The sequence below is a fragment of the Paramormyrops kingsleyae genome, chromosome 20, assembly GCF_048594095.1.
Source record: "Paramormyrops kingsleyae isolate MSU_618 chromosome 20, PKINGS_0.4, whole genome shotgun sequence".
Taxonomy (NCBI): domain Eukaryota; kingdom Metazoa; phylum Chordata; class Actinopteri; order Osteoglossiformes; family Mormyridae; genus Paramormyrops; species Paramormyrops kingsleyae.
Window position 1 is genome coordinate 7,856,003 of NC_132816.1, and position 70,768 is coordinate 7,926,770.

General features: G+C 44.5%; 4 protein-coding genes and 2 long non-coding RNA genes across 9 annotated transcripts in view; 4 read left to right on the top strand and 2 right to left on the bottom strand.

Annotated features, from left to right (window-relative positions):
• Positions 1–14,740: 14,740 nt before the first annotated feature.
• LOC111850837 (uncharacterized) lies at positions 14,741–40,788 on the bottom strand. Its single transcript, XM_023825145.2, has 4 exons — positions 39,844–40,788; positions 37,836–38,838; positions 16,913–16,970; positions 14,741–15,682 (listed from the first exon to the last, which is right to left on the bottom strand). The coding sequence occupies exons 1-4, from the start codon at positions 40,087–40,089 to the stop codon at positions 15,664–15,666; spliced, it is 1,326 nt and encodes a 441-aa protein (XP_023680913.1). The 5' UTR covers positions 40,090–40,788; the 3' UTR covers positions 14,741–15,663.
• A 1,381-nt stretch (positions 40,789–42,169) lies between these two features.
• LOC111850830 (uncharacterized) lies at positions 42,170–43,687 on the bottom strand. The gene is made up of 2 exons (XR_002839887.2): positions 43,428–43,687; positions 42,170–42,610 (listed from the first exon to the last, which is right to left on the bottom strand). It is a non-coding gene; the product is annotated as an uncharacterized lncRNA (long non-coding RNA).
• A 21-nt stretch (positions 43,688–43,708) lies between these two features.
• On the top strand, positions 43,709–50,610 carry sec23b (SEC23 homolog B, coat complex II component). 3 transcript variants are annotated; one of them, XM_023825136.2, is made up of 19 exons: positions 43,709–43,888; positions 44,923–45,164; positions 45,355–45,412; positions 45,497–45,583; positions 45,789–46,025; positions 46,361–46,443; positions 46,636–46,780; positions 47,046–47,204; positions 47,325–47,440; positions 47,564–47,687; positions 47,802–47,882; positions 47,996–48,085; positions 48,184–48,290; positions 48,576–48,729; positions 48,903–48,980; positions 49,090–49,251; positions 49,357–49,443; positions 49,556–49,777; positions 50,007–50,610. In XM_023825136.2, the coding sequence occupies exons 2-19, from the start codon at positions 44,944–44,946 to the stop codon at positions 50,097–50,099; spliced, it is 2,304 nt and encodes a 767-aa protein (XP_023680904.1). In that variant the 5' UTR covers positions 43,709–43,888; positions 44,923–44,943; the 3' UTR covers positions 50,100–50,610. The 3 variants fall into 3 exon arrangements, with proteins under 3 accessions (XP_023680904.1, XP_023680906.1, XP_023680905.1); XM_023825138.2 differs by having other exon boundaries at positions 43,710–43,888; positions 50,010–50,610; XM_023825137.2 differs by lacking the exon at positions 43,709–43,888 and adding an exon at positions 44,676–44,815.
• A 1,012-nt stretch (positions 50,611–51,622) lies between these two features.
• LOC111850816 (uncharacterized) lies at positions 51,623–52,955 on the top strand. The gene is made up of 2 exons (XR_002839885.2): positions 51,623–52,014; positions 52,379–52,955. It is a non-coding gene; the product is annotated as an uncharacterized lncRNA (long non-coding RNA).
• A 1,858-nt stretch (positions 52,956–54,813) lies between these two features.
• dtd1 (D-aminoacyl-tRNA deacylase 1) lies at positions 54,814–67,683 on the top strand. 2 transcript variants are annotated; one of them, XM_023824893.2, is made up of 6 exons: positions 54,814–54,938; positions 56,082–56,172; positions 56,291–56,526; positions 58,744–58,841; positions 63,605–63,771; positions 64,910–67,683. In XM_023824893.2, exons 2-5 carry the CDS (start codon positions 56,162–56,164, stop codon positions 63,758–63,760), a joined length of 501 nt encoding a protein of 166 aa, XP_023680661.1. In that variant the 5' UTR covers positions 54,814–54,938; positions 56,082–56,161; the 3' UTR covers positions 63,761–63,771; positions 64,910–67,683. The 2 variants fall into 2 exon arrangements, with proteins under 2 accessions (XP_023680661.1, XP_023680660.1); XM_023824892.2 differs by having other exon boundaries at positions 54,848–55,009.
• Positions 67,684–68,958: 1,275 nt separating this feature from the next.
• Positions 68,959–70,768, top strand: part of LOC111850812 (sodium/potassium/calcium exchanger 3) — a 103,757-nt gene continuing 101,947 nt past the window's right edge. Inside the window, exons 1-2 of the mRNA XM_023825110.1 lie at positions 68,959–69,078; positions 69,164–69,306. Coding sequence (XP_023680878.1) covers positions 69,210–69,306 — 97 coding nt within the window. The 5' untranslated portion in view covers positions 68,959–69,078; positions 69,164–69,209. The remainder of the gene's footprint in view (positions 69,079–69,163; positions 69,307–70,768) is intronic.

The window sequence follows — 70,768 nt, forward strand, 5'->3', positions numbered from 1 at the left end:
GTGACATGTGGCCTAAATCAATAAATTCCTCAGCCCACTGATAGCGGTCTTGCTTGGAAACTTTCGATTAAGGTTTCGGAATCTGAAATGCCTGCACACTCATACAGCTTAATCTAGCTTCCAGTGTTGGGAGAAAGTACTGCAAATTCATATTCATGTGTCAGTACTCTTATTTGGGAGAAAACATACTTGAAAATAGTCCTCCAGGTATCCTACTTGAATTTCAATGAATACTGCAGTGCACTTTTCTGCCATCTCTGCGCACTGTATTTCGATCCATGAGGTCACCTGACTGCTCCACTGCATGGCAGGTGACAGCAAAGAGCATGTGCTAGGTTCTGATCTCGATATAAACATTTGTTTTGTCAGTTTTGTATTCAGTTCTTTACCATTTTTTACTGCTCTGAATATTTTGTATATACTTCTATTATACTTATCTACAGCAAGTTGTCAGTCAAGGTTTTCACAGCGCAGAACAATAGTTATAGATTTTAGTAGATATTTGTGAAGTGACCTAACAGTAAAATCAACCAAACTGCACTGCCTCAATATCAGTTTGTGCTGCCCGTACTTCTTCAGATTATATAAAATTATTAATTTGATCTGATGGTTCAAAAGTAATAATATTTTCAATTTTGTCCAAGTTTTGACATTATCCACATGACAGTTGATGTTACTCACTGTCTACACAATCAAGTTTTACTTAAACTTGTAAGATGAATTTGTAGTAGTCTTTGGGTTTTCAAAAAAAACAGTGAAAACAATGGCCATCCAGATATGTTAGTTACTAAGAAATCCCCAAAGTACACAGTCAGCACGTCTGGCCCCCACCCACGTTAATGTACAGTTTGCTTTGTATGTGCTTTACTGTGTTTGCAGTTGAAAGTCGGCTTCATATTGCACTGCGCAAAATATGTTCATTCCAGTTGTCTCATCCATCCATCTACTTTCTGTAACCGCTTGTCCTATGCAGGATTGCGGGGGTCCGGAGCCCATCCCAGAGGCTATAGGCGCAAAGCAGGGAACAACCCAGGATGGGACGCCAACCAAACTCAGGGCACACTCACACACCAGTCACGCACACACGCACACCCCAGTTGCCTCAACAGATTAGAACTCAGTCAAAAATTCTTATCTCAGTAGGTGAGACATTATGACGTTTTAATTATTATCGATTGTCTATGTCAGAAACACATTTCTTGCTCATATCAGGTATCGATCACTGCTCCTTTAGCCTTGTGGTCCATGCCTCATTTGTTAGCTGTCCAGTGTGCATGTGAAGGTATTGGCTCCTCTGCACTGCCGGTGCTGTGGTGCTTAAGGAGAAAAGCATACGACCTGAAGTCTCAGCTGCTGAGCTGCTCTGACACACTTAGTTAAGATGTTTCACTGTAAAACTGAGAGAAATGATTCAGCCATGGAAGAATTATGACTATAATAAACCAGGCTGTACACTCTGTAAACTGTAAGCTGTGTAGCTAATCACATCGCTGCTTCCATTTTGGAAAGGGCGATACTAAATCTCATCAGTTTGCTGTTTTCACTGAATGTACACGGGGGTCTTTCTCGGCACCTGAGATAAACACCAAATGCCTGACTACTCAGCCTCAGTCAAACTTTCCACTTTCCATTTGATAGTGCACCCTTTCATTGATCGGAGTCGAAGGAAAAAAAAAACAGAATCGAATTGCTCTGGTTGTGATGCAAAATGTTGGGCCATATCGCTGAGGACAACTGTTATTTCAGGTGCCATTTGTCTGCGTTCGATCATTCTGGGATTTATTAATAGGAGAAGGACAGAGCCCCTTCCCTGTTGCTGTAGTGACCTAGAGAGAGTCGTCCCCACAGCGCATTAGACCTGCCTGGTGTAGTATTCCCATTGACCTTCTCAGGCAGTGAGAGAGCCACGTTCCCCTGCGCCGCACTCACAGGAACATTGAGAAACTTCTGGAAGGAGTACCGCTCAAACAATTTCAACAACAGCATTTTGAAGAACAAGAACATTGCTTACAAATGAATAGAAATTAGATTTTCACTAATATTAGCAAATAACTTTTTTTCCCCAAACATAGATTAAACCTAATCTTAGACTAAGCTCTTAAAGGGATGGTCTGGGAAAAAATTAAGTACAGACACTCCTCACTTAACGATCGAGTTCCACTCCTACGACTAGGTTGTTACGCAAATTGGTCAATAAGCAAGGATATTATCGATATTTCAAGCATACTCTACTGGTAGTGGGTTTGTATCAACCATCTTTAGACCATTTATCTCATTTTGTATATAAATAAATGATGCAACATACTTGACACTGAGACTGCACTGCCGTTTCCACAACCAAAGTTCTCGTACAGCGCACAATACCGACTGGTCAGAAAGCTAGTCGTAAGTCCAGGCGGTCAGTAAATAGGTAGGTTGCAAAGTGAGGAGTGTCTGTATTTACATGGAATTGATCACCCAATATATGTTTGGTGTGGAAATGTAGGCTTGTCCTGTTTTTTGGAGTTTGTAACCATTTGACCTCAGATTTTTTTTTTTGACAGACTGTGCCTTTAAGCAGTTGATTTAGTCACAGATTAGGTCAAATCTGTGTGTGGGAAACTGCCCCTTTAAGTATTAAACTGTTGTTTTACTTAGCAGATTCAACTATGTGGTAACAGCTTGTTATAAGAAGATCTGTTATGAAATTATCCACTGTACAAAATCTGTGCTGCCTTCACTGAATGAAGAAAATTGACGAGTCATACATGTGGCTCTAATTCTGACTAATGCGGGGATCTTTCAGCTATTCGTCAAAGACCGAGCATTGAATCCAGACAACTCTGTGTGATTCCGTTTTTACGGAATGGTAGGTGTTAATTTTATTAACCGAAAAACCCAATCACAAAACTAGAACCATGTATTCAAATCATCCTGAAACTTCTTTAAGTCTGGAGGTATGTAAATTTGTATTCTCTGCTTTAATTGTTGTGATTTCACCCAGCTTGTCAGCATTGCTTATGCACATGGTCTATTTAAAAATATAACCGCGATCTACCAGTTCAGTCATTAGTGAAAAACCATCACTGTCCATCATTGACCAAAAGTAATAGGAATTAAAGAAGAGAGAAGTCAGGTGACTGTGATTCAGGTCTTGGCTGGTTTGTATGAAAGTCCAGAGGCTGACGGCCATTTGTTCATAATGGATAAACGCCCTAGAGATGCTTTCTCCCTTTTCTGACCAGGGTGCCCTTGCATGTTCCTCCTCAGGTTCCTCTGCAAATACTTCTCACAGCTCCTGATTTTCTATATACTTGGGCTGGTTTTTAAGTTCTCCTGATATGTCACACACATATATATATAAAGATGTGTTATCCAGTTGTGTGGAAAACTTCAGAGCGATCCCCATCTTTCCACATCTGCACGTTCCATCTGCCATAATTGCATTGTCTGGAGAATCAAACATGTTTACTCATTTGCTAGTGCTGCTGGGTATTGTGCTCTCAGTCACTGGGTTGTAAGCAGAGTTTCCATTATAAGGGCATTTTTAAGCACCTGTTTATATACTGAGGCGTAAATAACCTTTCAGTAACCCATGTGGACATACATTGCCCATGATCATGAAGCTGCAGACACAAAATGATACATTAGCACCATTTTTCATAAGCATGGAAATCCCATAAACAAAACAAAAATCAATGTTTGTTTTAGACACGTGCATAAACGCATGAAGGAGCTCTACAGTGCAGCATGTGGTCTAAACAAAGGATGTTGTGAGTGGCTTTTTAATGGTCGATGCATTTTCTGAAAAAAGGTCTTGGATAGCTGCTCTGATTACAGGCAAAGGGAAAGCAACATCTTACAGTACATTACCATGCTTATCAATTATCCGCTTCCCGTAGCATGAGCCGTCCTCTCCCCCTGCTGGGAAGGATGTATTTCAGGACGATAATGCTCAAGTGTACGGGGTACCTGCTTAATTGCATGGTACCGAGAAATAGAACTTTCACAGTCGCCTTTGAAGCCGGTCCCAAATCCAATTAAGCATTGGTGAGGTTCACAGAAGTTTCCAGCACCTTGTGGAGAAACTGTGTGACAATCTGATCCAGCATCTGAGATTTACATCTATGAGGTTTTTTTTTCCCGTTTACTTTTATATACTATACTTTCACAGGATTGTATGCACTTTGTGACGGACTGACATCCCATAAAAGGTGTCTCCCTGACTCACACACAGTGTTTCCTAGAGAAGGTTCCAGGCCCACCACAATCCTGTAATAGATAAGCAGCCCTGGAGAGTCAATGGATGGATGGATGGATGGATGGATGGATACAAGGGGGCGTAGATTTGGGTGTGAATGCTAGAGCCATGTCCCTACTGATATTATAGGAGTAGTATGTGTGTTTATAGGGCTGGGGGGTTTGGGGTGATTTAGCCCTGACCAGTGTTGAAACCAAACCTATGCCCATGGATGGTTGGATGGATGGATGGATTAATTTACTTTATTTGATGATAAGCTTACACATTTTGTGCATTTAATTACTTTTTGAAATATGTCATATAGTTCTTTGACACTTTTTGTGTTTTACCATTGTACCTTTTACCTGTGTTGAATCACATGCTAACACACAGTACTCACACCTGACATCACGCTCCGCCATCTTCCCCCCGGACGGCGGACTGCCTGGCCGCCACGCTCCACCTCCTGGAGCGAGCCTTTGACACGGATGAGGCTGTAATGACGGAGAGGCCTGGGAAGAGGGGCTGGAACGGGGGCCACGCAGACAGCACAGCTGGTGAGGTTGGTTTATCACCACTCACCTGCTCGCTTTCCGGTCTCCAGTCCATCACCTGGTTACAATGTAATCACGGACAGCCCTGAGAATGGCAGTCAATGGCGCTCGAGGTCAGACGCCTTTCTGATCGCTCCGATCAGGCTGTGCACTTTTCCTATTCATGCACAGCTGCTAGGAGCGACCAGGGTAACATTCCACTACATATTGTATGTGATGAATAAACCTCTTGAATCTTGAAAATGCTCTCTTTCCGACATGTGGCACCAACACAGAAACTACTGATAAGAAAATGCCAGAAGTATCTTCAAAATAGCCATTACTTTCTGTCTTTAAGTAAACTAAACCTTGATCACGGCTGACTTGTGAGATGCCTTAACGCTAGTTGATTTTTTTTGCCTCAGCTAATGACACCCAGCTGGTTATTTTTTGCAGGACTAATGAGCTGATACATAAGCAGTTGAACTGACACATGCAGAGGAGATGTGCAGCTATTTCATTCATTACAGGAGTGAGCCAGCTCCGGGTGATCTTTCTCCTAACTAGAAATATAGCTTCCAGCTTCTAACTAGATTGAGCAGCTTGGGTCGAGTCTCCATTTCGGGTGTAAGACACAGCACTTGGTTCTGTTTTCTGCTTCTGTGTTTTTACGGCTGTTCTTATCCACTGGATTTTTCTCTCTGTGTCTGTGCCTCTTATTCATCAGTATCTTCTCTCTGAGTTCCTAGTTTTGGTTCCCTGGAGCCCCACACTCATGGTGTGAGGGGTCCAGGGGCCTGTATCACGAAGCAGAATTTATGGCTTAGCTGAATAACTTGGCAGATTTAAGTTAGTCAGGGCTGAATGTAAGTGAACAAAGATAAAGTGCATTTAAACCAGGGTACCTTCAATCCTACAAGTTATCCAGCTAAGCACAGCCCCGGGGTCTAACTGTTGTTTTGGTTTCTTTCTTTGAGTTTCCATTTCTATCCACTGGTTTCCCATTCCTAGTTATTCCGATTGTCCTCATTCCCTTGCCGACATGTTCCATGTGCCGTCTGGCAAACTCGGGGACCATCAGGCAGAGAATCCGGCATTGTGCTTGGGACGGCATCATGGGGGGGGAGGGGTGTTCTTTGTTTGTGTCTTGTCAGTTTTAGAAGTAAATAAGTTTTACCGTGCTCCCAGGAGAGGCTGAGGGCTTAACAGAACTTGTAGATGCATTAAATTTTCATTGCAGTTCCCTGTTTTGAAATTGGCATTGCAGCTAAATTGAACGCTGTTGCAGTTTTTTTATCAATTTAAGAATTTTTGTTTTTAAAAAGCATCTGGCAGCATTTTGGAAACTTAATGTGTCCTTTAGTACTAGTCACTAACAAAAGTAGATGCTTCTGATCTTCACTTAACACCTTAATAGTTATCAGAGCCAGATGGGTAATTCTTTTTAAATAAACTGCCTTGTATTTTAAAGTCTTAAGGCCCAAAATACATGCCAAGGAGAGTAACTCTCACCACAGAAACCATTCTTCCCTAATCTGCCTGAAACACCTTATTGGAATTCCACACCTTACTTCTGTGACATGGTGAGGTCACCTCATATCACAATCCTCATTGGCCACCAATCTGCAAGGACCTGTCTGTAGACTGCAAGATAGCAGCGGAACATGTAGGGCAAGCTGACCAATCAGAGTCCACGAGGCTCATCAGGAGTGGGGCTTAAGACTATAGCAGTGTTTCAGACAAAGGGTGAATCGAGATGTACAATATGAGAAAAATAATGTGTATTTGCAACATTGAAGCATGTAAATCTACTTTAGTAGGCCCCACAAATAAAATTATGAACAATGAGATTGAACACAATAGGTCCCCTTTCATGTCTGCAGACTGCCAGGATTGTCTTTCATGGACGATGGAAAACCGGTGGGGCTGCCACTCTTAAATGCTGTTTTATCGACCAACACGGCCCAGCTTCAGCTCACTGCCAAGCAGCTGAGTGCAGGGCGCTTCTCCAGCAGGCGGATGTCCGGGTGTTATCAGCGCGCCGTTTGTCTGCTCTGTGTCCTGAACCGAAATGGGTCAGTCATCATGGCCACCGTTTAGCCCAACATCCCTGATCCCTCTCAAGTTCAAGGTACTTCATCATCATCAGCAGGTGTGTACGCATACATAGTGTCATGATACAATGTTTCTCCATGGATCAGGGTGCAACATACATCGACAAATAACACAAGTACAATGTGCACACAGACAAAAACAACACTAAACACTAAACAGTGCAACAAAATGCGATATAGGGCCATGGATATTTCTGTATGTATGTATAAGTATAAAATGAAATGACCAGCAAAGTGTGGCAGAGAGCCACTTAGCAGCATAACAGGTATCAAATTATTGCACATTAGCAGCATTGGTTGAGAGTTATAAGTAAAGTGCAAGTGCCATTAAAAGTATAATACTAATGGAGTTATTGTGAGGTAAACCGTCAGGTAGTGCACCGGAATGACATTTGGTTAGGCAGAGGTTCATGAATGTGCATTAAGGATTCTGATGGCTTGTGGTATGAAGCTATCACACAATCTGGTGGAACCAGCATGAACACTTCGATACGTTTTGCCAGACGGAAAGAAAGAAAAAAGTCTATGTGGTGGGTGGAATTGGTCTTCCATGATGTTGCTGGCTCTGCAAAACCAGTGGTCGTGGTGGATGTCCCTCAGGGGAGGGAGGGGCATCCCAATGACTCTCCCCGCTGCTCTCACTATCCGCTGCAGCGTGTTGCAGTCTGAAACCTTGCAGTTTCCGTACCAGACAGTGATGCAGCTGGACAGCAGACTTTCCATAGTTCCCCTATAGAATGAGGTGAGGATTGGAAAGGGGAGCCTCACTCTCTTTAGTTTCTTTAAAAAGTGTAGATGCTGCCGCGATCTCTTGGCAAGGGAGGCTGTATTTAGTGACCAAGTGAGGTTGAGGATGTGAGCACCCAGGAACTCTGTACAGCGGTGGCATCAATGGTGAGAGGTGTGTGGGCAGTGTTTGTTTTCCTGAAGTCAACTATCATCTCTAAGAGAGAGAGAGAGATTATTGCACTTACACTGGGCAGCAAGTCTAGCCAGCTCCTCCGTGTATGATGAGACATCATTATTGTCCATGGGGCCCACCACTGTCGTGTCGTCTGCAAATCTGATGATGTGATTCGAGCTGAACTTCGCTGAGCAATCATGGGTGAGTAGTGTAAAGAGCAGAGGGATGGGAACACAGCCCTGAGGCACTCCTGTGCTTAGCGTGATGGTGCTGGAGGTGTAGGTGCCAGTGCAAACCGACTGAGGCCTCTGATCAATGTTCAGGAAGGTCCGAAAGTCGTGACATCACAGAAAGCTGCGGTGGTGAAGGACTGGGGATTAGACAGGAGATGCGAGACAGGAGCCCACAGGCAGATGGTGCCTCGTCCAGCTGATGTTGTCCGTAGATGAGGACAAAAATGGTGTATACAGGGGCGAAGCCACAGAGGCACTGGTCCAGAGCTGAAAGCTGATTGGCCCCATCCTCTTTCACTCAGCAATTCAAAACATATCATTGGCTAAGGATAAGGTTGGCCCGTCTTATGGCCCGCGCTTTAACTAATGCTAGAATCACCCCTGGAAATTTGGAATACTGTGAAGCGCAGTGGTGGGACAATTCACATGCAGGACTGGAAGTCTCGTGGTCCACGTTCTGTGCTGACCCATTGCCACCCCCTCCCTACGCTGTAAGCAGGAGGGGTGGTGAATGTTAATGTAACCTGGCAGTGCTGCATGCACGGCTGGCTTGACCGCCGTATGGAGCAGTGGTGGGGGGTGGACGCACTGCTCCGCTCTGCTATAAAACCAGGGCTGCTGGTGGTTTGATTGAGTAAATCATTATAGTGGGATTTTCTGGGAGATGTCAGTCATGCTCTGTAGGAGGGAACGATAATATTTTCTCATTAAATCATGGGCTTAACATTCAGGCTAAATTCTGGACGCCCGTCAGGGGTCCTAGAAAGACCGGTTGGTTACGGTTTGGGGTGTGTCTTGTCTCCAGCCCCACGTCACTGCCACAGGCATCTTACCCTGCATTTTATGCTCCTCCACCCTCCCTTTTCGGTTCACCGATGTAGCTGGAGAGTCAGAACTACGGTGGTCTGAACACGCTGCCACTCCACTGCCCCACCTCCTGAAACCCCCACCCCCCTTCAGTCAGGCCCTGGACTTCAAAGCCAGCGCAGGAGTCCGAGTGACCGGGGGGAGGCACTGAGGCCGCTCACCTGCCTCCCTTATCTCCGATGATAAAAAGACGACGCCGAGAAGCCCCAGCCTCATGCAAATTCATGCATGTAAATGCTTCGGCTCCATCCCTTCGTTAACCTCCGCATGTCCGAATTCCCGCTTTAGCCCACGTCTAAGGGCTCTGATGTCAGCATAAACCCTTGCCACTGCCCGGCCGAGTTTCAAATGGATAAAACATGAAAAGCAGCCACCGTGATTCATCGCTAAAGGGGGCTATAATGCGATTAGCCATGCGGCACCACTCTGCTAGCTGCAATGGCCAGACGGGTCTTTGTGACAGGATCAGGGCCACAGAAGGGGCATGGACACCCTGGCAGATTCAGGGGGCCCAGGAATTTACAGGGGCCACAGAAGGGGCATGGACACCCTGGCAGATTCAGGGGGCCCAGCACTTTACAGGGGCCACAGAAGGGGCATGGTCACCCTGGTAGATTCAGGGGGCCCAGCACTTTACAGGGGCCACAGAAGGGGCATGGTCACCCTGGCAGATTCAGGGGGCCCAGCACTTTACAGGGGCCACAGAAGGGGCATGGTCACCCTGGCAGATTCAGGGGGCCCAGCACTTTACAGGGGCCACAGAAGGGGCATGGTCACCCTGGCAGATTCAGGGGGCCCAGCACTTTACAGGGGCCACAGAAGGGGCACGGACACCCTGGCAGATTCAGGGGGCCCAGCACTTTACAGGGGCCACAGAAGGGGCATGGTCACCCTGGCAGATTCAGGGGACCCAGCACTTTACAAGGGCCACAGAAGGGGCACGGATACCCTGGCAGATTCAGGGGGCCCAGCACTTTACAGGGGCCACAGAAGGGGCATGGTCACCCTGGCAGATTCAGGGGGCCCAGCACTTTACAAGGGCCACAGAAGGGGCACGGATACCCTGGCAGATTCAGGGGGCCCAGCACTTTACAGGGGCCACAGAAGGGGCATGGACACCCTGGCAGATTAATGTGAAGGGATCCATTCTTGGTGAATCTTCCCACTGCTTATATTAGCACAGAATGAAAACTACACTGCAATTCATGATAAACCAAAGCATCCAGCAGAGACTCCCCTTGTCGTAATTCTATCACAATAAACCAGTGTCAGAAATCTATCCAAACACACAGGACATAGCATATAATATAGCAATAAAATGTAAATATAGAAAAATGTAGTTATATACTAGGTGGTGTACCTTTTTATTTACCGTATCTAAGACCATTTTTAAAACCACAGACAAAAAGGTCTGATCTGGAATATATCTGTCAATGTGTGGCATTAATTTGATATTCTACTTTTTTTCCCTTTTTGTAAGTGTGGGAAGTCTGGGTCAATGTCCATAATAATTTATTTCGGGGGAGGGAGGGAATCAGGCAATATCAAGTCACCTGTTCCTGTTTCTGCTTTACTAACCCCCCCAGGGTTGCAAAGATATAATTCTGGGAATTTTCTCATATCAGTATAATATAATAACCCACCAGCCTCACAACCCCAGGGGTGGCAGTTGGACATGTGGTTCTGTGAACAGGTATCTCTAAATTGTCCATAGTGTGTGACTGAGTTTGAATATGTTCCCTACGATGGACTGCTGTCCAGAACGAACCCCGCCTTGTGTCCCATCTGTGCTGCCTGGGATAGACTCCAGCTCCCCCCCCCCACCCCCAACCCGTACCAGATTGCTGGAATACAGATAAATGGATGGATAAAATTCTAAAAATATGTGACTCAGGACACTGGCAGCTTGACAGAGAAACTAGGCACTTGTCTAATAGAACTCCATCCCCCAAAATGCCACATGATTTATATAGAAAACCAATAAACACGACAGACAAAGCCAAAGTACAAAATAAATGTATACATTTTCTAACATTTTTTCCTACAGAAATGGCCTGCTTCTTTTCATTCATTTTTGTTGCACATGCAACATGTTTGTTTTAAGTGGAAACTCGCAATTGCTTTGAATTAAAAATCCAGAATTTCCCTTTGGGATCAGTAAAGTTCATCTTAATCTTAAATCCCTTCTTATGCAGATCTCTGGCGATCCAACCAATAAATCTACTGTATACTGTCTCGGACAAACTGCTTGAAAAATATATATTAGTTAAGAAAGTATTTTATATGACTTTGTTCTCCAGGCTTACAGACAATGAGACTGAAAGAGTGAATCTACTGCTTTGAATGGGCTCTGTTATTTAGGGAACAATTCACTCATCAGAAATATTGTCCTTGGACAGCTTGTTTGAGCCACACTTCTTTAGCAAATAGCAACAAGAGAACAAGTTTGCCATTGTAGGTGGCATGTTGTACTGTAACCATGACAGTAAGGTTACGACAGGAATGCTATTTGGGATTTAAGGCTCAATAAGGAGAAAATCATCTATATCCCATAGCCTGCCGCTGAGTGACTCCCCAGCAGACTGACTTGTACATACTGTATGCTTATCCCACTGCCTTTCATGACATCAAATGATTTAACTGAAATGCAACATCGTATTAAGTGTCCAGCCAAAGCTAGTAAGATATGCACAGAGCATCAGCTCTCGATTGTGTGAAATTCTCTACTTAACAAATAAAACCAAAAAAAGTCAAGAACGTCCAGCTTGCTGGGTTCCTGTGGATGATAACATCACAGTGACAAGTAATAACACCGAACAAACTGTAGTGTGTGCATTAGGCAACGCCAAGCCAGCATTTATGGCACTAAGTCTCCCATAAAACACAATGGAATTTATGCTAATGAGATGCAAGCAAACCAGAGGGACACAGCACAGCTCTGGTCAGTTTTACACAGCCCAGGAAATATGAGCTTTCTGATGTGCACCAAACGGGGGGGGAGGCTTCATTTATTCATTAATTTGGCTTCATTCATCCCCTCTATAAACAGACCATTACATCATATATGATTAAGTTGTGCCCCCCTTCCCCGATATCCAAGTTTCTCCTTTGTCATTGTCACCAAGTAAGTCCCGAAATCAGCGAAACCTGACTGGGTGAATGTCCTGCGGGGACTTTAGGAATCACTGTCATCTTGTGTTTTACCTGCGGTGCAAGTCAGAGTGCAAATGAACGTGCCATCAGTCCAGAGAGACTGTTCTCACATCTCAGCACCCAACAGTGCCTGATCACTTACAAAGAAGGAAAGACATAAGTGTGGCCTGTCTTTCAGACGGATGGAATGTTCCAGATAAATTCCGGTGTTCCCCCGGCGACTGCTTCCGTCACGTTACTCTGCTCTGTAAATAAATATTAGCACTCCTCGGGCGAGAGGAGCATCCGGCGAGACGATGCAAACGGCAATTAAAATTCCCCGGGTGGCACTCCAGTCATCTGTTATGTTTAATGCACAATTTCCCGCAGCCCTCGGCGCGTCACGCATCCCCAAAGCTGCTTGCTGTACGCTGCTATTTGCCATCGTGACATCTTGACACATCCCGAGCTTTTCAAGAGGGAAAAAAAATCCTGCCCATCGTGTGTGTCTGTCGTCGATGCCTTCGGGCACGAGAGAAAGGATACGTTTGTTTGTGGAAAGCGAAAGGGAAAAAAAAAAATTCCCTATCCAATTAATCTCCAACTCTGATCTCCACATAATACTCCGGGATGAATTCCCATTCAGCCGCCTAAGAAAATTAACTTTTAATAAGAATATGTTCATAGACATATTACTGAATGGGATTTTGGTCAACAGATGTAGTTATTTTCTGGATGTAAACGTGTTCCGCAATTACCCAATTTTCCTCTGTGGGTTTCATAGCCAAAGCTTGAGGTAGCCTCGCAGGCAGTCTAACGATGCTGTGCTTAAAACACAGATCTCCGATGCATTCTGCCAGCCGCGGCCTTATATCGAGTCCTCAGAGACACAACTTCCTTCAGATTTACAGAGGGAACGTGTGAGACTTGCAACTCTTTCGACAGAGATAATTGCCTTTATCTGGCAGCTAATAAAGGTGCCGGGTGACAGTAATGGGAAGATCTTGGCTGATTTCTGATTCTTTGACGCTTAAACTGCTTTAAGTTGATCAGATGTCATAACAGATCCTGGCGACCACACAAAAACTGCAGTTCCACGTCCACAGAGGGGTAGTAATAAAGCACCAAAGTCACATACCTTACAGTAGAGGCAGCATATTTAGTAGGGTGGGATTCTGGGAAAATGCTCAGGTAAACACAAAAGGTCTTCCACCCCGTGCCTTGTCAGGACAATCACAAAAGCTTCTCTATTATTAAATCAGCCCTGTTATGATTTCAGGGCCCTAGACCAACACCACTGCAAAGCGAAGCTAATTGCGGTGCGGTTTGTTATGAAGATGACTTATTTCCAAAGACAAGGCTCCTATTCAGGTATGCAGAGACGCATACAGGCCTCAATTTCGACTTCTCTACACACAAGGTACTTAAAAATGTGCCGATCGCCAGCAGGCTTGGCTGAACATGGGGAATTCTACGGAAGCCTTAATAGGAGAAATTCCTATATATGTTGAGAGTTTTCTATCATACCTTCAGACGCAGCAGATATCGGACAACAGACTCATCACTGCACCAAAAAGCCGGTCAAGGAACTCTGCGTCAAGCCAGGGCTTCCCCTGCATCCTGCTCCCTTCGCATAGCTCGTCATTAAACTGCACACCTGAAAAAACCTTAGCAGGGTATGTGTGTGTATGTTTGTATGTGAACTGGTTGCATGTAGACTGGCAATACACGGCTCGATCGATGACTGATCGGCATGACCTTGCATGAGGGAGTGAAACAGACTGCAATGCAGCACAGACCCCCCGCCTGCTCCGGAGATCCTGCCAGTGATACGTCTTAATCAGCCCGCGACACTCCCCCCCCCCATCCTGTCCCGTTGCCATGGGTGCCTCTGCCAGGAGGTCCAAACTCACACGCACACACCTCTCAGCGGCCCCCACCTCCAGCTACTGCTCCGAGATCACCTTGCGTCCAGAAAATACTTTTCGCATAAGGGTGCGGCGAGGTGGGAGGGGGTAGGCTTTGATGTAATCCCCTCATTTGCATACCCCTCACACCTGCGCTAACGTACTTGAGGAAGCTCAGCACGGCAGGCCGCGCCGGGGAGTCGCGCTGCGCCGGATCGATAGCCGGACCGACTTAAATAAACATGCGATATATCAGGCACCTCTGTAATGATGAAGGGATTCGTTCAGCACCTATTGGGCACACGTGTGATGTCACGGCACAGCCACACCTTAACCCCTACGCCCTCTGTTCATAGACAGCACTAAAGCGAGACCAAGAGTTACGTTTGGACTGTACCCTCCGCCAGGCCAGGAGGGGGTTATTAGGGGGCCTGTTCACAGACATTTACAAACAGGCTCGAGATTAAGCCGGTAATGACAGCCCTTACAGAAAGTGCATTTTATACCTATAATTAAAGCCATCGTCAAATCATTATTTACTAATTTCATCGATCAATGTCTGCGAGTAAAGAGCAGGGTAGTTCTTTGTTTGTTATATTTGGACCCAACTATATTTAACAACTGGGGGGGGGTAAGTCCTTAGAACTAGACATGCGGTTCTATGAATGTTAGCAACCCACCCCCCACACACACAAACATTAGCACACCCATTTAAGCCAATCCTTTAGTGAGCAGTAAATGTATGAATAAAACATTACGTCATTTTGTGCACCTGGAAGCGTTTTCAACCCATGTGAGACTCAGTGGTCTTTCAAGGATAACCGTTTTACATAAAGATTAAACTTTATTAGTCTATACATACATCTTTCATATAATAATTGTTATAATACTTGTAAGTCAAAAATAATAATTATAATATTTAAAAAACTAATCCAATAAACTACTCTGTATTTTATTTAAAAACATAAAATTGAATTTAACCTCTGGTTGTTTTTTTTCTGTTCATCTGTCAACAAAAATAAAAAAGATCACAGAAAAAAAGTTACAAAGTAGCTATTGACTATCGTACTGGAAGGGAACGTTTCCCAACAGCTCTCCTCAACAACAAACGAACAGTTAGAGGTATTGTTCAATACCCTTAATTTTCTATAGTAAATACTTTTACACACCAGAATAGGCTGGGGTGCAGGCCTAAGAGAGCAACAGTGGAATGTTCAGTTGTTATTGTTTCATCACCGGTCACGAAGGAGGGGCTTCCACAGGCAGACCAATCAGCAGACAGTACAAGATGTCCAAAGAGGGAGGAGCTGAAGCCGAATTAGCCCGGCGTGTGATCGCTTCAGATGATTTGTAGCTGTAAACAATAGGTTTGATCACTTTGAAAAATCCCGCATTATTCCTCAGCAATACTCCTTTTCTTCCCTTTAAAGAGGTAGGACACTGTTATACGTTGGCAGAGAGGATGTCACTCACATCCCCTGGCAGTCCTGGGGATTTAGTCATGCTCTCAGAATGACTGGAAATCCAGACCTTTGATATGCAGAAACTGAAATGTGGGAGAGATGCGGAGGTTTGGTCTGTTGTAAAAAGCACACGGCCATCGATGGCGACACTATCCAGCGTTGGGGCATCTATTTTTTTTCTTTTTACTCGGAGCAAGTGGACAGGGGAGGTAATCTGGCTGCTTTCCAGGTCAGAGGAACAAGCCCCCCCCCCCCTACCCCTCCGTCACAAGCCACCGGGCAACGCTATGGTCAAGATGATGCGTCAAAGCTGTAAGGAACAGAAGGAAAATATAAATACTCTATTTTACAAAGAGAGACAGATAAGGATGAGCAAGTAATTAACAAGAATTAAATAAAGAATGAGTTGGAGTCAGTCTATTTATTGTAAATTATTCAGATCCTCCTTTCATCCAGGAGGAGGGGCCTCCTGGGCCTATTCTATCTTCTGATTGGTCACTGAAGGCCCACCTTTGCTTTAACTCTAGTAGTGCTATATGTCTGTCATGGTGCTAGACATTTTTCATTGATGTGCGTGCTAACTCAGTCGTGCCCATTTCTAGGCTGTAGCAGCAAAGGGGAGGTGTGCATCTTCCCACCTTCGAGTCATTAAATACTAACACTCCCATTGGCTCAGAGCAGCCGGACCAGATTCAGGAGGAGAGTGGCGGACAGAGTGACCTCCGGCTCACTCTTCATAAGCCTGTTGTCATGTCTCGGTTATTACACGCCACGGAGAACAGACGGCATCCATCTCGCTCTCGCTTCCGCAGGGAAGGCGGTCCTTCACGCACATCAGGGGGTGTTTAAGGTTCATTGTCGTGTGCAGTTTTTCATTTCGCCGAGATCCCTACAATGTCTGTAATCACCACCTGTCTAACTGTTCCCGGTAACATAGCTCTCAATTAATAAATGCTACTAATTTGCATACAGAGCCATGTATATTTTAAGATTAATTGTACATGATAATTAACCCACAGTGAGATTTATGGTTTTCTGGTAAGTTTATTCTAGAAAAATTAGATGACTATACATCCATGATTCTGACTCCCATTTCATTGATTATTCCAATGAGAAATCTATTAAAATACAACAAAGCTCTGATATACTTGAAAAAATGCATGCCTGCACTGTCTTGTATTCTTTCCTCCACTCTGATTGCCTCACAATCTCTTTATTTAAAATCACAATGCAATCTGTTTTCTAATTATTTTTCTTGCTATATATCTGTTAACATCTATTTAATAGCTAATTGATATCTTATTTTTACATTTCTCCAAGAATACTTTACACAACAGCAGCTTTACTATTTTAAAATGAGACTTAAAAAAGATTAAGGAAATTTAGGAACACCATTTTAACCAAAAGTCAAATCAAATGTGGATATTAACATTAATGAGATATTTTAAATAAATCAGATATTCTCTATCACGCAGGCTTAGGCTACTCAGTTATATTATTTTGTAATAGTAATTTATTGATTTTTCCAGAAAGTTCTTACCTGTCCCAAAGTTTTACACTTCTACAGTTGGTGGTGCAACAGCCAGCAGATATCAGAGCTGCAGAATAAGACATCAAAACAAGCAAGTAAGACACTGTATGTATGTTTTGTAAGGGAAGTAGCAATTCACTTGGTTTATTAGGTAACCTGCTAGTCAGTGCAAACTACCTGGTCCTTCACCACCAATAATACCCTTTAAAATGGTGACCCATATTGATTTGCACACCCATGTACTAAAGAGTTAGAAGCTTAAGAGTACGTGTCTGTTGTGTGGAATTACAGTGGTACCTCGGTTCTCGAACTCACTAGAACTCGAATTTCTTGAAAGTCGAACAAACCAGTTTGACCTAGAACTCGATCTGAATATCAGAAGTCGAACGCTGACCTAATATAAATCGTACGCGCCAAGAAATGAGTCATACTACAATGCAATTCTTACTTGAATGCCTTCTTCACAGACTGGATGATTAACCAAATAAAGCAGCGCAACATTACAATAACTAACAATAAATAAACCACTAACTTACGTGTACTATTAGAGCATTTATGTCATTTATTTAAACTTTATTTTACCAGATAAATTAACTGAAAACCAGTTCTCACTGCTTTACGTGATATTCAGGAGAAATAGCAGATTACGCATCGGAACTGCCTGGGATACAAACGTCATGCGTGTAACGAAACTCTTCAGCCAATAAGGGCAAAGATGTGTCGTCACGGAGGCGGTTCCAGTTTGTGCAGCCAGGTGAGATGTCGCAATGCATCTAACCGTAATGCATTGCGTCATGATCAGAATGCGTTGCTTTAAGCCAGCGCTGTAAGCAAGTCGAACGCACCCAATGACCGGACTGGGGAAACAACCAGAAACAGCTGATCACATGGGGATCCCACACGAGGTTAACGAGGGGGCGTGGCACACGGAAGGAGCGGACGATCGGGGCAGGACAGTGGTAATGTTGGGATAAGATCTTCATGGCTTTTTGGAAGCCATTAAGAAAAAAATGCTCTAATTGTTTTATCATGTTCATTTTGTGTTTAAATGCTAAAAAAAAAAACATTTAGGTGTAATTTTGGGGGGCCGGGAACCAATTAATTGATTTTCCATTATTTCTTATGGGAAAAATACGATCAGGACTCCAACTTTTTAGGATTCGATCCGGAGTCCGGGACAGATTAAGTTCGAGAACCGAGGTACCACTGTATTTAATTTTAGTGAAAATGACATTAGAAATGCATTTTGCAAACATCACTCTGATAAAATTTAACGGGAAGGGTCTATTAATAAACATTTCACCAACACAAATTTGATTGCTCACCTTAAGGTGAGACGGAAGAGTTCGAAGTGTTCCTGAAAAGCAAAACCCGGAAGTACCGCCGAATAGCGCTAGTCCATTAAAGCAAGCATTTGGCAGCGAAGAGAATTCAGTGCAGACAGTTCAAATTGAAAAGATTTTACTCAGAAAATTACCCAGGTTATCACACTTGACGATCAGCCCTTCTCTGTTATAAATGTTATGAATATATAAGACGTTGTTGTATGCCAGAGTTTGTGTTTTATAACCAAAAAACATAATTAATTTATTAAAAAAAAAATTTGGTGGAGTGTGCCTTTAATCTTATTTAAGCCGAACACCCTAAAAACCGGTGTCAGTATCGATGTCAGTGTTTGAAATAATCGGCTACCGGTATAAATTTCCTTATCGGTGCATCGCTAATTAGGATGGCTAAGACCTTTTAAACGTGCCGATTGTTGCTACCAGTCATGGTGGTTCCTGCACCTCTGAAACAGCCGCCTTCCTGGGATTTTCACGCACCATAGTGTCTAGAGTTTACAGAGAACGGTGGGATGAGCAAAGAACATGCAGCCAGTGGCGTTTCTTCGACTGAAAACACGGCGTTAATGAGAGAGGTCAGCGGAACATGGCCAGATTTCTTAATAGGTCACAAGTGTAAAAATAACAGCTGAATACGACAAATTGCTTCACTGAATGAACAACTAATTTATCCTTGAAGCAGTTATGGAGGCAAACGTGACTGTTAATCAGTGCTATGGCTAGGTGAGCATAACAAAGCAAGTCCTGCCCAATACCATACAAATATTCACAGCGCTCATCACTTTTACATTCGTGCAACAGTTCTCCTGCAAAGACAAATTAATAATGTAATAGTTAATTCAAAAATAACAATAAAATACCTCGGCTAAAAGTTCAGCTTTTACAGTTAGTTCTTACATCCATGAATACTTTACAATGGCATTGCATTACAGACAGGAAACTTAGGTTTATAAATGGAGACCATTGCTGAGATAATCTGAATTTATAATATATTTATGATGCACTCCTGTGCAGAAGCAATTTAAACTTACATATTTATGCTGGGAGGATGTTAAATTTAGAGTAAGGTTGAGTTATCGAACGGAATGACATTCGCTACACCCACAACTTATATTTTTAATACCTTAAAAAGAACCGCATTTTATAGAGAAAAAAACATATCGATGTTGATCCCCAAAGCAATTAACTCCTCTGCTGCACTACTCTCCTGCTCCCAATACATACGATCGCACCAAAGTGCGGGTCACATGAGTTGACGGACTTCGACGCGCCCCCAAAAAGTACACCTAAATATGTTTTTTTTTTATCATTTAAACACAAAATGAACTGGATAAAACAAGAAGAGCATATACTGTACTAAACACATCTAAGCACATTTATCAAAACAGTAATTTGTAAAGTAAGAAAATAAATGTATCCAAACAATGTGTAAAGTTAAAAAAACAATGTGTCCTGGCCCGATCATCCGCTCCTTCCGTGTGCCACGCCCCCTCGTTAACCCCGTGTGGAATCCCCCTGTGATTAGCTGTTTGTGGTTGTTGTCATTAGCCCTCTGTATTTCGTCTGCGTTTCAAGTTTGTTTCCCCAGTCCGGTCACTGTATTGTCCGACTGCGTTTTGCCTTCTTTACCTGTAATTAAACCCCGTATTCCCCGATACCCTGACGTCTGCGCCTTTGTCTCCGTTCTGTCCCCGCTCTGCACGATAGTATTATTATAATTAAATGTATTAATTGTTTATTATTAATATTAAATTAATTAATAAGAAATCTTTATTTTAAAATGTATTTTATTATATAATAATTACTGTTACTGTCTATCATTGTCTAAATGTATTTTTACTGTCTAAATATATGTATTCAGCTAGTGTAAACATGCATGATGCTATCACAGCAAATGCCAGGCTGAGACTGAAGCGTTACCCTTTGTTTCCGCTGAGAGACTTGCCGCGTGACTCATTTCCCCGCGCATACAAGTTATATCCTAGGTTGGCGTTCACGGTTTGACTTCTGAGATTCAGATCAAGTTCTAGCTAAAAAAAAATCCGAACTGGTTGGTTCGACTTTTAAGAAATTCGAGTTCTAATAAATTCGAGAACTGAGGTGCCACTGTAGTACTTACTTTTGTATATATGAGTGTTTATTACTACTCTGTATGCAGAGTATACATAGTTACACACATATTATACTAAAGATAGAATTGCAGGTCAAGGATCAAAACTGTAATATCCTCCTGAGACCCCACCCATTCATTTATGTCCATTGTAGTGGACATTTTGTTTTTACATCTATCTTTTCACTGATGTAAGGAAATATATTTATTCCTGTTGTACACTAAATAGGAAATGCTGTGAAATTAAAAATAAAAATAAATTTGAAAAAATCTAAATTGTAAGATGTCTTATTTCCTCCAGACAAATAACCTACAATTGAAGGACAGTTTTCTCCTTGGGTCTCAGGAGGATATAAATACTTAAAGCATAACTGAAACAGAAATATCAGGATGGGTCACTGAAAACATTCCTGACTCAATACTTTCCTGAAAATGTACTTATCGATGATTACTACACTTACACCTTGAAAGCTGTGGGGCAATTATTTCATTGAATAACAACAATTACAAGCCCCCGTATTTTTGTACTGGATTACATAAACAATTTTTAGACCCAGCGTCAGATGAACCATATTATTCTGGTATAATTGTTTTTACACTGGTTACTTCATTGACTAAGTAATGCCGTAATTGACAGTGCAATCACCATTTATGTCTAACTGAAAAGACGTTCTTAATCAGAAGTTATAGACATTTGATGACATGCATCTAAAATATCCCATGGACAGCATCCCAAGGCTACATTTGCAATGAGACAGTTAGGACCCGGAGTCGTCTTCAGTCACCATGGCAACATTGTGTCTTGCATGTTTCAATCAATGGTTGACCAACACCAGTGACATCTACCGTACTTCTGTCTTCAGAGTCCTTTCATACTGACTTCATCATCATTTTTCCATTCTTGTTATCTGCCTGATAGACATCACCTTTTCTCATATTCTCAACTAGTATCTGTCAATTTGACACAAGCACCAAGACACAGGAGTGTGATAGAGCTAATATTATTTTGAAAACTGCTTTCCCTTAGTGGCAGCTTGGACAGGCTTCTTCTTCTTCTTCTTCTTCTTATCTCTCTCTCTCTCTCTCTCTCTCTCACACACACACACACACCCTCTCTTCCACACACAAACACAAGTGTACAGTACTAGGCGGCTTTAAGTCTGGGGTAATATAAACACGTCTTTTTAAATGTGATTGCATTGTCTGGATACTTAAGGGAAAGGGAGTGATGTCACGGAAGCTTAAAATAAAATGTAACATTAGTATCATTATCGAATGGCCAAGGCATCTAGATCCAGGGCCAATTTTAATATGCAAGTAAAAAAAAAATCGATGCTATTTTCTTTAATCAAATACCCCCCATTTCCATGAAACCTCAGAATAGTTTATTTAAAATGTTTGTGTGTGTGTGTGTGTGTGTGTGTGGGGGGGGGGGGGGGGGTGGTAAGGTATACAACACATTCTGTCCCCACAATGTGATACAAACCTGTTTTTTGACAATATGGGGACCATTTCTCACATCCCCACAAAGATCTGTGAATGCAATCAAAAAAGTAAAAATGCCAAAAGTCTCGCATTTTGTTTGTTTACTTGTGGTTAAGGTTAGGGCTGGGTAGGGGTTAAGGTCCTCATGTTGGGATTAGAGTTTTCCCCGTAGAAATGAATGGAGAGTTCCCATAAAGAAATTATTACAAGCCTGTGTGCGTGTGTGTGTGTGTGTGTGCGCATGTTATTGTGTGATGACTAGGGTAAAACTGCAAGCTTGCAAGTGTTAGTTCATTAAGACAGTGCAGAGGATGAACTGAAAAAAATATTTTGTAATTTAAAAAGCTACAATGTGCATGGGGGCAGGCATGTGTGTCCCTGGGGCGTTTTTACGGGGCGTCTGGTCTGCGGTGCCTTGGTCAGTTAGAGCTCTGGGGCGATTTTACGGGGGCGTCTGGTCTGCGGTGCCTTGGTCAGTCAGAGCTCTCCATCCATGCTGTGCTTCTCAGTCATTCTTGCGGGGTGTAAATTACACTCCAGAAAAGGTGATGGCATCGCACCTGCCTCAGATCCCTCCCCGTTACCCAGACGGACACCTGATGGCGCTCTTAACTGATATGGGGGCGGAGTGTGGCGTGGCAGGTTAGGACTCTCTGCTTCTGCTCAGAAGGTTGTTGGGTCAAATCCCAGTGTTGGTACAGAAATCTCACCGCTGGGCTTCCGAACAAGGTCCTTGTCCCAATTGCTTCTCAAAAATATATGTTGCTATACATAACAACTTCTGCTAAATACAGTACGTTAAATGTAAAAATGGAAGTACGTTAGTGATCTGTGAGGGAGTTTCTTACTAAGTAATGCTAATTTTGTTCATTATAGTTACATAGATTATAGCTAATATATATTAAGAATTACCAGGAATCTATGAACTACCATATAATTACACCCCACGATGAATACCCTACAATCCACCCACTGCAGGAGCAATTCTAGGAGCATAAGTGGGGTGTCATAATTCATACAGATGGGGGTCAACCTTATCATTAGCCAATGATATGTTTTGTATTAGTGAGTGACAGGGGAGGGAGCACTCCATGGGCCAATCAGCTTTCAGCTGGAACTAGTGCCCCTGTGGTCCCGCCTTTGTATGCACACCTGATTCACTGTGCTTCTTTACAAAGGAATATCTCTGTCACCCTTTCACACCATTAATAATAGTGAAAATTTAAGTGGTATGATATGCTTTTGCTCTGAATCATTACATGCTTTACAATTAAAGGTGAATGGTGTGAACCTCATTAATTGGTTTAATAACTGATTATTATAATGAACTATAAAAACTGAAAATAGCACATTGCAGGCGAGCTCAGCTTTACAGGCTATAATAAGGAAAAACACAGATTTCACAATGTGTTAAGTTTTATTCCTTTTTATTCATGTACTTATCAAAGCTTTAGTCATTGAAATCAATGCAGCTAAGATCATCTTAAGTCTACATCATCAATTATTCATCTGATTAAAAAATATTGCCAAGATACACTGGGAGCTGGCGTTTACTACACAGTGTGTTTTTCCAGTTGCTGTCCTGCCAGGGAACACACAAGGAGACCAACGGCACCATAAAAGGAGCCAAAACCTCGCGGCTACAGCCAGAACATGCAAGCCACAGTAGAGGGCTACACTGAGATTGTTACTGTCCACCTCAGTGTTTACGAGTGATGTATTTCACATGCTGATTCCTGCACCATCAAAGTGACCTTTAAACGCCACGTACAGAGCTGAAAGGCCATAACATGCCGTGTGGTTACGCTTTGATTAGCAGACTCTGATCTCATGGGGATTTCCATGCTCCAGGTTCTCTGATGGCAGAGCACCATCAGCCCCACACAGGCAGGGGTTACAGGCCATTACTCCAGCCAAAGCGCCCTGCAGCCAAACCTTCGCCTCTGTCTCTCCTCCTTCACACAAGCCCACATCCTGGCAGGTCTTACAAGTGATAATAACAGCCAAGGTGCCCCTCCATCCATCTCAGAGAGACAGGTGATCTTACTGGAGGAATAGCCCTAGAGCAGCACGCCCTTCCTGTCCAGACAGGAAGTGCAACACACACTTCCTGTCCGGATAGGAAGTGAATGTCACTCTTGGGCCATCCCTCACTGTGATGGACGTTAATGGCCAGGGAAGACAATTTAACTAGCCTGTCGAAATCTTCCCGCTCACAGCGCAGGCAGAGTCCTGTCTCTCGGAGTCTGACCATACATATTTCCAGCTGCCATGATGCATTGCTTATTTACACATTCAGCCGGGCTGCTTTAAGGTATATCTCTAAACACAGGATGGGGGCGTGCCTAACACATGTTAACGAGCTGCAGGTCGCCACACCTGGCTTGCCGCTGTGTGATGGCCTGCCCAGCTGGTGTCTCTCCACCCTGCCTAATAAGTAGAAGCACCCCAAGAGCAGAGGTGCTGCCAACATACAGCTGGCTAACTGCCAGGGGAAGATTTGTTTTTTCTGGGGCCCCAATCAAAAAGTCACTTGCCTCCCCCCCACAGTGTAATGACTGTTTGTGGCCAACAGGGGGCCTTAGACCTCAGGGGGCTCCACACACATGCATGGTAAACACTGCAGCTGCTAACCCACGACCCATGGCTGGCGCAGGGAGCGCAGATATAGAGGGATGAGGAATAGTGCGGGCCGGTGTCGAGGGTCTGAGGTTCGATCATCCTTCCTGGCAACCTGGCTCTCACCCCCCGACTAAGGAATGTAGGCTACAAGCTGGTATTACATGTGGATTACAGTGGAGTGGCCTATATTTCAAGCCATCGTACAAATGTCAGGATGGCAGAGTGAAGTGTTGGGGGGGGGGGGGATTCTCTCCCTGGCTAACACTGTAAGCCTCACGCATGTCATTTATGCTGAACGCATGAACTTGTTATAAATAGATTGTCACTGGTGTTGGACTGAGAGGAAAATCCCACAGTTTAACATCAGCGGAGAGGCTGCTTTATTCCCACCCCCTGAAAAGCGGTCAGGCGATGCCGGGTGGTTTGGGAAATAACATCGTACTATTTACGCAAAATTAACATTCTTCTTCTGAAAAAATCGAGTCAGTCTGCAAATATAAATGCATCAAAGGAGAGGAAAGAAAGCTGTGAGTCGGATTTTTCACCTAAAGAAAACACACAAATCTGTTCTTTTCTTCGCTCCAGACATAAAGGCAATAGTAGGAAAGGCTTTGGCCCCGACTAATAAGCGCTGCTTTGTAATAATAAACACATAAATAATATATACACACATAACAAAGACCTAAAGGAGAATTTCCTACAGGCCTCTGGACAGACCTCAGTCCCAGCATGCATCACTCCCAGCACCAAATCCAAAACTGATTAGTTTCTCTCCAAATATCTTCGGAATTGGGACCTCGGTGACCTGTGATCCCCAGGGCAAAATAAAAAACAATTAGAGGTTTTATTGCCATTTTCTGAGCTCCTCTGTACAGCTTTTGTTCCATTTATCCCAGTCCACGGGACAGAAATAGGAATTCCAGGAGGGGCCTCACTTACGAGGGACAGATGCCGGACAAAAGTGTGGGGGCGCCCAAAAAGAGGGCCTACAGAGCGGCGGGAGGCCGCAGAATCATCCGCAGACAGCGGGCCTTCGCAGCGGTGCCTTTCAAAGACCCAGATGCATGTTTTTCATCTAAATCTCGCAAACCTGCACACAGAATTGTAATTTAGCCAGGAACGGCACGGTGTGCTAATGCACTCAGCATGTATATACATCTGCTCTTGCAGAAGTGACTGCAACCCTCCTCAGACCACTGCACTTACAACACTTCCCGGGTACTCGTTTTTGCAAATTTGATGTTCAAATCCACCTGAAGTCGCTTCTTTACGAGAATTATAATTTCTGTGAAGTGTACTTTGTGTACTTTTCCCTAAACTGTGGCAAATATCAAATAAAAATACAAATATGGAATAGAGCTGCGCTTAAAGAGATGACCGGTTACAGAATGGGGCACATTAGCACAACCTTATACGGCAGTGCAGTCGCCACTGAGAGCAGTGACTTTTACGTATCTACTTCACATGTTTTTGCCAAATACTGACTTTATTCCAAAACTATCCTGATATCCAGTGTCTACCTGAAGCCAAGCATAAAAAAACAAAATTCAGGAGAAATTATGAAAACTATATACGGACATGTGATAGATCGACTACAGTAGAGGAACTGAGGATTACTTCACTTTTATCGTTTTTGGTTTATAATGAGAAAGGAACACAGTTCAGACCCAGTTCAAAATGAGTTAATGGGACTGATCTGCATATCTGTGGGTCACGCACACAAACCGGGTCCATATGACTCCTTCGTCCCCAAAGATGGGACCCTGATCCGGCCACCACAGTTGGCACGGCGCTTATGCTCTGCACGTTCCGCGGCCCTCTTTGAGGAGGCTGAAATCGCATCTCCATCTGACAAACGGGTTAAAAATAACCACAGGAAACCCTGTAGCCGGAACTGTGAAGGAGGGGTGAGGAATTCTTCGATCTCTCATCCCAGCATGAAGAAAGCGTTCGCTCCCCAGGGATGCTCTGTAGATCCTCCCTGTGAACCCATCCACAGAGATCCTCCCACTTCACCAGTTACACGCACTCACTGGCCTTTTACCATGCTACCACCGTGTACCTCCCTTTCTCCATCTGAATTAAAGTAGACATCGTACAATACGGATCTGACAGAGGTGGCTTTATATATTCTACCAAGATAAAAACAGAGTAATTTAAATTTTGAAAAAGCAGAATTTAAATTTCAAATTAAACTTTAGAAAGGGTCGGTCACATAGCCACGTAGGAAACTAATGGGTATGAACCCACAAAATTAATTTTAATGACCGATCAGGTAACTAAAAGTACAAGTCTGAACCTCCCTCTATGTTAGCTTCAGCTCAATGGTCAGTGAACCCCCCACCTCACCCTGCCAAGATCTAACCTTAACATTTAACCCCCCATCAACAATATCTATTCCAGATCGGCACAATTTACCAGGCAGGGGGGGGGGACTACGGGCCTGCAAGGGGGGAACAAAACAATGGAAACACATCATGAAAAGCAGACTTTAACTTTGAAGTAACTAAATCGCAATTACAAATGGAGCTACAAAGGTGAGTCGTATCAGGTTAATAGCCAGTTAGCAGCATGTGTGAGATGTAATAGAAGTGAGGGAGTCTTCGCTTTGATACATTTTCAAAACAATGTGTGGTAGCTAAAAGAGTAACAAAAAGGCTCAAATTGCAGGTGGATCGATCACAAAAACTGAAAAGTCATTTAATGTGTCAAGAGGAACGTCTCAGCTATCATGAGCATCAAGAGGAACGTCTCAGCTATCATGAGCAGGGGTGGGGAACCAGTTCCATGGAGGGCCGGTGTGGGTGTGGGTTTTTGGGATGGCCTCTCAATCACCCAATAATAAAACAGTGGTTCTCAACTCCAATCCTTGAGACCGACTGTTATTGGCTGATTGAGAGGCCATCCCAAAAACCCGCACCGGTCCTCCACGGATCAGGTTCCCCACCCCTGGTCAAGAGGAACATCTCAGCTATCATGAGCGTCAAGAGGAACATCTCAGCTATCATGAGCGTCAAGAGGAACATCTCAGCTATCATGAGCGCCAAGAGGAATGTCTGCTAATCACGGACAAACTGTATTACCAAAGAGAAACAGTCAAAATTCAGGGAGAGACAAACTCTGGCCAGGATACTGGCCTCCAAAATGACCAGAAAACTTGAATCAGCACCTCTGCGACCCAGTCTCAAGAAAAACCGTGGCTTCACAGATCCGGAATTACGGCGGGGCTGACGTTTGTAATCCTGGGGATATCCAGTGGGCAGAAACGCATAACCTGCAGTAAGGAGCATGAAATCGGGACCCCTGAGCAATGGGAGAAAGAGTGATATGGACCGAGTCACCTTTCTCCCCTTTCATGCATCTTTTTCACTATGAAAAGACAAAGGATGCTCGCGGTATCCAGTGCTGCTGCTGTGGGCAGCCCATCTCGTGGGAGTTATCAGCTCCAACGAATACTCCAAATGGCTAAAAAACAGCCAGGGCTTATGAGGCCACGTGACGGGACTAGATACATACTAATAAGCAAATTCCAGTTTCAAAATCGCCAGATCGAAACATCATTGAGCCGTTACGGTAAGCTCTGAAATGCAGAGCGGCAGATCGATGTCCGTCACCTTCAGCCTGTGAAGAACTTTTCTGGAAGAGTGGCCTAATATCCGTACTGCACACAATTCAGAACATGTATGATAACATTCTAAGAAGGTCTGTAGATGTTCTGCATGCAAAGGGTGGCCCTACACTTTATTCAGGCCTTGATATACTGTATAAATTGTTGTTTTCATTATATTGACCACCTCACGCATCTAAGTTAAACGTTGGTAACACTTCACATAAAGCAGCCATCATAACGCATTATAGATACTGTCATGACCTGCTCATTCGATCCTCGTGTGTGCCACGCCCACCTCGTTACCTCATGTTGATTCCCGATTGTCATCACCTGTTGCCTATTGTTTTCTGCCTACCCTGTGTATTTAGTCCGCGTCTGAGTCAGTATCCCTCAGTCCGGTCATTGACGTTATGTGCAGTTCTTCTTGTTTTGTCCTGTCTGCTCGAAATAAACCCCGTTTGCCTGAATCCCCGGCTCGGCTCGCTTACTTCCCCGCTCGCCCGCAAGCCGACGTAACAGATACTTCCATAATGCATTATAATGCATTTATAAAGTATTACTGTATAAACACGTCTATAACTATTCATAAAAAGGCATAACACATTATAGCCGTGTTTATAATGCATAATTAGTGATCTATGTCACTTTAAAACAACTGGAATAAATAATATTGGCAGTTTTTGATACATTACGAAGTGCTGTTTGTTTATTAATTGATTTGTTGTGATTTTTTGCAGTGTGGGCAAAAATTTAGCAGTATATGAATAAATGAGCAAAAAAAATATTTCTCTCGTGTTCAGTTTACAAAAAAAATCTCAATCATGCAAAATATGGCCTAGAAATCTCCTGCCTGCCATTTTGCAGTAGCAAGTATCAGGCTGAATATTACACAGTGTAGCTTGATGTCATGTGATTTAAACTGAGTTACACACGTACCTGCAGGAAACCTCACTTTGCTGTTCAATTATTAGCAGTTCAAACAGGAAACAGATGAAGGCAAGGTCCCCTTGTCTTTAAAAGAACACATCACTAATGTTTTTTGTCAGTTTCAAACAGGCCGACTCCACAGTCCATTTACCTTCCCTGGCACCTTGAACCGAATAAAAAATCACGCCATTTTCAACAAAGGAATAAAAAAGACGCAACTTATTTCAATAACTTAAGATGCCCTTTTCATGAAGCGCGCTTTCATCAAAAATTTATTTTTTAAATTGTTTTCTACTATATTTTCCCGTTTGTTGCCATTCGTCATATTTTCTCGGAGGTAAGAACCTGGCATTCTGCGTAAGCACAGTGAGAGAGGGGGCATGGGCACCACTGGGGATGCTGCTCCCCGTCACAATCGGCATGTCAAACGCCGCAGCACGCCAGACTCAATACGTGCTGCAGGGCGGCGCTCTTCGCCTGCTCCCCACCACCTGCGGCTCGGCTTGTAAGCAGCATTCAGGAAGTACGACATTTCCTCATTATGGAGACTGCAGGAATATGGCATAACGGTACGCCAGTGCCGTTCCAGGTATCTTGCCGACCGTCAATCGCTCCTGTCCACGCAGGAACAATTGGAATTGGAAGGAGCTGTCTCACACAACATACACCTCATGAAATAATACATACTTTGGAGCTGCATTTTATTAATAACCCCATTGGGTAGTTTGCTGGTCAAAACGTTATAGCACTGAGAATAGAACTGTTACTGTTAAGTATGCAAAACAGTCTATCCATCAGCCCATCCATCCATATTTTAGATAATAATAACAACAACAACAATAATAATAACAATAATATTAATAATGATAATAATAATAATTCCACCTTCCAATCTGTTTATCCAGGCACAAAGCAGGATTTCTTGCTTAGCCGGATAACTTGTCGGATTTAAGGTAGTCTGCACAAATGTAAGCAATCAAAGAATAAGTCCGTTTAAACTGGGGTACCTTAAATCCGACAAGTTATCCGGCTTATTATCTCTGCTTAGCAAGAAATCCGTCGTAGTTATACAGGCTGCTGGACAAGGTCATGGGTATATAATAATAATAATTATAATAATAATAATCCATCCATTTTCTGAAACCGCTTGTCCTATTCAGGGTCGTGGGGGTCCGGAGCCCATCCCAGAGGCTACAGACACAAGGCAGGGAATAATCCAGGGTGGGGCACCAACCGAACGCAGATAATAATAATAATAATAATTATTATTATTATTATTATTATTATTATTATAGTTAGTAGTAGTACAACTAGTAGCTACCACCACATGACAGAGACTTCTACAGATGTACTCATAGATTCATTATGTCAATAGAACAGCAGCCCTAAGACAGCAGCGACAGCAAAGCGTTTGTGTCTGGGCCGCCTCAGGTCGGCCCTCTCAGAGCGTCCCTCTCCGCGGTGAGGGAAGCCATACGCCACCACCCACGTCACGCATGACCTGGACAGGCAGCCGAGCCCCAGCACACGCACACTCTCTGTCTGCTGACTGCTCCATTCTGGCCACGCCCCTAAAAGCAAACAGTCCAATCGGATCCATTAGCACATTTCTTAGGTATCCTATCATGGCACTATTTACAACCACACAGACGCGAAGCAAGACACCGAAAGGAGGTTTTGTGGAATGAAAGGAATAATTTTTCGGCTTGGCAATTTAAATGGGCAAAAACAAGATCACAAAAACAGCTACAAGAATAGCAGGCACTTAATTTGGCCATGGCTGCAATCTTTCCAAATTCCTCCCAGCAGAGGACTGAGCTCGGCCCGCAGGTTTTCAGTAGGAGACGTTCCAGGGCAGCTAATTCTTAGGTCACGCCTTATTCTAATGAGGCAGATGGGGTGTTCAATAAAAATGACATTAAACTGGGCCAGAATTCACTGAAAAATATCCCACGGATCGCCGGGTTAATGTTGCCCTGCGATGTGCGTTGCACGAGATCAACAGGGACGGTGATCGGGAGATGTCTTCAGCATCCTCTCCGATGAGAGCTGAACGTGCGTGTTTGTTTGGCATGGGGTCAGCCGGCTCTGCGTCCCCGGTTCCAGTGGTGCGGGGGCATCCACACACCCCCTGCCAGGCCCTCCTCTCTCTCCCCATTCCACCTCTAAGTCACCTCCTGGGCTGCCAGGCTCTGATGCATCAGCACTTATCTCTGCACGGCTCTGCTCCCCCTGCCCCGGCCTTCTCTGCACAGTCACGCTGAGGTCAGAGAGCCCCCAGTGCCCACGCCAAGCACCAGGGCGGGGCGGGAGGGCAGAGGTCGGGCTCAGAAGCTCCCTTCCCACATCCAGCAGACTGTGGCTCAGTCTTAAACACAGATCCGCGGGGCAGCAATAGAACAGCGGGGCCTCGATCTCGCAGAAGAATGTGAGCAGAGAGTGGCTTGAAAAGATTAGCTCAGCTCAGGGAAAGAGTATGTCACTTCCCAAGAGGCCACGCAGGAGCGTAAGCCAGGCCTACGGCTGGGCGTTCACACCTAAACACACGCCACAGTGAAAATTACCGCCACACCTTCGTACCGGCGTGAAATCAGCGAGCTATGTAACTCTTAACATACACTTAAAGTGAAATATTGAACGTCGGTAAAAGTGGAAAGGGTTTATTTTAGACATTCGGGGCTTTATTGTTTTAAAAATGAAAAAGGAGCACATATTGCCTCGGTGCAGAAGTTTGATAAATAAGACGATGGCTGTTTCTTTATTGATCCGCTTGCTGGCTTTTCTGCGGCACCAACTTCTCTGGTTCCCGGTACGGACCGGCCAGGCCGTCTTATTCCTCACTGTCACATTTTCTGCATGATCACAGAAAAGCACGAAAACTCGATATGGGCTGCAGGAAAGCCTTTTCAGTTATGACAACTTGTAGGACAATGGTCAATTCTGCAGAAGGAACAAAAACTTAAGGCACATAGATCAGAGGCTCTAGGGACTTTTGATATCAGACAACAGATGACGGGAAGTCAGAGGTCATATTTGAGGACTGTCAATGCGCACTTTCTTAAAACATCACCCAAGATTTCATCCATACTTTCCATCATTTTCACCTTGTAATCATGTCAGCCGAGAAAACAAAATCTACTTTTTTCTGCACCTTTTTCAAAGAGGAATGTTTTTCAGCCTGACAGCAGGACAATATGAAAAACCATCATCGCTCTATTTGTGAGTCTCTGCACTTTGGTGATCCTGAACACGTAATCATTTCTTGTTGTGTCCTTTTGTTGTATTTTGGATTTTCCCAACATAAACAGGTTGTTCACATATTTGAAATCATCCAATTGATGCTGCCATTTAAGACTCATTTTACAAAACATTTAGAAGTATTATATACAATATATAGATTGAGAGATCTGGTCTTATATTGATATAACTTATCTCTGGGTCCAAGATTTATGCTTCTAAATGTTTATTTAATTTTTTATTTATCTCGAAACCACATATCCAGTGGCCTGTACTACGAAGCGGGGTTACTGGCTTATCGGGGTAACTTGTCGGATTTAAGGTAGTCTGAGCAAAATGTAAGCGAAGGAATATTAAGTTCATTTAAACTGTGGTACCTTAAATCCGACAATTTACCGCGATAAGCCAGTAACCCCGCTTCGTAGTACAGGCCACCGGTCAAGGTCATTGGATATGGCAGTATCTGTTGTATTATCCTGTAACATGTATAATAATTAGCAATAGCAACAACAACAAGAAAACAACACCAATGGAAATAATATTAACAATAACAACAACAACAATCATCATCAAGCATATTATTATTATTATTATTATTATTATTATTATTATTATTATTATTATTATTATTATTATTATTATTATTATTATTATTATTATTATTATTATTATTATTAGGTGGCACGGTGGTGCAGTGGTTAGTGCTACTGCCTCACAGCAAGAAGATCCCGGGTTCGGTTCCAGGCCCTTTCTGTGTGGAGTTCACACGCTCTCTCCATGCTCACGTGGGTTCCTGCCGGGGGCTCCAGTTTCCTCCCACGGTCCAAAAACATGCAGTATAGGTTGATTGGTGGTTCTAAATAGGCCCTGTGTGTGTGCACCCTGTGATGTGTTGGCGACTGCGCAGGGTTGGTTCCTGCCTGCGCCCATTCTTCCCAGGATTGGCTCCGTGACCCCAGTTGGGATTAAGCGGTTTCAGAAAATGGATGGATTATTATTATTACAAAGACAATACTGTGAGCCTGAAAGCTTGTCTTGTCAGCTGATTAAAACAGGACCACAAAAATGAGTTCCTAAAAAGCAGTAACAGACATTGTGGGATGACACAGAAACTGAGGACTTACTGATGTCTCCCAAAGCTAGCCTGGAATGCGGGACCTGAACCGCAGTGTCGCTGAAAGGAGAAGGCCGCACGCCTTGCTCTACTGTTTAAATTTAGTGTGCTGGTTTTATGGCGCGCCTCAGAAATCAGTCCAAAGATGACGGCTGGCCTGATTAAAAACAAATTACTTCCAAAGAGACCGCTGTTGTCTGCAGCCTCGGATGGTGACGTGATGGTTATCCATCCTCATTTCATAACTGCCAGTGAGGCCTCCTTCCAAAAACTCGCACAACACGACCATGATACACCCGTCTGCTCTTCCTCTTTGTTCCCGTTAGCTGATTGGCTACGAAGCCCAGGGCAGCACTAATGGAGCGGAAACCAAAAACCTGTGGCTAATGCATGTGCGGCTGCAAGCTACACATTTCCCAGGATTAGTACTCCCTGCATTTGCAGTATTACATTACCTAGAGAACTCCATAAAGACACAGAAGTAGCCCAATATGAAACAGGGTGCAGGTGATCTAGGTGCTGAACCAGAGTTGCTTCAGTATTCATCAATATAAAAGGACTTTGACCAGAAAAGCAGTGAGTCTTTGCAGTTAGAAAACACTTCCATATGCTAACATAATAACCATCTAGTCCAGTGGTTCTCAGTGCTGTTCCTGGTGCCCCTCCCCCCCTCGCCAAAATGTTTTCATTCCAACCCTACCTTAATCAGGCTTATATGGTCCTTAATAGGCAAATAATGAATGTCGCAGGTTGAAAGGTTGGAATGAAAACATTCTGGCAGTGGAGGCGCCAGGAACAGGATTGATAACTACTGATCTGGTTCAAGGTGTACCTTGCCTCCTGGGATAGGGTCTGACCTCCTTGGGTATGTCTGCACTGGATAAGCAGTGGCAGATGGATGGATGGATGGATGGATAACATTTTGCTTACAAGAAGTAATGTTGATCAGGAGACCCACAGACAGTCCATGTTTTTGCTCCTTCACAGCTCCTGGAGCAAAAATGTGGACCGGCTATGGGTCCCTGAGGACCGGAATAGGAAACACTGCCCTGGGCAATAGGGTTGACATTAACAGAACCCTGAAACATGAATCTGCTGGTCGTCTAACAGATCAACATGAGAAGCTAAGTGAGTACAGCCTTCCAGGCTAAAGGCTGCTTTGCTCCACTCACCAAGTGCACCAGTGTGATCGGCATACACCGCCAGCCACACACCTATATCCCAAAACAACAAATCAATGGATACTTCCGCGGTGTAAAAGCAACAAAAAGTGTTTTCATAATCATTCAATACAACACAAAATGAGTGCGCAGAACCTTAAAAAAAAAACACTAAACGAGGACCAGAGATCTCAGCGCCAATTCCTTCTAAATCAAAATCTGATCGATAAGTCGGCATAGCTATAAAGAGAGTTTGAGGAGAAGGTCACAAGAAAATACTGCAAGATGACAGCTGACGTGACACTGGTCACAAGATCTCACAAAAAAACAATAACATTACAGCCGACAACTCAAGTTGCTGTATTTATTAACTTCTGTCGCAGGTCCCCGATCTCCACATCCAAACAAGGCAGCCTAAACAGCCCAGAAATTAACCACTAAAGCACAAGAATTAAATGTATAAATAACATGCTAAATTGGGCTCTATTATTATCCTGTAGTTGATCATGAACATAACAGGCAGCATGCATCGTTTTCACTCATTTCATAGGCAGGATGACACAGGGAATCTCATCATAAACAATAGGGAAGCAGGGCTATATTTAGAGAGCAAATCAAAGCAGAGGATTTCTCAAGGTCACGGCTGAGCTGTGGCAGGGATACAGCGCTGCGGTACAACAGCCCACCCAGAGGCCACCTGTACGGCCTCGTACCGCCGTGCCAGCCTGGCCCACCGCGCTCAGTGGGGGCACGCGTGACCCCGGAGAGTTAGACCTCCACAGGGCCACTCCCACAGACCTTCAGAGCGCGATTACGTCATCCCCGGCACAGCAGAAGCGGATGCCACGTCTGGGCAGCAGATCCACACAGTGCTCTGGTTTCACTCTCCCTCCCCTCCCTCTGCTGTAACAATAAGCCCGTGATAAATTCTGTCCCAGCTGGGAACGCGGCGTTGCTCGGAATTTCTGTCTGGGCGATTATATACCTTCGGGAAAGGTCACGTGATCTGACACGGCGATCACAATTCATAAACCGAGGGAATGACAATGTGGCAAATCCTACAATGGCTGCGGAGTCGTCTGCCCGTGGCGGCTCACAAAGGGTCCTTCTGATAGAAACGATCACACCTCTGATTCTGCTGCTTCCCAGCATCCTCCAGCAGCAGAATGGCCACACACAGAGTCACACAGCAGTTAAAAAGCTCCTCTTAAATGCACCTCCTTCAAGTGACATCCTCTTCAGTGAATTAAGTCCATAAATAAAATACATATTTTAAGACCCTGAACTATTCCCCGCCGCTACAGGCTCGTCGGAAAACAGCTTTAGCCCAAGAGCCCCAGCCAGCTTAAATTCTTTCAAAGCAAGATATTACAGCACATGTGCTGCTCAGAATGCAAGCATGAAGAAGCAGTTCAGAAATACCTCACACTGCTTACCGCTCTTAAGGTGTTTGTAAGAAAACATAAGATCTGGGGTCTTATTTTAAGTTACTGTTGAATTATACAGACCATGGAGATCATATAAAATCAGAAAGAACTACACATTTCCAAAAAAAAACCTAAGTAATTCCTTCAAAATCTCTTCTGGGATAAGCCATCATTGACAGGCTTCCAAAGGAGTATAGTATAGCACATCACCAAAGGAGTATAGTATAGCACATCACCAAAGGAGTATAGTATAGCACATCATCGCAAAGCTTCAAATCCACAGAAAAGTATCATCCCTGACTTTGACACAGAGCAGAGATACACATCGTACCTCTTTGTAAAACAGGAGTATTCTACATGTCTATTCAGTGTTTACCGTTTCCGAAGTTTTTAACTTAATCTTTGCCGGTAACTGTAGTAACCAGAGATAACTTAAGGGATAAGATAGCGGAATACCATAAGCATCACAGAGTCACCAAACCCTACAACAGCGTTAAGTGGTTAGCTCAGTATTCTTATACTATTGCTCCTTGTTTTAAAAATGATTCTTAAAATTCAGGAGAAATCTCAACCACCTACATTTATATTGTGTTTTTACAGGTTACCAGCTATGCTCTCTTGCCCTCTCCCCCCAATCCAGTCCACATTTTTGTTCCGTTCTACCATCTACACACCTGATTTTAATTTTCAACTAAGTATGTAGTCCTTTATTAGCTTTATTGCTGGAACGAAAATGTGGAGCGGAACAGCGATGGGGCTGAAGACCTGAGTGATACTCCCTGACCCTGGGGTATGAATAGATGTGTCATGGTCAGTGTCTGTTCTGTGCATCTTGTTACTCTAGCAGACCCAGCCTGTGATCTGTAAACAAGATACCCATATATTTCTTTTCTGCTAAGTAAGGCAAACGGTTCGCTCCAGGAATATATCCCGCAGCTTTACTCAGGTAGGCAACTCAGCACATTTGTGTCTCCTGAAAATCATTACCAGCCACCATGGGGTACATAAAAACACAAGCCTGGCAAATACTTTGATATTTTCATTCAAGCACCTTCAACTAATGGTTCCACCTAGGGTGACCACCTAATCCATGTCAGGAGAGACACTACGAGGTACGACGGGGTTTGTAAACTACCATTTCAACTACATCAGGATTTCACTTAAGCGCTGAGATGTGGCTGTGTGCTGATTGGTCAGTCTCCTATAATCATTCACGTGTCGCTCATGTTAATGGGAAACAGCTGGGTGAGTCTCTCAACCAAGGAAACAAAACAGTGAAAGTACAAGACGAACCAAACAATTTAGCTGAGCACAGGAGCCTTACAGTGTTAAAGTAGTTTGTAAAACCTGAAAGTGCTCATAGTGCCCCTCCTGACATGGAATAGGTGGTCATCCTGTCTCCACCAGAGATCATTGCAAGCCACTTCAGAGATGGAGACATTGACCTACACAATAATTCGACTTGAAAGTCAGGTTAACCTTAGATACATGGCCTTGAGGAAAATCTCTAAAAGTACATCGCGACTCACAAGCACAGTAAAAACAGACAGAAGTAAATCATACTCCAGACCAATTAGAGCAATTAAGAAATCCACACAAAACATTTCTCCAACAATTAATTCCAAATAATGGACTTTAATGGCATGGCAACACGACCTTAACATCACAGCAGCGTCCAATAAACTTTATAAAACTGCACACAATTTAAAATGCTTGTTGAATGAAAGCAGATGAATCAATACTGTACTTGTGCTGCTGAATATGAGCTAACGATAACAGGGCAATGCTACGCTGTACCTGTGCCTAAGAGTGAGCATGTGGCCATGTGTGTGTCCATACAGAAAGTGGGAAGTTTACGGTACATTACGACGCCGCTCCTAGCGCCAGGCCACCTCACCGTTCATGCCGTTGTAGATGCTCCTGTGGTGGGGTGACAGCTCATCTCCGGCCGGCCTCCTCGCCGCCATCTCCCTGCCCGGGCTACCGAACTTCACGTGCTCCGGACTGCTGGCGTACTGCAGCCTGAGCGACTCCTGGCTGCCCCCGCCCAAGCGGGCCTTGTGCAGCAGCTCCGCGGCACCGCCCAGGGCTTGCTTGGGCTCGGGGCTGCCGCACCTGCTGCCGATGCTGCCCCTGTGCTTGTGGAACTGCTCCGGGCTCCCCGGCGCCGAGCCGAGAAGGTGCTTTGGTGATAGCGTCTCTGTGCTGTGCTTGGGGTGCTGCTCCGGGCTCCTGCGGCCCAGGACCAGGCTGTGCTTCTCGGGACTAAGTCCCCGCAGGGACTTGTGGTCTGGGCTGGAGATGGAGCCGCCACGTGGCCTGGAGGGCTGGGGAAAGGTCAGAGGGTAATCGAGACTGGTGCTCCTGTGCCTGCCAGGATGCTCTGGGATAACCCCCTCCCCCAATCCCCCTCCCAGGTCCTTGGCCTTCTGAATATGCTCGATACTGCCTCCCACAGGAGCAATCAGGAGCTGCTGCTTGTGATGCACATGATCAGGGCTGTCGGTGCTGCCCCCGCTGGAGGTGCTGCTGCCGTCGCCCACGTCCCGCAACAGCCCCACCCCAGGGACGCTCAGACTGCTCTGGCTGTCGATGGAGTTGCGGCAGCCCGCCGTTCCCGAGCCGACCCCCCCGACACCCACTGGCCCCTTCTCCTCGTCCAGCATGAGGCAAAGCTCCTTTAGCTCCAAATTCTCCCTGATCACTTCCTCCTGGCGCATTTCCAGCTCCTTCAGCTTCTGCAGGTAGAGGGTCACCTCCTTGCGCATGATGCTGGCACTGTAGCGCCCGAGCCGCTGCCACTCCCGCGACACCCGCTTCCCCTTCTGCCGGTCGTCGTCCAGGAAGCAGCACAGGTCACGCAACTCCTGGTTGTCCTCCTGCAGCTTCTGGTTCACGTCCTGCACGTAACGAGACAAGATGGCGACATGATTAAATGATCCAAGTAGAGCTTGTGCCACCCATTTCAACCGGCTCCTTTGCAGAAAAGTACATTCCATCACACCCCTTCATATACGGGACTTATTCACAGTCATCCTCTGTGACCTTCTGTCTCTTGTCAGCTGATTGGGTGGAATTATTGTTCTTTCGTGTCAGAGATTCTTATTGGTTAATCACAGTCTGGCTATTTACATTAATGAACAAACATTTTAGAACATAAACCATTCAAATCACCCCCACAATGGAACAACATCAAGCCTTATTCATAGCCTCCTCATTAGTCCTGTTATGTAATACATAATGTAACTTGGCACAGAAGCTAGTGCCCAATAAGCATTTATATATTTCTATTCCGAGCCTTAGCATTTGAAAATGTTACGTAATGCATTGGTCTTTTTGCTAGGTAAAGAACGTGCACAACCTAAACTCCAACAGCACGCATTTCTAGCACTAACTCGTGGGTTTCAGTCTAGCATATTATACTACGATTCTTGGCATGATTATAAGATCCAATACATATAGTATTGAACTTCAGAGGTAAAGCCGATCACAGTATTCAAAAACTGCCCAACAGACAACAGGTGCTCTTCTAGCGTAGGCTGAGCCAAGTTCTTGGCAGTAGCTGACGGTAATGCAGCAAATGTTCAGTACAGCATATATTAGTGTCCATAGTTCTGATATGCGCTTCCGTGCCCTTTTCATTTTGACAGGCATCACAGCTTTTCTTTACAAGTAAGCAACCACGCAACACCCATCGCGATCTGTAAAATCTCGACCAAATCCATATATTTGCTTTGTTGACACGTTTCACTTAAATTACTTGTAAATTTTAATAACATTTGGAAAGTGTAGGTTTTCCCCTATTACCTGCTGATGAACAAATAAATCTATCTTTAGTGTATTGCGATTCATTACTTGGTCTTGCTGTGTGGATCCCCTAATGATGCTTCTGTATGGTGGCTCACCTTCAGTCCTCTGATCTCATTAAGGTGCAACTGGAGACTGCGGTTGACCTCCCGAATCAGGTTTCCGTGGTCCAGTATGATGCTCATCTTCTCGGCTTCCGCCCTTCGCAAACGCCGCACCAAGTCCTCTTTGCTCCACTTCAGCAGATCCTCGTCCGACAGCTTGGAGATGTCTTCCGCCGGACTTTCTGCACTGTTAGACATCGCTTGCTGTGGCGGAGCTTGTGCTTGTGTGGGTTTCTCCATCAGCACAATTGCAATGCCGATAAAAAAAAAAGCAAACGATGTTTAAGCGAAGGCTGTCAACCTCTACTCTTGCTCAACGTAAGTCGTTTTACGACGGCGAAACTGTGCAATTCATACGTGTGGCATGGTCTCTCCGCAACCCATCTTTGCTCCTGTTCAACGGGGATAAAATAGCACGCAAAACGCAACGGCGTATTTAGATAAAATGATGAGATTTCCTGACTGAGATTGTCTCCTCTATAGATGACATTATAAATAGTCCTTGGGAAGTTCGCCGTTCAGGAGGACTTGTGCATGCCCCGCCTAGAGAAGAGCGCGTCCCTGGTTAGAGGGATGCTGCCGTGCATGGCTCCCGCCCCGCGCGCTGCCGCTCCTCTTCGCCGGTGCATTGAGGTGGGTGCAGCCCTGGCTGTGATGACATGGGCAGGGAGACGGCGTGACGGCAGCCGAGTAGCCAGTAGACTGCTACATGGTACAGAGCTCCCCCTCTCTCCTCTCTCTCTTCCCTCTCTCTCTCTCTCTCCTTTGACAGAGCACTCCAAATACGTTAGTGCTGGGAAATAAAAATTAGGATAGGTTGGTGTCCAGCGCCATCTACAGAATACAAGACACATTTTCCTCAACCGCTAATAAACATTGCATATTATTTTTTGCGGTGTAATTAACTTTCTCACCAGGCGCTTATACTGTGTCATGGATAACTATTATCTGTACCAACCTACAACCTACCTAACAAAAAAACTGAAGTTAAATTGGGATGCCAGAAATAACAGGTCAGGATGCTCTATGTATCAAGAGCTCCACAAGAATTAAGTCAGGCGAGTGTTTATGTAAAATAGAAAAATGAACCTTGACTTTCAGTGATTAGAATCCATTAGCACTTAATTTTGGATTTTTTTCAGTTAATTTTGTTTTATCATTGATTAACTATGTTGTGTGTTATTATTTTGTTCAGTATAATTGTTTTAAATATTATACAAATGAATATATATCTTATACTACACTTTACCAACAGTATAGAACACAGGTGTCAAACTCCAGTCCTGGAGGGCCGGAGACCTCCATATTTTTGGGTTTCCCCTCATTTAACACACCTGATTCAGGTCCTTGCATCTCCCTGTACTAATTACCACACAGCTCTTGAGCTGAATTATTTGTGGTGGAACAGGGAAAGAACTAAGCTACACAGGGCTCTGGTCCCCCAGGACTGGAGTTTGACAACCCTGGTGCAGAGCATTTCAGGTCCAGAGAGTACAAATCCAGACCAAGGTTTTGTTTCTCCCAACTAGCTGAGTACTCTGTGACTGTGACTCTTTATGCTCAATTGATTGGTAGAAACAAAATCTTGGTCTGGATTTGTAGTTTCTGGAACCAAAATGCCCAACACTAAATAAACAGTTAGTTTTAATTTGGAAACGGGAAGATGGGAACCCGCCAAACTTGGCACAAGTCAAACCTGGTGAATTTAAGGGTTACGATTTGGGTTAGCAAGGTTAAGGAAGCTATTTGAATTGGGCAGGGGATAGAGTTGGCATTATGTTTCAGATTAAATTTGCCATTGGGGTTAAGGTTAGTGTTGGCATTATGGATATGTGCAGGATTCACATGATGTTTCAAGCTAAGTTTTGGATTAGATTTGCTATTACAGTTATAGCTAGGGTTAGGCTTGCCAGTGCTGATGCAAATGGGGTTTATCCTGTAAATGCTCATAATTATTGTATTGTTTCATTAGGGCACTGAAAACAGCCATCAGATAGAGACCAGGAGGGGTTACATTAAAGTTTCCTCCTTATCTTATAATAAGATCCTGGAGCACCTAATGGCTGGCAGGTCCCTGCCTGCCCACCCAGCCTAACCACACGTCTGCCATCCTCCTCTGCTTGGTGCTGGATTGCTGGTGACCTCTGAAGGCTTTGGGCGGGTCAACGTAATATTGTGCAAATTTGCAATATAAATAAATCTGACATTAAAATTATGTCTTCCATGATTTCATTTTGTTAGCTTATGTAAAATGTAAAAAACAGTCTTAGAGTGTCTGCTCTGTGGCAAGATGTCAACATAAACACATACAAGCACTGGACAGTTTCAGAAGATGTTTTAAGACACCAAAGCATGGTAAAAGGGAAGGGGGTTAGGGTACAGTGAGGTCACCCTGGTAGTGCTGGCACAGTCTGGACATGCTACAGGTTGGGCCAGGGTCCTCTGATTTGCACTAGGCTCATCTGTGACATGACAGGACTTAGATAAAAGAGTATTAGTGAGAATGAGGACAACCCAGCATTGCTGAACATGTCATTGCTGTGTTTCCAGGTAGTTGCTAGTCAAGGCTTGCTGGTCGATCCAGTGACCTCTTCACTGCTAGGCTGCTGTTGTTTATGTCTGGTAGTCCTGTCTGAAACGGCAGTCCCTGGCTTCACCAGCAGCTGTCAGCCATGGACGGGTGCACGGGGTCTACTGTCCAAAGGACTAGTGCTGAATTTGGACAGGTTCTGCAGCTCATGCAGTGACAACTGTCAGATGGCTGGAACAAAGTGCAGAAGTCTGAGGCACTGACATGACAAATTCTAAACTTCGTCACAAACCCTCATACGTCAGATACAATTTCAAACTGGTATGTAAAATATGTCTTGAATGGAGGTTGGCTTTAACTTATTTCCATGCTCCATGCAGTGTGTTGTCTATTCTTAGATAATGCAGGACCACAGTGTGGTGATAACATAATAAGAATTTCATTAAAAATTTATAAAAATAATTGCTGTCACTAACTGTTGATGACATTAGGCAGCTATTGTTCTAGCTATATACAGTAAAGCCACTGGACACCAGTGAAAGATGATAGCTGCAAGTCTAAGGAGCAAGTATATTGCATGGGGAGTGTGGTCACTTGGTCAAACCTGCTACTTGTAAAACTAATAAACAAAGAAAAAGCATCACTGAGAATGGAGAGCAACAGAAGTGAAATGTAGTTGTTATAGATGTACAGAAATTCCACAAGTGAACGAGAAATTTAAATGCAGCTTGGCTGTTCAACGCGGATTCTTCACTAAATAGCCAATCGGTGCAAATTAATACACGCAGCACTTTCACTTAACATATTTTAATTGTGTAGTCAATGTCCATAAAAACCTGCTCGGTATTGTATGTGGGTGTGAGTTTAAACCATTTTATAGTAATAATTTATAAGGTGATAACCATTAATTATATGCGTTGCAAACTATATTCTACGTAATAAATATCGATAGCATTAAATATTTTCCGAGAACGTAGGTCAACAAAGTTGCAAGTCCGCGCACTCGTCAACAACAGCCATTAAGCAGTTCAGAATGCTACGCATGTACCTTTGACGTTGAAGTCTATGTTAGTTTACTTTTTTGCCAGTGATGTCAACGTCAATAAGAAATAGATATGTAAACTATGAAGATGTGACGCGTCACCCCGTCAGTATTGCATCGCTGACTGAGCTTTCGATCTCTTCCTTTCTTTCATTTTAACATTCCTCGCATTTCTGTCCTCTAGCGCTCTTCTCATGCGCCCCTTCGGAAATCTGGCAATTTCTCGCTTCCGGTGACGTCGGACTGCCGCCAACCAATAGAAAACTGCCAAATGAGTCGACACACGTCATCACCGCTGAGCAGAGGAACCGGCGCGTCCCTAAAAGTCGGCTTTCCTTGGGCTGCCTCCTAGGATCGTCTTTAGCACTTTTTGTCGTCTTCTTTTTGGTAGCACACAGTCTTTCGTAGGGTTCGCGGAACTTTTATTACTGATTCGTCTTTATTTACATCCGATTGAAGAGTACAAGGTAGGTGGTTTTGCGTAACACTCAGTAGTAGGCCGCTATGGTTTTCCGTTGGTAGACGTTGGACGTCATGGTGAAACTCTGGCTGTAGTCGAAAAGCTTTCTGTCTGTCGGCGTTCATAAAATAGTTGTTTAACTGAGAGTGTATCCTTCGTCGTAAGTTTAAACGTTAATCAGACATGGTTAAGCGTATCTAATTCGATTGTGAAGCCGTGACTGATGCATCTTAGCAAAGTGATTTTTTTTCCACAGTGAAACTGCAGCTGCCGGTTTCACTGTATCTCGTTCTTTCTTTTGCTGTCATTTAATCATCTATTGAGATCGTGATCGCCGATTATAGGTACAGAAAAGTGGTTAGGGATTTGGGAAATAAGGAATTGACTTTTATTTGGGGGGGGGGGGGGGGATTTTCCCCTCCCTTGTGTTATATTTACCTGTTGGCAGTCGAAATCTTGGTGAAATCTGATCTCAGGAAACATGACCTTTCCATTAGCCGATTGGGCCGTTATTATTTCAGTTATCCAGCTATGCTTCGTCTCCAGGAGGTGATTAAGGTGTCAGACTGAGACTTGCTGACTGGAGCGCCTGAAATGCAGAGTTTGCTGTCAGAGGAGTGGCACAGTCCGTACTGATGTAGAGTGAATTGCGCATGAATGGCATGTCTGAAGACAGTGAATCACCATGGTTGGCTGCTTGACTTAGCAAATATTTGTCTACGTTTTAAGTCGTGGCAAGGGTGTAACTATGTGTTTGCGCACTTCACTTAAAAATAGTCGTTAAAACTTGCAGGACCGGTTCATTTGACGTAGTCTGCTTCGCCTTATATTACTTAAAACTCTTCAGATGGGCTGCAGTGGAATATTCTCCTTCACCTCTACATCACCTAGTTGAGAGAGCCAGGTTGTCCAAGCAAGTCTACAGTAGTCAAGGGTATTAGTTGTTTTTACAAATATGATAGGTATATGAGTTGTGTTTTTATCCAGAGTTTATTTCCTCGTGATGTTTAACCGTCTGCAACTTTCCATTCTCTTTCATAGGTGTGACCGGTGAATCTTTTCATGGCAACATATCAAGAGTTCATCCAGCAGAATGAGGACCGGGATGGAGTTCGCTTCAGCTGGAACCTATGGCCTTCCAGTCGACTGGAGGCCACCAGGCTGGTGGTTCCAGTGTCATGCCTCTTCACCCCTTTGAAGGAGCGCCTAGACCTGCCTCCCGTCCAGTACGAGCCTGTCCTTTGTGGCCGTGCCACCTGCAGGGCTGTCCTCAACCCTCTTTGGTAGGAACTGCACTCTTGCATATTTCTTCATCCATCTTACACTTTTCTTGGTGGGGGTTTTTTGTCATTGCCAAATTTCCAGAATGCTTGTCGGTAATCAGAACAGTTTTGCTTGGGCTATAATGGATGTTCTTACCCAACAGTCCTGTTTTTTTGGTCTTGACTTTAGTTCTTGTTCTCTCATTTGTAGTCAAGTTGACTTCAGGGCTAAGATCTGGGCATGCAACTTCTGCTTCCAGAGAAACCCGGTAAGTATTTCTGCAACTCATGATCTATAACTAATACCCGCGATGCACTGTTTTCTTACCAACGTCTTTTATTTCATCTTTCAGTTTCCACCCACATATGCAGGCATCTCTGATGTGAATCAGCCTGCGGAACTGATGCCACAGTTCTCGACAATTGAGTACATAGTACAGGTGAATAAGCATGTGCCTTTTGAGTATGCCGTTAAGGTAGTCCTGAAACATATTGGTGGTCATTGTAATATTAATTATTCCACTTGCTAATTAAAGCCATGGTAAAGGCCAGTAGATTGTCTGCATCGTCCTTATCTGTTGAATCGTGAAGGTTCCTTTCATTTGAAGTGATTGTAAATGCTACTTGCTTTTCCGGTTCTTGCAGCGAGGGCCTCCGACACCTTTGATCTTCCTGTACGTTGTGGATATCTGTCTGGAAGAGGAGGACCTGCAGGCGCTGAAGGAGTCACTGCAGATGTCCCTCAGCTTGCTGCCCCCCAACGCCCTAGTGGGCCTCATCACCTTTGGCCGCATGGTGCAGGTGCACGAGCTCAGCTGCGAGGGCATTGCCAAGAGCTATGTTTTCAGGGGCACCAAGGACCTTTCCGCCAAGCAGATCCAGGTTAGCAGTTTTGCTTTGGAAGTGTGCAGATGTTGGTAGGTGTAAAGCTTAAAAAAAAAAAAAGTGGACCTAAACCTTTTTGATGGACTGATGTGGCTTGGCTGACATTCATACTACCGATTTATGTGATCCAGATGAGGCAGGTACTGGTCTTTGACTAGATTCAGCTAGATCTGATCTAATTATAATAAAACACGTTATGGTTGTGAGGGGAAACTGGGTTAAATTTAAAAAACAACTATGCTGATTAGGTCAATTACTGTGTTCCAGAATATAGTTTCCAGAGGCAATTATCCATTGCTAATTTTCATGCCTGATTTTTGTTTTTCTTGCAGGAAATGCTGGGTCTGATCAAACCGACAGTAGCAGGACCGCAGGGCCATCCAGTGGCACCTCAAGATGCACATACCAGCTGCAGGTATGACGCAGGGCATGTTTATTACCATCTGCCTTCAGTTGAATTATTTGGGGATTAGATGTACAGGAGCTGTACAGTGTCAGTGAGTACAGGTCTGCAGCTCTGTTCGGACCAAGCGCTCCCACTTTCTCAAACACTAGGTGCAATTTTTGGTATTTATCGGTTTGTTTCTCTGCACCTTGTCTTGCGCAGATTCCTTCAGCCTGTGCAGAAGGTGGACATGAACCTGACAGACCTTCTCGGGGAGCTGCAGAGGGACCCCTGGCCCGTGGCTCAGGGCAAGCGACCGCTGCGATCCACAGGCATTGCTCTGTCTATTGCCGTGGGACTGCTGGAGGTACACCAACATCTGCTACATCACTTGGCACTTCCCATGATTGAACTTGCTGTTTATGTGTGTGATCTCTATAATTTGTTGGTCCGTTTTGCATCTGTTTTGTAACGAACACACTTCCTTGACGTTATTAATACAGCCTAATGTATACTAATGAGGCTCTTGCTGTAATATTTTGGAAAAGTTCAAGATACAATGATGTGATTCTATGCCAGGAAATAAGTTGTATAATCACCCCATTGACCAGAGCTTTGTTCCCCATCACCAGGGCACATTCCCCAACACAGGGGCCCGTGTGATGCTCTTCACAGGGGGCCCCCCAACACAGGGCCCAGGGATGGTAGTGGGGGACGAGCTGAAAACCCCCATCCGCTCCTGGCACGACATCCAAAAGGACAACGCCCGCCACCTGAAAAAGGCCACCAAGGTTTGTTACGGTGACCTTGGATCTGATAATGTGCACATGTTCTTCAGTGGAGAACCATCTTGTGTTCTTCAATTAGGGCGCGTTCATGCTCGTGTGTGACGCTCTGATTGTGATCCACAGTACTACGAAGCCCTGGCAAACCGTGCGGCCGTGAATGGACACTGCATCGATATCTATGCCTGCTCCCTCGACCAGACAGGCCTTCTAGAGATGAAGTGTTGTTCCAATCTCACTGGGTGAGTCCCCCCCCTTGCAATTTCGCAGTTCCAGGTGTCCAATGCTTGTATCTGGGTTGGCATTTGAATTTGGTTCATTTAATGTCAGTCTGACATGCTCACCCTGTCTGTCCTATGTCTTAGGGGGCACATTGTAATGGGAGACTCCTTCAACACCTCGCTTTTCAAGCAGACCTTCCAGCGAGTCTTCAGTAAAGATTTCAACAACGAGTTCCGCATGGCCTTCGGAGCCACCATGGAAGTCAAGGTAGGGGGAGCTCGAGTCGTCAGTCTCCACAGTGATTTTGTTCCCTTTACCGTGGACTGCCATGCGGTCCAGTTCCTTCCATTTTAACGCTCTGTGTGTGTTTCTTCTTCCCAGACTTCAAGGGAGCTGAAAGTGTCTGGAGCCATCGGTCCCTGTGTCTCGCTGAACAGCAAGGGTCCTTGCGTGTCGGAGAATGTAAGTTTCCTATTATCTTTTTTGTTCTTGACCTGTAGACAGTCAAAATACAACTACTATGGACTGGTAGTTGGTGTAGGCGTCCGGATGGTGACTTGGTCCCTATTTTGCAGGAAATGGGCATCGGTGGCACCAGCCAGTGGAAGATCTGTGGTATGAACCCCTCCACCACACTGGCTCTCTACTTTGAGGTTGTGAATCAGGTAGGAGCAGCGGCTCGTTAGCGGCTCGTTATCTACCCTGACTGGCTGGATTCAGGCACATCAGAACGCAGCACCTCACTCTTCACTCCCTGTTTCAGCACAACGCGCCGATTCCTCAGGGCGGTAGAGGAGCAATTCAGTTCGTCACACAGTACCAGCACTCCAACACACAGAGGAGGATCCGCGTCACCACTATCGCCAGGAAGTGAGTTTCTCAGAAGCCGCGCGTCATGACTTTGTTTCTAGATCTTCATTAGCTTATACAGGGATTTAGCAAGCTCTAGTTCTTTTCAAACAATTTTGCGCCCTATTTAACTAGGTCTGTGAAATTCTTGGAAATTTCTCAATAATCCACATGGAAAGTTTCCAGCTGAACTTTTCATGGGATGGAAAGTTACTGAGAAGTTTCTGGAAATTTTCCACCCCATTGCAACCATGACTTGGTGCCTCTTCTATTGAACTGACGTTTCTCCTGTTTGCGTGCTTCCAGCTGGGCAGATGCACAGTCACAGATTCAGCACATCGAGGCGTCGTTTGACCAGGAGGCATCAGCGGTGCTGATGGCCCGGCTGGGTGTGTTCCGTGCGGAGTCTGAGGAAGGGCCAGACGTGCTGCGCTGGCTGGACAGGCAGCTCATTCGGCTGGTGAGCACTCTTGGTCACCCTGCAGTCACAGCTGACACTAAGAAGTCAACTGAGCTGACACTAGGACCAGCCATTTCAATGGAGTTTAAACCACATCACCATGGACTAAAACATCAGCCAGCATGAAAACACCTGTCCAAAATACTAAATGCTGAAATTTTCTTTTTAAACAGTGCCAGAAATTTGGACAGTTCAACAAAGATGACCCCAACTCCTTCCGGCTATCAGAGTCCCTCTCCCTGTACCCACAGGTACCAGCTGTTCACAGATGCCTCAGAGTCAAAAGATCGTTAAGATTCGTGTTTTCAGAATGAATAAATTCAGCATCTGACGCATCCCCTCTGCCGCTCTGTCTTCCAGTTCATGTTTCATTTGCGGAGGTCACCGTTCCTCCAGGTGTTCAACAACAGCCCTGACGAGTCGTCATACTACAGGCACCATTTCATAAGGCAGGACCTGACACAGTCGCTGATCATGGTCCAGCCGATCCTCTATTCATACTCCTTCTACGGACCTCCTGAGGTGAACTTTCTGCCTCACTTTTGATTATTCCATTGCTGGTTGGATACCAACTCCACAAACGTCACCCCGGCAACATGGCTTGATATTTGTTTTTTTGTGTCCTAGCCGGTGCTCCTGGACAGCAGCAGCATCCTGGCAGATCGAATTCTGCTGATGGACACCTTTTTTCAGCTTGTCATCTACCACGGCGAGGTACTATTCAGTAACACACACCAACCTTGTTTGGCTGCCTTGACGTGTTATGAGGTAATGAGTCTTTGCAGTCTTTCTGGCGCTTACCAATAACGTGATGTCTTCCATTCAGACCATTGCTCAGTGGCGCAAGGCTGGGTACCAGGACATGCCCGAGTATGAGAACTTCAAACAGCTGCTGCACGCTCCCCTAGATGACGCCCAGGAGATCTTGCAGACGCGCTTCCCCATGCCCCGTTACATCGACACCGAGCACGGTGGATCCCAGGCCCGGTTCCTGCTGTCAAAGGTCAACCCATCCCAGACTCACAACAACCTCTACGCCTGGGGCCAGGTCAGTTGATCATGTGTTGTTCTCCTGGGCTTTACAGATGGTTTTTTTTTTTTTTTTAAGGTGGGGGGGGGGCTATAATTCATAGAGGGGCAAACCTTATTAGCCAACTATGTTTTGAATTAGTGAGTGATAGGAGGCTGCATTCCTGGGGCCAGTCAGCTTTCAGCTCGAGCTAGTTCATCACTCTCCACCCTTCTATTACCCAGATACCTGACGTTCTTCTTGTTAGCAGGAATCTGGAGCACCCATTCTCACGGATGACGTCAGCCTTCAAGTGTTCATGGATCACCTGAAGAAGCTGGCTGTGTCCAGTGCAGCGTGATCGCAAATGGAAGGATTTCTGAACAGAAGGAGCCGTCTTCCACTCCCTTGGCCTCATTGACATTTCAAATCCTTAATGCTTTACAGTGTTGACGAGACCTATGACCTCTGCTGTAAAACAAGTTGTCTCAATATAACTTGTGGGAATGATTCTTTTAAAGGACTATGCTTTTAACATTCCACTATAGCCTTTAGATATCTAATTTCCTAATTTTGTTCAAAGAGAGAATTTGAGCAGTTGACTTGGCATTTTAATGTTATGCTAAAACTAATGTATGTGGAAGGAAACTGTGATATTGTCATTTCTCGATGGTATTTTATGAAAGCAGAGAAGGAAATGATTTAAATGTAGAAATACCAGTGTTGTCATGTCTTAAAAAAAATATTTGAAATTGCTGTATGTTTAATACTTTGGTTTTTGTGTAATACTATAAAAGTAATGATCTCTCGTATCCTGCCTTGATAAATGTCCTATTTAAATAATGCTATGGATTAAAAAGTATAGTAATTGACAGTGTCTTTGTGTTCACTTCTAATTATGACAAAATTCCATTAAGATTCGTGTTTTCAGAATGAATAAATTCAGCATTCAGGATCTGCAATCCAAATACTCATCGTTTCGCGTTTCATATACTCATGGAAACACAAATACTCATTGTTACTCGTTCTTTTGTGTTTCATATACTCATTGAAACAGAAATACATACTCATTGTTTGTGTCTGTCACTGTATGACTAGGTGTGCTGGTGAGTAGCGCAGGTCAGCACACTCCAGCACCGGTGAGGATTGCTGCCATTCCTATTAAGACAGTTTGTTGCGATTTCGTTGCAGCAGCAGAGAGAGCAGTAATCTTGCCACTGAGGCCTATTGTGTGTGTCTCCCAGAAGGTAATGTCTCTGGGCTATTTAGGGTTTATGATTCAACATGAAAGGCTGAAATGGGGCTGAACCCCCCACCTTGGAGGTGTGAAGAATTAGTGCTACTCATTCAACTACTCTGTTGCTGGTTTTTGTGTTTCCATAGTTACTGCATTTTAGCTGCATTACCGTCAAGTAACACTACTGGTTTAAGATAAAGCATAGTTAGCATTTTTAAATTTTATCAGTAGGTGTGTCTCAATCTAACTCTTGTGATATTTGCTGGCCCGATATGAATAGTTCAGTCAAGGAGGGGTTTTGAGCAACTGAAACGGTATCATATTTTAGGGATCATAGTATAACGTTCGTAGTCTAGCTTCGTGGGCGAATTACATGCAACGTGACTTCAGGTTTTATTTAATATTTTTCGTGTTTTTGATACATCAGCTGTTCTCCCTGACTTCCGACGACTGGCACGTAAGTTATTTTATTATTTTATCATTATAATTATTTTATTATTATTATTAACTCACGGATCTCCCTACTGCGATGGGCTGGCCCCCTGTCCAGGGTTGTTCCCTGCCTCGTGCCCGTTGCTTCCGGGATAGGCTCCGGACCCCCCGCGACCCAGTAGGATAAGCGGGTTGGAAGATGGATGGATGGATCTCCCTATTTCATTCTCATGCCAACATTTTGTGCCATGCGTCAATTTCGTCACACGCCTTGTCGTAAGCCCACGTGATCCGCAGAGCTGTTCCGGCTGACCAATGAGAATGATCGTCATTACATTCAAGATGGCAGCGTCCATCAATAAAGTGGAATGATGTCGGTCATTACGCCCTTGATTTCAACTGCTTCAATTTAAGTGATGGTTCAAATGCTGGTGCTGTAGTGGCATCTGTGATACATTAAATAACATGAAGCCGCAAAATCTGACGTGGTGGAACGCCCGCGTGTCGCTGTTGTACGCTGTGGGCATTTGGACCATGTTTGGCACTTACGCTTATTACCAAACGTATGTATGGCCACGTAAAAAGGACGAGCCACAAAACACCAATGGTAATTATCAGTTTTTCGCTACAATTTAATTTTGGGAATGTACTGTCTCATAAGTTTTACGTTAATGTTTCGTTACGGCTTAGCTAGTCTGACTTCCTCTTGCACCAGATTCCACTCTGACTTTAATTTACATATCCTCATTTAGAATTTAGTAATCAGTGGTCATTGTCAACACACCACAGTGCGCAACAATTTATCCCATATGTGACTTTCGTGACATAGCAGGGGACAGCTAATTCAGCGCCCGTGGAGCAGTGCTTGGGGGCGGGACCTTGCTCAGGGTACCTCAGTGGTGCCCACCCATTTTGTACCATTTTGTGTGCTGTGATGCATTGTCTAAAGTGTTAACGTGTTGCATTTTCAGAATTCGCTGCGCGTGAGGAGGAACTGAAGGATTATGCAACAGAATATGACACAGTTAAAGAGGACAAGAAATCAAAAGAACCAGTTGTTAGAAGCACTATTGTTTACAGGGAAAATTTTATTCCTTACTCTACAAGAGCTATCCGTTTTCTTAAATCTTTCGTTGGAAGTGAAACAAATGCACCAGAAAGCCAAACAAATGAAAAATGACTTGGCACGTCTTTGAGTTTTAAGACATCCAGATCCCCTACAGAGACACCATAGGCTGCTACTTGGAGATCACGGACAGAGTACGTGTTGAAGGTTCAGCCACCACCGTGGAATGGCAGTATGGTCTTTGACACTTTTATGCTTTGCAGCTTAGGTTGTCTACATCATCAGACTCTGGAGGTTGGGCATGTACAAAGATAGGTTTGAGGTCTAAATTTAATTGTTCTTTCAGTTCAGTAAGGGTCTTCCTATACTCGAAAATGATTTTTTTTTTTTGAGAACATTCTGTAGTTTAAGAATATAAAGGTGTTTATAATTATTTTAACAACTGAAGTTGCTGTAATACAAAGAGAAACTTTAAACTTTAACTCATGTGCATGACTTGTTTTATGTTACTGGTCTACAAAAACCATTTATCAGGGTGTGTATGATATTTATCGGACACTTTTATTCAAAGTGACATACATTTTTCAAAAATCAGGGTCAGACGGTTCCTGCAGCAACTGGGGATTATGGAGCCTGACCAATGGTGAAATCATTTTGTTAACCACAGGATTCCAGCCGATGACCTTCCAATGATGGATACAGGGTCCTGTCCTTCTGAACCACATGTCATATCGCAGGGTAGCAGCCAGCTTGGAGTCTATTCCTGAAAGCAGATGGCACAAGGCAGGGCACACCCTGGACAGGATATCTGTCTATCCCAGGACATACACGTACGCATTCTAAGGGAACTTTGAAAACTCTAATTCACGTTGGGATGCAAATGTACAGCTGTTGGGTGGAAACCCACATGGAAGACATACACATACAAGGGGGCAGCCACACCCACATTCCTGTAGGTATGAGGCCACAGTAATATGAATGTAAGTGTTAACGTTGTTATTCTGAGTTAAGGAGTGAAAAAAATGCTCATAAAAACAATATATAATTTCGTTTGTTATGAGATTGATTCTCTTCACTAGACAGATAGATATCTGTTTTTTAGGTGGCCTCTTTCAAATGTACATTTGTTTTAAGCTACTTTGTGTGAATCATTCTTTGTGACAGGCTTATATTCAGTTCTTGTAAAACAGTTCATACGTATTTACATGCATTTTAACAACGTCTAATACGGTAAAGACAACAGAAAGCTACATTCATTCTAATACAAAATGGCACACACGGATGGAGAGGATTTGGTTATTTTTAATCAATCTCCCTGTTACTAAAATACATGCCGCATGTGAACGTGACCTAGAAATAACGGGTGATGTTCTCAACTTCCTATAAAATATGAATATGTTGGTAGAAATGGATATGCAAATTACAAATGAGTACGTGGCATTTTTTCACAAAGCAGTAGTCCTTTTATTAGATACTTTTATAAATAGTTGCGTGTTGTTACCGACTGACATTCAAGAGTTGGCTGTTCTTGTTAAACGCTTAAACAATCTTAAATCTGTCACGGCCTAGAAGGGAATGAGGGAAATGTATAGTCAGCTTGCGACTCACGTACATTCGAAGAATAATTTGTATAAATGTATGTGCACGTGGATGAAAACCACGTGACATGGGGAGCCTACAAAGCTCCAAACTGAATTGAGCTGGAAGGGTGAGGTGTGTCAGCATGATCCCTGAATCCTCACGTTGTCCAGACTCACCTATATTTTATATATAGCGTGCCTGTAAACCACAGGTGGCTGAGTGTGTAGCGGCTGTTGTGACTAGGAAATAATGTATTCTTTGCTAAATATGACAAAATTATAGAAAAATACAAGAAGGACAAAAAATGATTAATACGACACACGAGGTAACAATGATGTATTACCCAGTTGCTACTGATTGTCAGGGTCGCGGGGATGAGATCAGATATGTTCATCTTTTTTTACTATGATTAGTTAGAAAAACATTCATTTCCTTTCATTAAATGGTCAGACATTTTAAATTAATGTGAATTCATATTCTGCGGTATCAGCTAGGGTTTCCAAACACGCATCAAACGTCCACGCAAAAAATCTTACAGCAAATCTATATTTTTTTCCATTATAAACCTAAAATGAGCTACATCAAAAGTGTTGGGGTAGTTTGCAAACCCTACATACTATAACTGTTACATATATGTAAACGTGTGTGCAAACTTACTCCAACCAGTTGAGCAAAGTTGGCAACTCTGCCGTACGGTATTTATATCGCAGTAAATAGGTGTCGTGTATGCAAGCGGCATGTAATCAGGCGGCACACCAGTCATGGCGGCGCGCCGCGGGCCTGCGCAGGAGTCGGGGGAGTGTCTATTCCAGCTCCCCGCAGAGCGCCTTGGCCAAGAAAGCCGTGCTGGGCGGAAACGTAATCTGTAGCCTGCTGTCGTGTGGGTAAGAAGGAAGGTTAGATATCCAAACCATGAAAGCGATCATTCAGAGGGTTTGGAAAGCGAGCGTGACGGGTTGGTAATGCACTAAACTCCTTTTTTACGTGCGCGGCTCCGCTAGCGTTGCGCGTGGCCGGGAGCCTCGGGGCTGCTTGCGTGCCGGCGGTGTGGCGCTTATCCGGCGGCTCGTCCTGCACAATGGGCAGCCGGGCCGGTGTTCGCCGGCTTTACCGTAATACCGGCTCTCCAGCCTGCGGTCTCCGCAGTTTATAGCCTAAACTGGCGGATTTTTAAAACTGTTTCACATGCATTGAAATATCAGTGTCAGACCTGGCAGTGTCGCTTCACTTTATTGCCCGGTGTCAGTAAATACCGGGCCAGACTAGGTATTAAAACTGAAAGCAAAACATGACGCCTTTTTAACTCTTTATATACGTTTAATATAACTCTGCGATTCACATTCTTATCAACTGGCTTTCTATATCGTGTACGGGTGTGTGTTTGTTGGCACAGTAATGACATCTATATGGGTCTGCTGCTTAGTTGACTTCTAACAGAATATAATTGGATCCCTCGTTATTTGTCATGTTACTGGTTGTCCAGGCTGCGGCTCTTCGCCATAGTCTCCGAGCGCGTGTGTTTCGGGTTAAGAGCAGACCGGCTTGGTGCTTTGCCCGGATACGCCTTTAGGGGGCGCACTCGGACGGCCGGAAAGCTCGGCGACGTTGGGGGGACTCCTTTAGAGGGGTGGGGCTGGGTGGTGTACCATTACGCTTTGCTGGAGCAGGATCATATTTGTGTAATTAACTTTGAAATGTTAAGTGCCTTACAGTAATACGTTTAATCCACTGCTGTATTATATGTTATTAACATACTATTCAGCTGTGTGTTTAAATTATATGGGCATTAAAATGATGTAGGATTAACTTAGCTTGTTGAGTACTAACCATTTGTCATGGTTTTAGCTAAAGGCCCCCCCACCACCATAAATGGGAACTGGAAAGAAAGCAAAGAGATGTAGCAAACAAAGTAATTCGTAATGTTTTGCTTAGTTGTGGTTAGGATCAATCTTTTTTTCTGGTGAATAGGTGTGCTGAAAGAAGTATGTCCCATGACTGGTTTTACTGGTTTGTTGTTGGCATTGCAGTTGGAGATGAGCAGGTCAGCAGCATCGGCCGCGGCCTCTGCGTCCTGCTGGGCATCTCGGTGGAGGACACGCCGAGGGACATGGAGTACATGTGAGCAGATTCCCCCGCGCAGCGTCGCTCCCCTCCCAACGCCGGAAGTGGCCCGTCCGCCGGCGCCGATCTCTTCGCCGTGGCTCTGCCTCCCTCTCACTTCTCCCTCTGCGCTCAGGGTGCGGAAAATCCTGAACATACGGCTCTTCGAAGATGAGAACGGACGAGCCTGGAGTCGCAGCGTCATGGACCGGGAGCTGGAGGTGCTGTGCATCAGTCAGTTCACGCTCCAGTGCTACCTAAAGGGCAACAAGCCGGACTTCCATTCGGCCATGCCGGCAGAACTGGCGCAGCCCTTCTACACCAGCATGTTGGAGCAGATGAGGAGTGCTTACCGAGCAGAGCTCATCAAAGGTACGTCTGTCGTCTAATGCCACCCTGCTGCTACGCGCTGGCCTACCGCGTACTTACGTGCTAGGGAGCCTGCGAAGCTCTCGTCCTCCACATCGCGCTCCCCAGGCCCAGGCCCGGACACGTCATGCCGCTCCGCGCGCTTCAATTCTGTCACTCCGTGCCCTTTCACCTCAGTAATTAGAATGTTTCCTCGGGATGAAGTATAGCTCGTCTGCTTGTGACGGGGACAATTATAGGAAGACGCTTCCTTCCTTGTGAGGTCCCCTAGCTTAGCGTGAGATGTGTTTGTCAGGAACCTGATTAAGAACCGTCACGGGTGAGGTGGGATTTAACTGGGGCCGGTCGGTGTAATTAAGTCACCGACCGCGGTGATGATTGGCTATGGAGGGCTGGGGGGGTTGTTCTGACAGGAAGGCATGGCGGTTCTGCAGAGGGGGCAGAAGGTCAGGTTGTGAATCTGTCGCACAGGCGTGGACATCGGTCACCTGGCTATGCCCATATCTGAAAACAGGTGCATGGAGCTTAGGCAGTGCACAGGTGAGGGACAGATGCAGCCTGGTAGGTCAATCGGCAGCCTGTCAGTGAAGGATACAGCTACGGTGACGGCTTCCTCAGTCTGGACCTCTTTATAATGTAATTTGCGTAATGAGCTGGGGTATGTTTCCAAAAAGCATAGCTGGTAAAAACGTTGATGTCAAAATTTTAACCGAACAGTTTCCAACTATGGGAGCTTTTGAGAAATGCACCCCTGGTTGTTGGAACAGAACTCAGTCTCTAAACAAGAAGTGGTCATATTTACATTTTAATTTCATTAGCTAATGAGGCTTTTATTTATTTAGCATGACACTTTCATGCAAGGCAACTGGAGCAATTGGAGGTTGTCTTGCTCAGGAATCCAACTGTGAAATCAATCTGCCGACCTGCTGACCCTGGGATTTGAACCAATGACGTACCGTTTACGGGCAGCATACCCCACTGATCCACACGTCACCAATATTCTTCGAGGTCATGGCGGGTCCATAGCAGTGGGGTGCTTTTATGCAGCATTTATTCAAAGATTCTGGATCCTGACCACGCCCTACATAACATCCTCTGAGCTAATGACTGGAGAATTGTTCGCCCAGGCTGAGAAATGTTTATATCCCTGTCTGCCAAGGCTCGACTCACAGAGCCGCCTCCCTGTGTCAGGGGAACATTATTGCCCGCTGAGCCACAATCCTGCAGGTGCCGCACTGACATTAAGACATTTAATCAGATGCTTGCTGAAGGTACTTTTCCATACAGCTTCATCGCTGAGGGGATGCATTACCACATTTCCTTCCGTTATGTAGGGCAGCCCCTAGCTGCTCTTAGTCCTGTTTTTTGTTTTTTTTATTTTCCCCTGTAGTTGCAGTTACACGTCCGTTTTTGCAGCCTTGGTATTGACCCGGTACCCCCAGGGACTACCGCCTTGGCCCTCGGCGTGCCGTGCCGGGTTTGCGTGGCCCTCCGGCGTTCCGCGATAGGTCAGGCTGCAAGGAATGCGCCAAGAGGGAAAGTGGGCCAGCTCACAAGAGAGCGAGCGTGCGGGGCACGCCATCTGCGTGATGGGGAAGGCGGCAGCCCGCGCAGGAAATGTGATGAGGCTGCGCTTTATTCTGAGGGATTGAGACTTACCCTAGAAACGCCATATTTTCAAACACACTTTCAAGTTTGATGGAGAATTGGGCCGTATGTCTGACGATGGCAATGATAATGACGATGATGATGAATATGTTTATCAGGATGAAGGCACCTTTTTAGGTTGGAGGGTGTCCATATTGGTCCTTTCTCAGACACACCACAGTGGCAGTGTTATTCCTGAGGTTGTTCAGGTTGTTAAACCCGCACTGATAAATTTTTTAAAATTTTCAATTCCAAAAACATAACAAACATGGAAACACGTGTGCGTCTCAGAGGCTGTAGATCACGAAAATGTGAGTTTGTTGAGCTAATTTGCATTTCACCGATTGTGAAAAGCAGCTATTGCTAGCTGCATCAAGCAAACAGGTGAGTTGCATCAAGTTGCATGTCAGCTGATCGCCTCGTAGGGTGTGTTTCGTTTGTGAGTTTCCTCATACTTGATGTTAAAGGATCGAGCTTTTTGTCTCCTTGCCTTGAAGCATGTATTTTCAGTGTGACCGTGAGTTTTGTCCTGCCCAATCAAATCGCCGTGTCTGACTTATTCTTCTCTGCCAGATGGCCAGTTCGGAGCGTACATGCAGGTGCACATCCAGAACGACGGACCCGTCACCATCGAGCTGGAGTCTCCCACCGGACCCATGGACTCCAAACAGGTACTGGTGTGGTTTTGGGAGTCACTTCTCAATTCTCCTCTGGTTTTAGCAGTGGAACTGTCTACCACGCTTTGCAAACTATTCAAATATTGACGTTTCAAGAGACTGTGTTGTGTTCAAGTACAATAGAAACGTTTGTTTAGGGAAAACTAGTTTGTGGGTTAGGGTTAGTGTTGTGAGTTATACAGAGATGCAATACACAACAAATACAATAAAACCTTGGATTGCGAGTGTTTTGCAAGACGAGCAAAATTTAAAAATAAATTTTAACTTGATAAACGAGCGAGGTCTTGCAATACGAATATTATGTATACACTTTGTCTGCCTAGCGTCACGTAATCACAACTGAGCCGATGGGTCTTCTCTCTCTCTCTCTCTCTCTCGATGTGGGATTGTGGGTAATCGTTTCCCATGCTCGGTCTCAGTCGGCGTGCTTCACTCGTATAGTCAAAGTTTAGTAGAAAAGCACAAAAAAAAAGATTCCAGTGAACCAACAGATAGCAGTGATTCCGTTAATTATAGTGAAAGTCGTCCTACAAAATAACCCTCCTCTTCTCCTCTCTCGTCTCCCTCACACCATCCACGATTCTTTTCAAAGGTAAAGTGCAGGTTAATTTGTTTTATTTATTTTTACTTTATTTTTTGTATTAATAATTTTTATATGAAAATTTTTGGGTTATGGAACGAATCATCCGAGTTTCTAATGGGACAATTCGCTTTGCATAACAAGCACGTTTCTGGAACGAATTATGCTCGCAAACCAAGGTACCACTGTATTGTTCTTTTTTTTTTGAAGTGCAGGTACCACAGTTATACAGCAGGTGGTGCTATCGTCCTTGCCACCATCTGCTGAAGCAGTCCCACGTTATCAGATTGCCACACTGTAGATATACCTCTGTCGTGGCTCATGTCAAGAGAACACACTGAAGACAAAGTTAATTTCCTACATGCCGGTCGGGTCTCCTGGTTTCCCCATGAGGTCTGCGTGTCCATGTGCGTGTCTTGAGGCCGTGAAATGGATTTCCTGTGGATTTCTGAGCTCACTGAAGACTCATCCCATCTGTGTGACAGACCTCGGTTTATTATCGATTGAGACATCTCTGCTCCTAACTGAATCGACCTCTTGGCTTAAAGCCTCCAAGTCGCTCTGTATTTTTGAAGGTTTCCCTTGCTTTATGGTCATATCGCGGCTGGCCAGCTTTAAGCGCAGTCCCCACGAAGTTCCCTGGGCTGTTGCTAAATATAACGCTTATTCTGGCCCCCACCCACCTTGATCACTTTGCTGCTGCCTTACCTACCCACTGCTCTTTTATGTCGCTGTTTTCGAGGTCGAAATGCAGAGCTTGGGCCAAGGCGACTCGTGAAGGTGGAACGTAATCGGCAGCTCTGGGTCCGGTCCTGCTGCCCGTGGCACGGCCGCCCCTCCGGCCCAGCAGGAGTCCGGGGCGGTCGAAGGTCCCCTCTTACACACCCACTCCGTTTCCATGGAGACCAGCTCGTGTTTTGAGGCCGCTCTAAATATCGGTGATGTCGTTCACAGTTACACAATCGGTCAGCCGCCGGGGATGCTGGGATTTGGCCTTCTCTGAGAATCATGCTGCACAGAAATGGAGGCCCTGTGGATGGACCTATAGTTACCAAAATCTGTGTTTGGATTAATTCTTTGATCAAAAACCTAAATAGTCTTAAGTGTCATCGTATTTGATCATGGCAGGTGGGGCAGTGGGTTGTGACTTTTGCCCGTAATCAGAAGGTCATTGGTTCGAACCCCGGACTGGCAGACTGACATTGTCTTTGGATCCCTGAGCTGGGCCCTTAACCCCGAGATCCAGTCAGTTGAGTCTCAGCTTCTGACATGCATGTCTAGTGTTATACATACTGTACCGTTTGAAACTTTCGATTTGTTGCTCTGCCCAATTCCCGTTGACATTTTGGCTGATGCTCCGCTGGATTTACTCTGCTGTTTAATTGAGGCCTCTCTAGTCAGGATACCAAGCCTGGAGAACCTGAGTCATGCAGGTTCAGACCCATGAACGCGGGAGCTTGGTGAAGAGGAGAGTTTAACAGCAGAGACGAGTCTCTCTGCAGAATCAGCCACCAGCTGTTTTCTTATTGATAAGGTTTTTTTTTTTCGTGGAGGCATCGACTGAAGATTTCAGTGGATGTTCTGTGGCCTGTTTTGACACGCGGTTTAATACAATCCTTTGCTGTTTTCCCTGAGGGGCGAGTCCCTCTCTCTCAGTACCCATCCTCCTCCCCGTCTGCACATCAGCCTACTTCCAAAGGACTAACTGTGACTCTGCTTGAATGGACAACTTGCAGAAAAAGCAAGTGCATGCAAAACATTAAGTAGGCCAGCCCGCCGCTGACCTTGAAGTTCCTGCATGTTTTAAAATAAAAGTCCCCGATGAATTCCAACCCTAATGCATACACACGCACATGCGCGCCATTGCATTTTGGACTCATTCCGTGCATAAAAGTACAGTCCGTAAGTGCACGCATGTTGAAACCTCTATTTTTAAGTTCAAAAGTTCATTATTTCTTTGTATGCATTTCCCCATCTTACTAGAGCAGGCCTTGTACTTTTTGTACATTCTTTGTTTACTGTCAGGTACTTTTATTTACTTTCCAGAGTTTGCAGCGGTTTCATGCATTTAACGTTATTGTCATCTAGTTTCATTTTTGTAAATCAAATCAAAATTCATTATTTTGTCCCAAAACGCACGGTCTTCCAAAGGGGTAGTTATGTCTTAAATATAACTCTTAATCCATAAAATTTCCTTGGCATTCACCAAAGTTCTAGAACCTTCGCCAAAGGCTTGTGCTCTTGTGGTTTTGTCTGCATCCTCACGGTTCCTCTGTTTTACTGAAGGTTTCCATAGGTCACAGAAAGCTGATAGCTTCCCCCAAGCCCAGTTTACCACCTCACACCTGGCCACAGCAGAGCATCCTTCGTTTTCCTCACGGTTATTCACTTGCAGGGGATCTGATTCGGATCGAGAAGGTGCTCAGTATGCTTTCCTCTGCCCAGGCTGGAAACTAGGACTCGCTCTTGACCACTGGAGAAGTCTAGGGGCCAGGTCACCTTGGCTGTTGTGTTCATAAAAGGACCCGATGCAGTCAGTGCAGACTTTTCGTGCACCGGGCGTGAACGTCACTGCGTAGTTTTTGGGGTCAGATTTCCCGTTTGCACCTACAGTCCAAATACATGGTGATATGGAGGAGGAAAGTATATCTGTGAGAAAGTATATCTGTGAGAAACCTGTGAAACCTTCCAGAAGGACAGGCTGCAAATCATTGGGATCCTGATTGGATAAACGGAGACTGAAAACAGATGGATGGCTCTTGCATGTAGTAAGCGGTACAGGGAAAGTGAAAATGTTTTTGGGTGTTTTAATGCTGTTCATGATAATTAACTCATTCATAATATTCATGTCTTAACAAATTTTCTACTCGACATCGTTGTTTTTGCTACATTGTTTCCAGGACTCCTTTATCAGCATAATTCTATGCAAAACTGTCAGGGATTCGTTACACGTTCATTGGTGACAGATTCGTTTCAAAGAGAGGAAATCATCGCTTTGCATCCTGCTGGCTTGAATTCCAGTGAAATTTCAAATGATCAAAGTCTCCTCTGTGACAAACACATGGGGGCCTCTGTAATGCAGCCATCTCTCTGCTCTCTGGAATATTCCCCTGGCCTGCAACGTCAGAAAGTGCTTTTTAGCAGCATATGCAGTTGTGGTGGCCCGTATGAGGATGCCTTACTGTCTGACCTGCTCGGCATAGGCAAGTAAGCACGCCGCAGGGTAACCTAACGGTCGCGGTTCTGTCCGAGTTTGAAATTACTTTCCTGTCTGCTCCAGGGATGAACTGTAGAGGCACGATTCTGAAAACCTCAGTGTTGTGTGACAGACTCAATGTAGGCTTCTGAGCCTAGCTTGTACAGTCTGCGATGGCCTTCTAGCTAATCTGTGCAGCTTCTAATAAGCAGTTTTTACACAGTTTGTCCTCACTACCCTCTCGAGGACAGCAGATATTTATCAACATCTCACTGCAGTCTCCCAGAGAAGAAACCGTTTCTAGAACATTCTGTGCTATAATTTAATTTTTGCCTGTATAGAGATCATATGATCGTTGCTTATATTTACAAAAGCAAACATTAAATAATGACAACAAAAGTAGACCAATGATCGTAGCTGGTGTATGATAAGCGGAATCTGATCCTGCCTGACAGTCGTCCCTTTGGTTAGCATGTCCTCACTGGATAGGCAGACTTCACCATGCTGGCTTTCCCTCTGCTCTGCGTGTGTGGATGTGTGTTTGCACACTCTCACTGTCTCATGCACATTCATCTGGGTCCTCTGGTCTCCTCCGCAGTCCAGAGACATGCAGGCTGCTTAACTGGCTCTCCAATGCCCTCTGTGTGTGTGTGTGTGTGTGTGTGTGTGTGTGTGTGTGTGTGTGTGTCCGTCCATCCGCTGGTGAACTGGTGTCCCGTTCATGTTGTTCCCCAGCCTTGGGCCCTGTGCTGCCTGGGATGGGCTCCGGGTCCCCCCCCCCATGACCCAGTACTGGGTAAACAGCTGGAGGATGGATGCAGGGGGCTGGTTTTCTTGATTTATTTCATGTTTTGGTCTCGTAATTCCGCACCCATCGTCATTAGCTAGCTCTGTTTTTCCGCCTTTTTCACCGTTTTCTCTGTTAATGCTGAAAAGGTGCACTTTCTTTCTTTTTTCTTTTCCCCTATGTCATTATGGCAGCTGGCCAAGCAAGAGAAGCAGCAGCAACGGAAAGAGAAGACGCGGCCGAAGCCACCGTCCGAGTCGGGAAGGGAGAAGGCAGCTGCACGGCAGAGGGTGGACCCTAGTGCTAGCAGTGGGGCGGAGGGAGACGTGTCCTCGGAGAGGGAACCGTAGGCACCACCCCGGTGAGCATGGGTTGGGGTGAGTCGGGCGTGTGTCGCCGCCCTGCTGGTCGGTATCTTGCGGCCAACTGCGGGGTATTTTTAATCACAGATGCCTGGACTTGACGCTTGCTTCGGCCGGTTGACAGCTGTTGCTTTTCTGCGTGAGGACGTGTCCAGCCGTATTTATGCATTTAAATAGATTCAGATGTTAGGTGCTCATCCGTGCTCTACAGCTCGACTCTGCAATGCAGTTAGACAACATAGCGCATCTCTTTTTGGACCATAAGATGTGACTCCCTTGAAAAGGGGGAGATCATCGCTGGCGATTGGTGGGACGGGTCTGTCTTTGCTCAAGCGCGAGCAGAAGACCAAGCAGGTCCTTACACAATCACTCACATCCGTGTGGATTACTGAGGTCTGGTTATGTTTTTGGGTCCTATTTTTGACATAAACAACTGCCTGAGAACGGGAAATGCATGCGGCGCTCCGAGCGGGAGGTGCCAAACCGCGCCTGCTGCTGCAGACTGACTGACTTTCTTCTTCTCTCTGATAACTGCATCTCCTGCTTCACGCTCCGTACGCCTGTCGCTCTAATCCTCCTGCTCAGGCAGGAGTGTATAATGTGTCTGAAATATCAGTACATGCTACGGGCCTCAGAATTTCTGTGTCTAAGCTTCTCATGTGTGTACACACCCACAGCAAGCAAAATCGCATAAGCATTATCTAGGCTTGGCCGGTATCTTGTTTTCATACAGTCATACTGTCCAGGTATTATACTGCGGTTTATGCTATTATGACTGTATTTTTAAAACAGGGCAGCCTCAGTGATGAGATCCTTGCCGATAAAATTCACTGAGTGGGGGGGTCCCCGCAATGCATTTCGGCAAACCACAATACCACAGTACACACAAAATTTCATGCTATAGCTAAAATGCTACAACGATATACTGTAATACTGCCCAAGCCTAGTATTGTCTAAGTAATTCCTGGTAGATTTTTACAGAATGTAAAAAGGAACCCTTGATTGATTTAGGTGTTATTAAAATGTTTCATTCGTAATCACAGAAATGCAGTTCTTGCACACTGTAATGTTAGCTGTGAATTCCCGTAAACTGCAGTGACGATGGCGATGATGATGATTCTTGTTCTTTGTTTACAGACGACGGCTTTGATGGGACTACTGAAGTACCCAGAATGCCCTGCAGGGCTGTCACTCTCCGTGGCGGCCATCTTACTTTGATTTTACATATTTATTTATTTATTCCTTCGGAACATCGCTCTCTGGGGATCACTTCACGCCGGGAGGCCACAGAGTACTGTCCTGCTCCTGCTCTTCCTCGTCAAGGGGGATGTAGGCAGACACAGCAAAAATTAAATTAAGAATCGACCTGAGAATATGGAATTATGGCAGCCAAAGCAAACCAAGGGAAGTTTATTAGCGATCAACTGTGTATTTTTTTGCCCTTATTTAGGTCCTGGTTTTTGTTTAATTGATGTTATGTTGGCTCTTGTAAAATGGGCAGTTTGAGACCTGAGAACATTCTGTCTCAGTTATGCTATTGGCAGCCATGAATAACACTGAATTTCCAGATCAGTGATAGACTAGATAATAATTAGGAAATATTATTAATGTCTGGCAGGAGTATTGACTGGCTTCACAGGGTTCCTATCATTAAAACATATTATTAGGGTCATTGCTTATGTTACAATACCGACCAAATCAATGATTTTATGGTGTTTTGGTATGACATTCATTTCTATACTTCTATAATTTAATTTCTCAACTAGCCTGCATATTTAAAAAAAGTGATTATTATAATGATCCTTAATTTAAGATTTATTACAACATCTAAAATTTAAATCCCCAAAAAGCACAAAACCAGTCCAGTCAATCAATGCTAAGCAGGCTTCAGTTCCCATGGCTAAACTGACAGGTCACCTGCCCATTTTCCACATTTACTAAGGGGCTTTGTTTATAATGAAAAGCACTGAGTTATTTTCATAGGAAGCTCTCATGATGTGCAACTATGTAATTGTGTTACTATGGGCTATATTCTGTTTGCATGTGTATGTGTGTGAGATGGAGCCTAATCCCAAACGCAGGAAGCCTTACGTTGGCTCAGAGGACCAAGAAGCACACAGACATGCTCAGTGGTTTCTAGGTTAAGCTGTATTTCCCCCCCCTCCCCCAACCCACCACCCCCCGCTGCCTGGGAGGGGCGTGGCGGCTTGTCGTAAGCATTCCCTATGATGTAGGAGCTTGCGCCTACTAGCTCAGACACACGCTGCCTCTTTGTGTTGTGACGCCCTGCAGTGTGTAGTGACGCCTGCGTGTTTGTGCGTGAAGCTGAGTAGGTCCATCTGGGCCACCGGAGGACTGTAACTCTTGAGGGTGGTAAGACCTGGGACCAGCTTTGCTCCTTTTCCAATCAAATGCTGTCTTCTGATTCTTTTTTCAGCACAAAAATAAAAGCTTCTGAATCAGTTATTTATCACATAAAATTGCCTGTGTGTAGTTTACTGTGTGACCTACAGCTATTATTAGTTACCCTTATTTACTATACATATGTACAAACTAAATATACATCATAGTGTTCTTCACTAATCACATTACTCTCTTTGGAGAGTAAGTACAGCAAATGTGCTGGTAAACTTCACACTAGAAGTTCAAAGCCTGAGCAATCAGTAATGGATCCCTTTCCCTTAAATTCTTTGTGATATAGCCTCTGTGTGTATGGTGTAGTAAATGTGGATCCCTTTCCCTTGATCTCTTTTGTGATATAGCCTCTGCGTATGGTTCAGTAAATGTGGATCCCTTTCCCTTGATCCCTTTTGTGATATAGCCTCTGCGTATGGTTCAGTAAATGTGGATCCCTTTCCCTTGATCCCTTTTGTGATATAGCCTCTGCGTATGGTTCAGTAAATGTGGATCCCTTTCCCTTGATCCCTTTTGTGATATAGCCTCTGCGTATGGTTCAGTAAATGTGGATCCCTTTCCCTTGATCCCTTTTGTGATATAGCCTCTGTGTATGGTTCAGTAAATGTGGATCCCTTTCCCTTGATCCCTTTTGTGATATAGCCTCTGCGTATGGTTCAGTAAATGTGGATCCCTTTCCCTTGATCCCTTTTGTGATATAGCCTCTGCGTATGGTTCAGTAAATGTGGATCCCTTTCCCTTGATCCCTTTTGTGATATAGCCTCTGTGTGTATGGTTCAGTAAATGTGGATCCCTTTCCCTTGATCCCTTTTGTGATATAGCCTCTGTGTGTATGGTTCAGTAAATGTGGATCCCTTTCCCTTGATCCCTTTTGTGATATAGCCTCTGTGTGTATGGTTCAGTAAATGTGGATCCCTCTCCCTTGATCCCTTTTGTGATATAGCCTCTGTGTGTATGGTTCAGTAAACGTGGATCCCTTTCCCTTGATCCCTTTTGTGATATAGGCCTTTTTTGCATGTACATTTCACTTATTTTCTAATAATGATATGCAAATGGGGAGGGGGGGGATACAAAATCTGGGTTGCTTGGCCCCCTGGCAGACAGAGGAACAGGCCCCCTCTGATTTAGCCGTAACATAGTGACCTTAGCAGCACATAAAGCTGAGGGAGTGAGATTGAGTATAAAGCTGACCTGCCCATGAGAGCCGCTGCCACCATGTCCGCCTCATGTGAAGGTTGACATCACACGCCACCGAGAAGCATGCATGCCCTACCTTCACCCTACCTTGTGTCTACTTGTTTTGGAGCGTAACAATGAACACTAACCTACTTTCATTTCAGACCATTGGTGTTGCATTAGCATACTTACCTCTAAATAGCTTCTCTTCAACAATCCTAAAGCTGCTGCACATTTCCACTTCCTTTTTCCGTGTCCTGTAAACGTATATTTTGTATTCTTGTTGGTTTAATTTAGGCTAATAAATGCAGCTCATGGTATGGTTTGGTTTTCTTGCATTAAGTGCGTCAGTAACAATTGGGCACATTTCAGATCTTGAGAAGGGTCTCATGTTTTTCTTTTAGTTGTTAAATTCATGCCAGGGACCTCATTACCCTTAGGGGTGGTACTTAAGTTGCTCCTTAAATTTTGATTTATTTTATTTATGCATTATACTCTACATATTTTGTGTTCAGTGTCTGGTGAAAGTAATATCTAGATATCAGGTAATATTGAAGCCAATGACGAACCACATTTACATGTGTTAGCGTCTTGTGTTAGGAATCAAACCTCTCACAAACCCAAATCCACTGTGTGCCACAATCCAGCCCCGAAGCGCTTGAGACAGACTCCCGTCTGTTGATAGGTAGGAAGTCCTTGAGATCATAGCTATGCAGGTGGAGATGCCCCGATTGCAGGAACCTCTGCAAATGGGGCAGCTGTCTTTTGCCACTGATGAGTAGGAATTAGAAGTCACTCTCCATACGCCCACAAAGACAGTACGTCAGAGGGAGATGTTTGCATAAGCCCCGGCTCCGCTGTGTCCTTGTGATGTAACGCATTGTGTAAGCTGGGTGGTTTTAATGTAGGACTCCATCAGTTCAGTTTATCTAGGTCTTCCTGCCTCATGCCTCAGAGCTACCAGGTTCCTGCTCGTCAGTGTTAACAAACCATCTATTGTGAAATGAATCCAGAACCTCCAGCTGCAACCTTCTCATAAAGCAGATTGAGTCGAATTCAGTGACGTTTCACTTCCTTGCCTTACATCACTGGTACTGTCCACAGTAGGCTTGTCTCAAAAAGATGTCCGCCACACTTGTTTAAACATTTCAGCAGTCCTTGAAAATATCACTCACCTGTAAAGGTTTGGCAGTAAACAGTTAAAACAAGAGGATAGAATATGTAATCACGTATTTGCCCAGCAAACTTGAGTGGTTTGTAGTACAGCTCTTTGCATGGCTGAATTGCTGTTCTCCAGAAGAAAAGAACCCCATAAATCACATGACTGAAGGACTACATAAATCACCAAAAACCAGCCTCCCAGTTTCTATTCCTGCAGTTTTTCATGCTTTCTTTAACACTTGTTTTACTACCACAAAAATGTTCTGAGGGCAGAAGGAAAATTGATTGGTATAGAGAGATAACCAATCAGATTATAGAGGAGGTGGAACCAAGACCTCCCCTATAATCTGATTGGTTATCTCTCTAAACCAATCCATTTTCCTTCTGCCCTCAGATCATTTCTGTTTAAGTAAAACTCCCATGAGCTAATTTAACAGGTGCCTGTAATATCTGCATTAACAGAAGAGCAGGCTGGTAGTCGATCTGAAGAGGGCTCCAAATCTTTGGCAGGGAAGTGGATAGGATGGGATATGTGTCTTGTGCTTGTGGTTCTTGTGAGTAATTTGGCGACCATCCTTGCTGTCCTTGAGGAAAGAATGTGGTGGTTTTTTTAACAAACAAAAAAAACCAATCCTCAAGACTTCCACAGCAATACGACACAGCTGAAGTATCCCAGAACCAATTAATGGCGTGGATCAGGACGTCTGGTGTGCAGAACCCTAGAACACTCCTCAGATCTGTGAGCCTGCCCCCAGGAGGCTGCCTTCTGTCCTGTTCCTACGGTGAGTGCGGCATTGCAGTTTGTGTTATTGTTGTGGGCATCATCTTAACTCTCAGTTGGGCATGACGGGGGCACTCGTGAGTGCAGAAGGTCACGGCAGGTAGTTCCAGAGGGCTTTTCCAAGAACTGGGACATATGTGTGCAGATCTAAAGTATATGGGCTTTGTTATAAGAAGGTCATTGTCATTCCAGGAAGAATAAAACTGTGTTTTTAGCTCTTGCCAAAGTTCATTCTGGCAAATAGGTGTCATTTGATCACTGTATTTTCTTTGACGGGACTAACAAGTAAAAATATGAATGCAAACATTACAAAACACAGAAAAAAGACTTTTTTTAATATACAAATACAGAAGCTCATGTAAATAAATGCTTTATTGTATTTCCATGTGGCATGACATTCACATGCAATTTTGCGAAAACTGATTTTTATATTTTCTATTTCATATCAAAATTGTTTATCAGGTTAAAACAATATCAGTCTAACTTGTAACAGGTTAATCCCCATAGTAGTATGTACTTTTTTTTCTTTTCCTTTCACCATATTCTGGGGTGATACAAACCAAACCAAACCAAACCAAACAAAACACTTGTTTTACAGCAATCTCTCCCAATCAGCACTTGTCATCGATTGAGGCTCACAGGAAATGTTTTAGCTGTTTTTTTTCCCAAAAGTGCAGTGAGCCAGAGCTGCTTGGATGCACACAGTACTCACACTCTACTCCAGGGGTGGCCAATCTTATCCACAAAGGGCTGGTATGTATGTGAGTTTTCACTGCAACTCCCTAATTAGATTACTAATTAGAGGACTGATTGGCTGAAGAGTCCTCACACTTGGGTTTGAACAGCTGACCTACAGGTTATCCCAAAAACTTGCATACACACCGGCCCTTTGTGGATAAGATTGGCCACCCCTGCTCTACTTGCATCATACACACACTGTACTCACGCGATACTCACATGCTGCCACTTCGTTTTTCTAGCTAGCACGCTTTTTTTTTTGTCCCAGTGATGTAATTCTCGGGCTGCCCTTGCATGGATACCAGTAAAGTGATGTCAGTGAGACTTATGCAGCTTAATCATGTCATATGTATTACATCATCTCTTTATCCATTTTACTGACCTGAAAACTCTTTACTGTACATTTGAATGTATTCATGAAGCTTGACCGCACAGTGTAAATCTGTGAAGTGTAGAGCGTTATATTCATAGCTAGTGGCTAGAGCCACAATGAGAGCAGGAACAAAGGCTGGCATTGCCACTCTTGTCTCAAGATCAGAGTAATCGGGATGTCAAATCGGCTCCTCCGCCTCGCTTGTGTTCTGCCAGCTTTCCTTTGCTAGAGTTGCCTGCTGCTTTCAGGACGTTTTTCTCTGTTGTCTATTGTTCCCCCAATGGGGCAGAGATTCCACACACACACATTTTGATTTTACTGTGTTGTGGTTTTGCAAAGGAGTGAGCAGGCA

Bases quoted from the DNA above. Each gene is read 5' to 3' on its own strand.
- LOC111850837 (XM_023825145.2), bottom strand. From the start codon at position 40,089: ATGGAGAAACCCACACAAGCACAAGCTCCGCCACAGCAAGCGATGTCT. The intron at 38,839-39,843 runs GTGAGCCACCAT...CGTTACGTGCAG, and splicing joins ATGAGATCAGAGGACTGAAG to GACGTGAACCAGAAGCTGCA. The intron at 16,971-37,835 runs GTGAGGTGGCCT...CTTATTCTGCAG, and splicing joins CATCTACAACGGCATGAACG to CTCTGATATCTGCTGGCTGT.
- dtd1 (XM_023824892.2), top strand. From the start codon at position 54,967: ATGAAAGCGATCATTCAGAGGGTTTGGAAAGCGAGCGTGACGG. The intron at 56,527-58,743 runs GTACGTCTGTCG...CTTCTCTGCCAG, and splicing joins CCGAGCAGAGCTCATCAAAG to ATGGCCAGTTCGGAGCGTAC. The intron at 58,842-63,604 runs GTACTGGTGTGG...TCATTATGGCAG, and splicing joins GACCCATGGACTCCAAACAG to CTGGCCAAGCAAGAGAAGCA.
- sec23b (XM_023825136.2), top strand. From the start codon at position 44,944: ATGGCAACATATCAAGAGTTCATCCAGCAGAATGAGGACCGGGATGGA. The intron at 47,205-47,324 runs GTTTGTTACGGT...TGTGATCCACAG, and splicing joins ACCTGAAAAAGGCCACCAAG to TACTACGAAGCCCTGGCAAA. The intron at 49,444-49,555 runs GTACTATTCAGT...TCTTCCATTCAG, and splicing joins TTGTCATCTACCACGGCGAG to ACCATTGCTCAGTGGCGCAA.